Raw genomic sequence first — 60,948 nt, 5'->3', positions numbered from 1 at the left:
AAGTGTTCCCCCAGCCTTCCTCCTGCCAAAGCTTCTCTTCTGAAGGTAGCCTCTATGCAGCAGACAGTGAGGAGGGCATTACCACCTCCTTGTTAGTGGGAAAGAATGAGTCACACAGAATGAGTACACATGGTAAGCTGCAATCCACACCACATCTCGGTACATTATCTTTATCCCCCCAACACACCTGTTTTCTGAGCTTCCATATTTCTATCATTCGTTTCAGGGTCTCAGGTTTTCAGTCTCCGTGTTATCATTGACTCCTCTCTCAACAGGAACTGTTCTCTTCAAAGTTGCTAACGATCTTTTAATTGTAAAATAAAATGGCTTTTCCTCGGTACTTCTTAACCTCTCTGCAGCATTTGACACTGTTGATAGCCTTCTCCTCCAGGATACTCTGTCCTCTCTGAGTTGTCCTGTTTTCTTCCTACCCATCTGGCAAACTCTTTTCAGTCTCCTTTGCTGGATCGTTTTCATACTACGCCCCCTAACTGTGGGTAACCCCCAAAGCTTTGTCTTAGGATGTCTTTTTTTTAACCTTACTCCTCTTCCAGTACTCTAGGATCTAGTGATACAGACCTCCTTGTTGATCTTTGAGCATCATACTCCATCTCCTGACTCTGAACGTTGTCACTGGTTGTCCCTCACGTTTGGAACACTCTCCCTCCTCTTAACCTCCTCTCTTCCCTGTCTTCCTTCAAGTCCCAGCTAACATCCCGTCTTCTACAAGAAGTCATTCCCAATATTCTTCGATCTTAGTGCCTTCCCTCTGAAATTACCCTCAATTTATCTTGTATATATTTTGTTCATACATCGTTATTTGCATGTGGTCTCCTCATTAGATTGTGAGCTCCTTGAAGTCAAGGACTTTTTGTTTGTTTGTTTTGCCTTTCTTTGTTTCTCTAGCACTTACAGCTTACTACATGCCTGGCACATAGTAAGCACTCAATAAATTCTTGACAATTTGATTCTTCTATTTCTTTGTTTCCTTTCTTAATGATCTCATCAACTCCCATGAGTTCATTGATCATTTCAATGATGCGAATTCTGGATTTATACATCCAGCTTCTACCTTCTCGCCTGAGTTCACTTTCATAAATGCTCTCTCTTTCCTTCTCTCTCTCTCTCCTTCTCTATCTATCTCTATATCTATCTATTATCTATCTGTCTATATAACTGACTATAGGACATTTCAAACTGGATACACTATGGACATCTCAAGCTCAATATATCCCAAACAAACTCATTATCTTTTTTTTTTTAATTTTCACATTAGTCATGTTGTAAAGGAGAATTAGAATCAGTGGGAGAAACCACAAGAAAGAAAAAACAAAAAAATAAAAAATAGTATGCTTCAACTTGCATTTAGACTCTATAGTTCTTTAGAAAAATGGATGGTGGATAGTATTTTCCATCATGAGTCTTGGAGTTGTCTTAGATAAGCAGAGATAAGTCTATCAAAGTTGGTCATCGAACAAAGTTTCTGTTCCTCTGTACAATGTTCTCCTGGTTCTTCCCACCTCATTCAACATCAGTTCATGTAAGTCTTTCCAGTAAGCTCATTATCTTTTCCCTCAAATCCATCCCTTTTTGGAGGACATCATCAACATCTTTCCAGTCACTTAGGTTCATAACCACGGTGACATCCTTGATTTCTCCCTGTTAAACCTCATAGCCAATGACTTGTTAAATCCTGTCATTTCCACTTCATATTGTCTCTTGAACCTAATCCTTCTCTTTCCTCACATAGCCACCACTTCCTTTCAGGCATTTCAACATGTGAAATGTTTCAGCAGCCTCCCAAGAGGTATTCCTCAAGTCTCTCCTCACTGCAGTTCATCCTCTGCCTAGGTGTCAAAGTAATTTTCCTAAAAATTGGGTTTGACTGTGTCATTCCCCTACTCAGTGAAGTCCAGGGCCTCCCTGTTGACTCTAAGATCAAATGTTATTTCATCTTTATGTCATCTCTTAAATTTTATGCAAATAGTTACTAATATAGTAGAATATGAATATAATGCCCCATTAGGTGGTACCCCTAAAGACAGTCCTGTGCTGCATGCTGCCTGTTCATGACATGAAACAGACATGATTTCTAATTATTAGAAAGAAAGCTGAATGAAATGTTAAGGACCTGCAGAAAGGATTTACTGAGCTAGTTCCAGATACTTCTTGGGGGAGCCATATGGAGAAAGGAACTCCAGGGAGGTAGGAGAAAGAAAAAGACTTTAGAATGGCAGACAAGTATATGAAGCCCAATGCATCATCACTTCATGCCCCTGAACTTGCTTGACATTTTAGAGACTGCTGAGAATAGACCTCCTTTGGGTGAGATCATTCCTCTCTCAACTGATGGAGGTTCATATCTCACTCCCAGGTACTGAACTCATCCCATCTGGTGGATTCTTTGGTGGGTTCTTATTGAAATTTCTCTGATTTCTATTTGCTGTTTTGCTTAGGTCAATGGACTTACCTGCTATTTGTGATTTGTGGTAGGCTGTTTATTTGGTAGGAAGGGGCTGTGCTGGCCTGTGGAAGCTAAGGGCTAACTTCCCCCTTAAGAATGATAAGGGATTGTACGCCTTTTATATCCTGAATTTTGTATCCCTAGACTAGATAGATATTTGAGGCATGGTGGATAGATGTCATCTAGCCTAATACACCTTTTGGAGACAGGCAAGCTACAGCCTTTTTCCCCCTTCCCTTAGGCAGAAATTCAAGCTTCCCTCAGGAGTGGGTCACATTCCAGGGATATTTCCATGCCACTTGGAAGCCAACCATCACATATGTGTGTATACACATGCATATCACACAATATATATAGATGTATATATATGCATCCCAGCATAAAAGACTTTTAGACATGTTCCCCAATATATGTATATTTATCAATTTCTAAATTATATAAGATATATGTGTGTGAGGCTGTCTAATATATATTATATTGCATATATAATCATATGTAACATTCAATTAATTAGATAAATATCAATATATCCAATTTCTCTATATGTTAGTCAGCCCCATATATATAATTGCATACATAATATTCAATTGATAATATATATACGTAAAATCTATTCTATATATATTAAATAGCCTCCCAATCTATTTTACCTATATATAATTTGAGTAGCTACATGGTATAAAGGATAGAGCACCAACCCTAGAGTCAGAAAGACCTGAGTTCAAATCCAGCATTAGACACTTACTACTTGCATAACCTTGGACAAATTATTTAACCTTGTGTGCCTCAGTTTCTTCATCTGTAAAGTGATCTGGAGAAGGAAATGGCAAACCACTCCAATATCTCTGCCAAGAACACCCTAGATAGGGTCACAAAGAGTCAGATGCAACTAAAAAATGACTGAAACATATATAATTTATAAATTCATAAATATATATATGGAAAAATTTAAAAAATCTTTTATGCTAGGGATATAGGAACACGGAAGTTTAGAAACTACTGTTTCAGAAGCAGTTTACTATCCCCTTCTAATACACAAACATACTCATTCCCCAAATCCATATGAATGTACATATGCATGACAACATGGACTTGCATATGTTAAAATACATGCCTACATTTCTCCAGTTGTAAAGCACACATAAACACATAAAATCCACATAGAATTGCACAGAAATTTACATATGCACAAACACATGTGCATATGAATAGCCACATATATGCTCTGATTCTCTGTGTCCTGAGTCAATCAGCATTCACTGGAACCCAGCCCCCTCCGCCAACACACACACACATTCGCACAATACATATATGCACACATATACACCCACATACATACATACATGTGTGCACACATATGCAATGCACACACATGATACATATACATACACACATGTACATCTATATACATATACATATTTATCTATATATGTACACACATACATATATACACCTGGCACTAAAATGATCTGATTTTTCTCCACTGGAAAATTGGATTCCATGTATGGAACTACCCTTGACCTTGAAAGGCCAAATCAGGCCTTACCTTACCAGGATCCAGACCTCTACAGGAATTCCAGTTCATATCCATGCCTTCAACTATCTCCAACCCCCTCTTTTCAGCTCCCTTTTATTGTGATCTTTCCCCATTAGAATGTTAGCTTCTTGAAGACAGGAATAATCATGTTTTTATTTGTGGCTCCAGTTCTTGGCAGTATAAGTACATGGTAAATACTTAATAAATTCTCTCTCTCTCTCTCTCTCTCTCTCTCCTTTTTCTCTGTATCTCTTTGTCTCTTTGTATATTCTCTCTCCCTGTGTCTCTCTCTCTCTTCTAAGTATGCACAACTCCGTTTTCCAAATCTCTTTTATAGGCTATTAATATATATACATATACACACATACATATGTATACACATACCCATATATACACATACATATGCATATATATTTATATATATGTATGTGTATTGTGTATGTGTGTGTGTACGTATGGATGTATGTATAGTTTGGGTGCCAGTTCAGGATGGCATTGAGGTTCAGAGGTTAAAAATGGATACCTCTGGGATCTGTCACTGCCTCCTGTCCTCATAGGTATTCTGGGATTTCTCTTCCTCCATCTCTGCTTCTGTATAGATTATTAGAGAAGGGGATGAATACCTGGGGATGTGTGGGGACGTAAGCTCAGGCAGCTGGGAGGGAGGGGGTTGTCAATGAAGACAGAATGGAAAAACAAGGACCTAAGGGAGAAGGATGCATGGTGGGAGGGAGAGTAGGGATAAGAGAGGGAAAGAAAGAGATGACTGTGAAGAGGAGAGGAATCTGGAGAAACTGGGGAAAGGGACAAGGGAGGACAAGGGAGAGCAGAGGAAGGAAAGTGGAACAGCAATTAGAGCAGTGGGCTGCTCTAAGGAGCAGTGTTCTTTTTGTGATTTCCTGCCTCCTCCCTCTCCCCCAGCTTCCCCTCCCCTTTGCCCAGCTCCTTCCCCACTTCTCCTCCTACCCCCTTCCCTCTCAGTTCAGCTCCCTCTCCCCCTTTCTCCTTTCCCTACCCCCATCAGGATCTGGGGCTGGTTTATTTTCCTTGGGAAGGCTTCCTGAAAGGGGAGACTGGTTTTCCTGACATATGAAAAGTGTCTCAGACATCGTCTGACCCTTCCTGCTAAGTTCCAGCTCCGGGGGAAGTGGAGTGTGTTTGACATGCAGTCACACGCACACATGTGGACATGCAAACACACATCCTGACACATGTTACAAATGTCTACTCTTCCTAGGGACCTTATTTGTGTTTGTGGCCTATCAAACTTTCATGCCTGGGAGCATGTATGGGCACATGGATGTAGAAAAATAAAATATATGATCATATAACATGTGCTCATTTACATAAATGTATACTGTGTTTCCCAAACACACACACATACACACACACACACACACACATGATTTATTCTAATCAATTGAATTTTTCCCTCTGTTTTTTAACAATAGAGTTCACAGTAATAACACCCAGAGTTAGTGGACCACAAAAATACTCTCGTAGAAGGTGGCAGCATGTATATTTAGTGTGGTCTGGAGCCACTGAACACTGCCTTCTTGGCTCTCATCAGGAGGCACAGAAAGGGTGGAAACGGGCATGAAGAAGCTGGTTCAGAGAGACCACCCATGGAGGAAGAGAGAGTCTTCCCCTCCTCCCCTGCTTGTGGGTGGGAGGGGGAGTATCTGGATGGGGAAGTGTGTCCTCATGGGCCCTCTTGATTTGGGTCTCTCCTGGAGCCAGACAACTCACCTGCCCTTCCAGAGAGGGTTCCCAAGAATACAGAACCCCTTCCCTCATTTCCTACACACATCCTAATGGTCACAGGAAGTGAGACACCTCCAACTGCTCTTCTATGTCCTAAGGCCTCAAGCTCTCTCTCTTTGGGGTCCTTTGCAAGGGTTTGCAAGACTCTCCATCACCAACAGAGGATGGGGACCTGCAGCTGTGAGAAGTGATGGGGAAAGTGTGGGGAGTGGGATGGAGGAGGTAGTGGAAGGGGAGAGCCAGGATGGGGAAGATATAAGCAAACCTTCCATGACTGCTCCCCTCTCTTTAACAGGCTAATGAAGCCTATACATTACTACCTCTTTGGGGCAGGGCTAGGGTCTGGGGAAGAGGATCTCTCTCCTCCCCCCACCAACCCACACATCCCAGTCCAAATTCTCTTTTGGCTCTCCCAGGGAAATGAGGCATTCTCAGACTCCCAGACAGAGGGAGGAAGCAAGGGAGGGGGGTGTTGGAGGGGGAAGGGGAGGAGTGGGGCCAGGGTTTGCACACAGGAGCCTTTGTGGGATTCCCAAGCGTCTTGGTGGAAACACTTCATATATCAAATGTGTTTGTCCTTCCCCAGGGAAGAGGGGGAGGAGGAAAGGGAGGGGACTGGGGGATCTACAGGGACCTGAAGCCTGAAATAGGAAACACCGTCGGTAACCTGAGCCCCCTGGAGGTGAGACTGGGGCTAGGGGTGAGTGGGAGGGACACTCTTTCTTATGGAGTTGACCCCTCCCTGGTCTGCAGGATCTTTTTCTCAGAAATCTTTGACTTCCCTCTCCCAATTTCCACTGTTTGGTCCTCCTCCTAACTTCTTCTCACACCCCTCCTTCCTCCATCTCTGATCTCCCACCATTACAAATTACCATTCCCTCCTTGGACCCCTGTTTCTTTGCCCCCCCCAACTGGCCCCTCTCTGTTCCCTCATTTATACACACACTCTTTCTCCCTGAAGCACATCCTTCCTAGTCTTCTATCACCCCCCACCCCCCACTTGTTCAGATTAAGCTCATCTTGCCCCATTCCTCTTTTTCCAAATTCTGGTTTGTCCACTCAGTTCTTCCCCTTTCATCCATACCCCTTGCTTGACTAGTTTCTTGAGCCTCATTTTGGGGTTGGGAGTTACCACCCCTGAGAGTACACTAATAGAAAAAGTCATTTGCTCCTAGACTCTGTGCATGTTTGTCTTTAGGGGTGAGGGTTAGACTGGGAGGCTGTGCTGGGCTTTACCAAGGAGCTGGGATAGGGCAGAGAGTCTGAGCATGCATGCAGACATTCCTACATTGCCTAACTTTTTAAAATATATTTTTAGGACCCAGAAATGCCAACATGAGAGGGTGCCGTCAAGGTGGCATTGTGGATAGAGTACTGGGTCTAGAATCAGAAAAATATGAGTTCAAATCCTACCTCAGATACTTACTAGTAGTATGACCCTGGACAAGTCACCTAACTTTCATTTGCCTCAATTTCCTCAGTTGTAAAATGGGGGTAATACTAGTACCTGCCTCTCAGGTTTGTTGTGAGGACCAAATTAAATAATACTTTCAAAGCACTTGGCACAGGGCTTGGCACAGAGTAATCACTTATATCCATGATATATTATTATTATTGTTAATTATTATTCACTACCTAGAACTTAGGGGACACCTCTCAGGCATCTCAAAATTTATGGTTAAGCATAACTTGAGAGTGGACAGTGAAAGATGCCCCCTTATTATTCACATAGGAAGTTTGAACTTACAACTGGAGGATGAAAACCCCGGCAGGTTTTTGGACTTTTTTTCACAGATCCCCCTAATCATTATAGAGGCATACCTTCTTTCATTGTGCTTCTCAGATATTACTTTTTTCCCCCAAAATTAAAAGTTTGTAGCAGTCCTATATAGATCAAATCTATTGATGCCATTTTTCCAACATCATGTGCTCACATCGTGCCTCTGTGTTACATTTTGGTAATTCTTGCAATATTTCAAACTTTTACATTTTTATTCTATCTGTTATGGTGATCTGTGATCAGTGATCTTTGATGTTATTATAGTAACTATTTTGGGACACCACAAACCACATGCATATAAGATGGCTAACTTAACCGACAAATATTGTACATGTTCTGACTGTTCTACCAACCAGCCCTTCCCGTCTCTCTCCCTCTTCTCTGGCCTCCCTATGCCCTGAGATACAACAATATTGAAATATAGACAATTAGTAGCCCTGCAATGACCCCTGTGGGCAACTATGTAGTGCAGGGGATAGAACATGGGATGTGGAGCCAGAAAGACTCATCTTCCCAAGTTTAAATCTGACCTCAGACACTTACCAGCTACGTGACTTTGGGCAAATCACTTAACCCCGTTTGCCTCACTTTCTTCATCTATAAAATAAGTTGGAGAGGGAAATGGCAAACTACTCCAGTATCTTTGCCAAGAAAACTCCAAATGGGGTGATGAAGAGTTAGAGGTGACTGAAACTGAACAACAACTGAAAACAATGGCCTCTAAGTGCTCAAATGAAAGGAAGAGTCAATCTTATGTGGTGAGCTTTATTGTTGTCTTATTTTCAGAAATTGTCACAGCCACCTCAACCATAAGCCACCACTCCGATCAGTCAGCAGCCATCCACATCAAGGCAAGACTCTCCACCACCCAAAAAATTACAACTCAATGAAGGCTCAAATTCTGGTTAGCATATTTTAACAATAAAGTGTTTTTTAATTAAAGTATGCATATTGGTTTTTGTAGACATAATACTATTGCCCAATTAATGGACCACAGTATAGTGTAAACATAGTTCTTATTTGCATTGGGAAACCAAGAAATTTATGTGACTTACTTTATTGTGATATTTATTTTATTGTGGTAATCTGGAACCAAACCTACAATTTGTCTGAGGCATATCTGTAGTGGGAGTGAAACAAGATTTTAATAATGATCCCCACCAACCCAAATGCTACCAAGATATTTGAGGGACCTGGGGAGTCCATCAGAGTTAGGCTGTAGGTAAGAATACCAAACACTTATCTACTGCCCTAACACTGGTCAAGATGAACCAGAGTGAATATCTGGAAATTATTAGCTCTCTTCCAGGGCAAGAAGTCTTCACAGAAGAAAAGGGGATTTCAAAAGTCATCAGAGATGGAAAGGATTGGGGGAATAAAGTGTTATTTCAAGTGTGCTGGGCCAATTGGAAATAAATGTTGGAAGGGAATGATTGAATTAAGGCAGGGGTGGGGAACCTGCAGCCTTGAGGCCACATGTGGCCTTCTAGGTCTTTGCGTGCAGTCTTTTGACTGAGTCTGGGTTTTACAGAACAAATCCTTTTATTAAGGGGATTTGTTCTGTGAAGTTTGGATTCAGTTAAAGGGCTGCACCTGAGGACCTAGAAGGCCACATGTGACCTTGAGGCTACAGGTTCCCCACCCCTGGATTAAGGGGTTGCTGGTCAAGTTGGTTTTTCCTCACCTTTACAGGAGGAATGGAAGAGATAGAAGTACAGAAAGGGATGGGAAATAAAGAGTGAGGTAATTCAGGGAGGATATCTGGGGAAGGGCATAGAAGCTAATCTGTACTTAGTCTTTGAAGTCTGAGGTTCTAGAGTAATTTAAAATATTCTTCTCAGAACAATCTTCCTATTCCCATTTTTAGTGAAGGAAAACAATCTATCAAGCAATAAGTATTCATTCAACACTTACTGTGTATAAGACACTGGGGATACAAAGAAAAGGTAAAAGCATCCTTTGCCCTCAAGGAACTAACATTTTAATGTGGAAGAAAAATAGGTACATGCAAAATAGGTACATACAAGATATACACAGAATAGATTGGAAGGTAACTTTAGAGAAGAAAATACTAGCAGCAAAGATGATAAAAGCCTCTTGTGGAAGGTGGTGTTTCTGATGAATCTTGAAGGACACAATGGACAGATGGGTGATAGAGGGGTCACTTTGCTGGAAAATAGACTACATGTATTGTAGTAGGATTGGCTCAGGCAAAGAGGAGGTCCACCTCTTTGTCAGAGACTGGGGAAAACCAAGAGAGAGATTGGTTAGGGGAAATGAGGTTGAGTGGTTTTGAGATGAAGATTAAAGCTCACATCTAATGGCTTCAGTTTCTCAGGAAAGTAAGAGGTAAGATGTTAAGCCAAGAGAGAGGTAGGGAGGGATGTTGTGAAAGGCTTGAGGAAAGAAGAGAAGGTTTGGAGAAGCTTTTGTAGGAAGTGAGACAGAGAATAGATTAGGAAAGAACAAAAGGATTGTCTTGCTTCAGTAAGGGTCTAGTTGAAGTAGGATAACGTGAATTGATTTTCATTTATATTGTAAAGTTAATTTTTTTTAACATAGATTTATAATCTGTCCCTTCTATTGGTCCCTCCATTCAACAATAATAACAGATATCCCCCCAAAATAAAACCTTTATCATAAGCATGCATGGTCAAGCAAAATAAATTCCCACACTGACCATGCTGTGTGTCTCTCTCTCATCTTAAGTTCATCACCTGGCAGGTGATAAATTAATATGTTTCATCTTCAGTCTTTGAGATTTGTGGTTTATCATTGCATTGATTTGAATTCTAAGGTTTCTCAATGTCTTGCTATTATATAAATTGTCTTGTTAGATCTGTTCATTTTATTCTGTAACAGTTAATAGAGGCCTTTCCATTTTCATCCGAAATTGTACATTTCATTACTTTTTTACGGTACAATACATTTCTTTACCCTCACCTACCATAATTTGTTTGACCACTCCCCACGTGGAAGATAGCATTTCAGTTTCTAATTTGTGGCTATCACAAAAGCAGCTGCTGTAATTTTATTTTATTTTTATATGTAAGGTCCTTTTCCTCTTTATTTGATCTTTTTTGAAGTATAAGCCCTAGTAATGCTATAACTGGGCCAAAGAGTATGCAAAGTTGTAGTAACTTTGGGGGCACATTTCCAAATTACTTTACAGAATAACTGGATGAATCAATTCACAGCACTGCCCAGAGTGTCTGCAATACCTATTTTCCCATAGCCATCCAATATTTGTCATTTTTGACAATCTGATAAGTATGAAGTAGAACCTCCGAGTTCCTTTCGTCTAATTATAAAGGATTTAGAGCATTATATATAATATATATTATACTTATATATAGTTTGTATATTTACATACATTATATATATGCATATATATATATATATATAAAACTTAAAATACAAAGGAGGATGTATTTCTTCTTGTGAAAACTTCCTATTCATGTCTTTGGCCATTTATCTACTCTTTTATAAATCTGAATAAGTTCCTTATGTATCTTGGGTATGAGACCTTATCTGAGAAATTTCTTACAAAGTTGTTTTTTCCTCTATTTCCTGTTTCCCTTCTCTTCATTAGATTCATGTGGGGAACAACTTTTAAATATTATATAATCAGTGTTATCCATTCTATCTTGTATAATCCTGTCTATCTGAAAGGTATTTCTTCCTTATTCCTCTAAGTGACCTTTAATACATAGATGAAATAATGTGAATTTAGATTGTGTAACTTCTTACAGCTGTGTTCTGCAGTTTGAGGCATAGGAATAGAGGAGATGGATGTTGGGAATAATCCAGGGTTGAGGTTTGGCAAGAGATTAGCAAGTTACGATAAGAGGACAGAGGGATTCAAGAGCAGAGGATCATGTAGAGTTGAAATGGCCAATTCTGGAAACTGGAGGAGGGATTGGAAAAGGGAGAGACAAGTCAGGGAAATCAAGCAGGAAGGTACCACAATAGTTCAGGGAGAGGTGATAAAGTTCTGTACAAGGGTGGTGAGTAAAGAGAATGAGCTGAATATGAGTGATGTTGAGAAAGTAGAAATACCAATATTTAGTACCTGATTAGTTCTGTGGGGTGTTAGGAGTTGAGGATGACATTGAAGTTTTGAATCTGAATGACTGGGAGAATGGAAAAGTAGTAGAGATGTTCAGAAGAGGGGTAGGTTTAGGAGTAAAGATAATGAGTTCAGTTTTGAACAGTTGAGTTCTAGATAGCTTATGGAAAATCCAGTTTGAAATGTTCAATAGGCATTCAGTAATATGGAATTGAAGCTCAGGAGAGAGACTAGGGTTAGATATAAGGACCCAAGAATCATCAACATAACAATAATTGAATCTATGGGAGCTGATGGAGTCTCTAAGTGAGAAAGTATGGAAAGAACAAAGAGAAGGGTCCAGAATAAAGCTTTGGAATAAAGCTTTTAGAATTGTTTTCCAGTTGGTGGGAATGATATAGATGACAATCCAATAGAGGAAAGTGAGGAGTGGGCAATCAAATAGAAAGAGAACTATGAGAGAACAGTATCATGAAAACCCAGAAAGCAGAGAGTAACCAGGTCATCAACAGTGTCAAATGCTAAAGAAAAGTCAAGAAGGATGTAGATTAAGAAAAGGCCATTAAATTTGGTTTTTTCCCCACTTAATAGTGTTTTATTTTTTCCAATTACATGTAAAAATAGTTTTCAAAATTCACTTTTATGAGATTTTGAGTTCCAAAATTTTTTTTCCCTCTCTCCGCTCCCCTCTTCCTCCCTTTCCACAACAGCAAGCAATCTGATATAGGTTATACAGTACAATCATATTAAATATTTCCACATTAGTCATGTTGTGAAAGAAGAATCAGAACAAAAGGGAAAAACCACAAGAAAAAAAAAGAAAAAATAGTCTGCTTCGATTTGCATTCAGACTCAGCTCTTTTTCTTGATGTGGATAACATTTTCCATCATGAGTCTTTTGGAGTTGTCTTAGATCATTATATTGCTGAGAATAGAGAAGTCTATCAAAACTAGTCATCAAACAGTGTTGCTATGTGCAATGTTTTCCTGGTTCTGCTCATTTCACTTGGTATCAGTTCATGTAAGTCTTTCCAGGTTTTTCTGAAATTCACCTGCTCATCATTCCTTATAACACAATAGTATTCCATTACATTCATATGCTACAACTTGTTCAGTCATTCCCCAATTAATGGCATCCTCTCAATTTCCAATTCTTGGCCACCACAAAAAGAGCTGCTATAAACGTGTTTGTACATGTGGTCCTTTTCTCTTTTTAATGATCTCTTTGGGATACAGACCTAGCATTGTTATTGTTGGATCAAAGGGTATGAACAGTTTTATAGACCTTTAGGCATAGTTCCAGAATGTTCCTAGCAGTTCACAACTCTAACAACAATGCATTAGTGTTCCAGTTTTCCCACATATTCTCCAACATTTATCATTTTCATTTATTTTGTCATATTAGCCAATCTGATAGGTGTGAGTTTGTACCTTAGAGTTATTTTAATTTGCATTTCTCTAGTCAGTAGTGATTTAGAGTATTTTTTCACAACTATGGATAGCTCTAATTTCTTAATCTGAAAACTTCCTGTTCATATCCTTTGACTATTTGTCAATTAGGAGTGACTTGTATTCTTATAAATTTGACTTTATTCTCCATATATTTTAGAAATGAAAGACAGATAAGAGATCATTGGTAACTTTGGAAAGAACAATTTCATTTGAATGATGAGGATAGAAGCCAGACTGCAAAGAGTTGAGAAGAAAGGATGAGGAGAAAAAAGCAAAGATACTGAGGAGATGGTTTTTCAAGAAGTGAGAAGAGAAAAGATATAGGATAAGAGTGGGGATGGTAGGATCTAGTGAATTTTTTAAAAATGAAACATGGGCACGTTTATAGGTAAAAAGAGAGGAACAAGTAGATAAGGAACAATTGAAGATTAGAAGGAGAAAATGATAATGGGACAATCTGATGGAGAAGATGGAAGGGGATGGGCTCAAGAGTGCTGACAGATGGATTGGCCTTGGCAAGAAGGACCACCTCTTTTTCAGAGAATGAGGTTATTGAGACATGATGTCAGAGGGATGGAAGATGAGGATGTGAAACAAGAGAAGTAACAGCTGTTAACATGCACAACATGCTCATAAAATGTTACATGGGGTGATGATAGTAATTGGCAATTAATGAGCTATGGATGAACAGTAAATTATCCTCCCATGTGCAGGCACTTTATTAGGCCCTGGAGATACAAAGACAAAATGAAACTGTCCCTGCCTTCAAGAAACTTACAGTCTTTTGTGGGGAAACAACATGTAAATATACAAAGATTATATACAAGGTAATTTTGGGGTGGGAAGTTGTGATGATCCTGAAGGTTGTTGTGATTGTGATAGCAATAGTGATGATGGTGACACTAGTGTTTGTTGTAATTTGAGTGATGATAGTGGTGAACATTTATACAGTACCTATGTTGAAGAGAATTGTGTTTAAATTGTGATAAAACCTGGTCCCTGCCCTACTCAAGCTTATTCCACTCATTCACCCTGCTGGACTCACTGTTCTAAGGCCAACTTTGTTCATTGCTGGTCTTGTGCATTTCTGTCTCTTCATCTTTGCTTATGGTGGTGATCTCCACTACTTGTCCTCTCTTGCCTCACCTTGGGGTACCCTCTATACTCCTTTCCAGCAATCAAAAGTGTACCCATCCTTCAAGGTTCAACCCAACGTCCACCTCTACCACGAAGCCTTCCCTGATCTCCTCCCTTCTCCACAGTGGTCTCAACCCTCTCTGAATTCTCTTAGTGACAGTAGGAGGGAAAGAAGGAGGGAAGGAAGGGAAAAAAAAGGGGAAGGAATGGAGGTGAGAAGAAAGGAAGATGGAGAAGAGAAGGAAGGGAGAAAGGGAAGGAGGTGAGAACAGTCATCTCAGTGTGACCCAGACCTAGAATCACTGGGAGTCTACAGAAGGCAGACAGCTAGAGGGTTTGTGCTGGGAGGCTAGCATAACTGGAGAGAAGCAGAGAAACATAGGAATTAAGTTCCCCTTAGCACTTGGCCCTCCGTACCTGGCACTTAGTCCTTCATTTTTGACACTTTACCTCCTAACTCAGGGCATTTGGAAATGTTGAGAGCAATTATCTGGATCAGAATTAATCCTTCTACATATTTAAAACCCCTAGACTTTGGCTTTGGCCCACATAGCACTTAGCCTATGACCACGGACACACCAACCATGCCCTTGGCAGAGCCTTGTCCCCATTCTGCTATTCCTAGACCATCAGACTTGGGCCAGGCCCTGGCATTTTGTCTGCTGATGAAGTGGCCAATTCTCTCTTGGGGGGTCTCTACACCAACCTCCTTCAGAGAGCCTTGCTGAGATGAAGAACAGTATCAGAGAGCAGTGGAGATAGGGTAGGGAGGACAAGTCCCCCACACCCTTAGGACCACCCACCCTGACCCCTCCATTGATTATTAAAAACATATTTCCTGGAGATTAGCAACTATGTCAGCAATGTTGATCACTTACCCTCCGCCCAACTGATGTTTTTAATCACCAGCTGTTGTTACATTAACATCACTAAGGAGGCTAGGGAGGGGTTAGGATGGAGCAAGGAGGAGGAGGAGAAGGAGGAGTAGACACCTGCTGTGAATCTCAGCCAAAGGAACTGCCAACAAAGGGCTTAGCTTTAGAGAAACCCTCATTCTCCCCCCAGTTCAGAGGAAATTCCAAAGATACATTAGGATGAGAGCACCCTCCCTTGTAGGGGCGCCCTGCACAACCACCCTAGTCCCATTCCAGAGAGGAAGTGGTAAGAAAGGAGAATGTCTGTCTGGAAAATCTTAGAATAGAAGCTATTTTGGGGGTGTCTCCACCTTGTTCCTCTGTATACCTGGGATAGCTTCTATTCACATAAGACTCTCTAAACCTCTGTCCTGGGGGTGGGCATAGAGAAGGGACCTCAAGCTCTGGGCCTCTTTCCAATATTAAAAGGAACCTTATCCCACCTCAGGGGCAGTTAGGTGGCACAGTGGATAGAGCATCAGGCCTGGATTATGGAAGACCCATCTTTAGGAGTTCAAATCTGACCTCAGGCACTTCCTAGCTGTGTCACCCTGGGCAAGTCACTTAACCATGTTTACCTCAGTTTCCTCATCTGTAAAATGAGAAGGAAATGGCAAACCACTCCAGCATCTTTGCCAAGAAAACCCCAAATGGAGTTGCTGAGAGTCAAATACCACCAGAAAAAAGATTCAGTCCAACAATATCTCACCCCAGCCTTCACCTTTTCCTAAGTGGGTTTGGATTTCATTGATTTAAAAGGTGCTGTTGATTCTTCATTCTCAAAGACGACCAATGATGTGAAGAGCATAGAGTATGAATGAAGCCAGAGTCCCCTCTGTCTTGGGGTTGGGTAGAGGTGATATGGAAGATTACAGGAAGCTACAGAGGCAAAGGGGAACTTGGAGGGTAGTAAGGGAACAGAAGAAAAGGTTAGGCTGATGGCTGTTCTGGGTTGTGGGGGGGTAAAGGAACCTTCAAGAATCATAGGATAGAGATCTGATAGGGACTTTAGAGAATCCCTATCCAGTCCACTCCTCTCATTTTACAGATGAGAAAAGGCACTAAGAATTGTAGTGACTGCTCCAAGGTCATATAGTAGGAGGTAATGAAGCTAGTCTGATTCCATATCTAATGTTCTTTCTAGTATGCCATACTTTCCTATGCCAAGGGGAATGTGAGAGACTGAGTCTTGGCTAGTTATGGTCTGGGGACAATAAGGCCTGTTCCTTCTAGGAAAGCAGGTGGAAGAAATGACCAGAAGTCCATCAGGGAGAGATCACCCTCTTAGTAGGCTTTGACCTCAACCTTTTGTAATCAGTCAATTAACATCTGGTCCTTCCCTTCCTGTATCTTTGCTCCCCATCTTTCTATGCCCATTTCTTTCTATGCTTTTCTTTCTCTTATGCCAGCGTTCTCCTAGTCTCTCTCATTTCCTTTGTTCTTGTTCCAAGGCATTCTTGAGGCCTAAGGCTGGTTACCTTTCTTTCTCCATCAGGCTGATTCCTGTAGATTCTCCAACACTCCCCACCCCAACATGGACTTTTTCCTGAAGACATTTCTCCAAAGGCTGACTGTTCTAAGCCCCTGGGATAAGCTTCCTTTTCATCCAGTTCCTCCATTTTCCATCCTCCTTCCTACCCCCAACAGGGCTAGAGTAGAGGTGAAGATTCATAGGAAAAATAAGATAAGATGTCCTGATCTCGATCCCTCCCCTAATGTCCCCCTTCCAGTAGCTCCAGGTTTCTGGAGAAAGTCTGGACACAGAAGGGGCAGACTTAGGAGGAACACAGTGCAAGCTTCCTTTGTTAGGTATTAAGAGAAGGATCAAACAGAGTAGGGGTAGGTTCTGTTAAAGAAGCCTTTCTGAAAAAGAGGATGTTGGGCAAAGAGTCATCATCATAATAACTGACTTTTGTATAAGTGATTTAGGACTAACAAAACACTAAGACTTTTGGGACACCCCATATATTATTGACATTTTAGTCACATTACAATGATGAAATGGAGCAGCTAGATGGCACAGTAGATAAAGTGCAGGGCCTGATTTAAAGACAGGAAGACCTGAGTTCAAATCCAGTCTCAGACACTTAGTAGCTGTGTGACTCTAGGCAAGTGACTTAACCCTGTTTGCTTCTGTTTCCTCAACTGTAAAATGAGCTGGAGAGAAGGAAATTACTCCAAAACTTATCCCAAAATCTTTGCCAAGAAAACCTCAAATGGGTTGGACACAACTAAAAGTTGAATGAACAACAATAATATTATAATATTGTATTATATATATTATATGTTATATATTATATATAACAATAAGATACCATTGTCCACATTTTGTAGATGAGGAAACCAAAGTGGTTTGCCTTCAGTGAATCAACTAGTAAGGGTACAAGGGGGTCTTTGAATCCAAGCCTTTGCTCACTCCCAGTCTGATGTACTTTCCAATACACTGTTTCTCACAAAGATGACCTAGATGGAGAAGGAGCAGGGAAGGGGTGGTGGTTTGGTGGTAGGTAGGGGGTAAGTTTAAATAGGTGTTGTTTTTTAAAATAAAAACTCTGAGAAAGGAAAAGGTGGACCTAAACTGGGGAGAGGGCAGCCACAGCACAGCTGAGTCAGGAAAGACATGAGGGGTTTAAGATGTAGGGTCATGCGTAGAATAACAAGAACCCTAGAAACCTGAATTAAGTAAGGTGTCTGACTCTGTTGTGAGGAAATTGGAGTCACTGTCAGGGAGCAGAGAAGGGAGGGAGCTCCCTACTCTGAAGTAACCCTGAAGTCTTGGCTCAGTCCCAGGGAAGGCAGGCAACTCGAAGGTACCCCAGGGTAGTTGCCAGGGTGACTGTCCTGTTTGCCCCATCTGCTTCCCTAAATGGGTGGCTCTGATTCCCAGAAGCCTCCACAGCCTTCTCAGGTCCACCCCACACAGTCAGTGACAGCCGAGCCATCTCTGGAATAAACACCATATAAGAGCAACCACCCCCAAGAACTCCAAAGTGGCTTTGATGTCTGGGCCAAGGGTTTTGACTAAACAAACTGGAAGCGATTTAGGCAGGGAATGCTGGCGGGCTGCTGTTGGCTCTAGGGGATTGTGTAATCCATGGTCAGAAGCAGGGGACTTTTTTCCCTCCTGCCTCCAGCTCTGGCTGTGACAGGATCCTTCAATATCGGAGTTGGAGAAACCCCTTTATTTTAGAGAAGAAACTGAGACCCAGAGGAGGGAAGACATGGTTCAGTCCTCCACTTTGACAGAGGCATTGGATCAGCATGGAATAATCAAAAGTCAACTGAATACAGTTTGTCTTTTAAAAGCACTGACTGGATTCAGAGGACCTGGGTTCAGATCCTGCCTCTGATGCTTACTACTTGTGTTACCTTGGCCAAGTCAATTAACCTTCCTGTGAGGTCCCTTCAGTTTATGATCCCAAGCTAGCCAAAGTGAGACCACTAGATGGAGGGCTAAGGGGTTCAGGCCACCGCTGTTTTCTTCCCACTTTGCCTTCTATTCACCTGGCCTGGAAAAGGGCACCAAATCCTACGCACAAACCTTTACCTAAATACCTCATTACCCCAGGGAAAGAAACAAGCATTAAATAAGTTCGTACTGTGTGCCAGACACCATGCTAAGCACTTTACACATATCTCATTTGAATCTCCCAGCAACCCTGGGAAGTAGGTGCTATTATGATTCTCATTTGACAGTTGAGGAAACTGAGGCAGACAGAAGTTAAATGACTTATCTAGGGTCAAAAAGTTAGTTAACGTCTGATGCTGGATCTGAACTTAGATATTTCTGACTTCAGTCACAGAGTTCTGTTCACTTGAGGCACCTAGATACCCTGGTATTTCTATCTGGTATAGTAGGATTGCATTTCTGAAATGCTTTCCAAGCACCCAACATTGATTTCCAATAGCACACCTCCACCCTGAGTAGCTTCCCTTACATCCCAGAAGCTAGAAACATTTTCAAGTTTCCTCAAAAGGAATCACTGATGTTCATAAACAAATCTTGGTCCAAACGGAAACCCTGGGTTCTTAAAGACAGTGAAAAACAAATCCTGACGGGTCCTCCCAAAGCTAAGAAGGGCTTTGAGACCTAATTAGACAATCATCCAAACAACAAATGTTTATTAAGATCATACCAGGTGAGAGGCACCGAGCTAAGCACAGAGGATACGAAGAAAGCTTAAACACATATAGCTTTTATAGAATACTGGGGTAGATATCCTAACTTGCACTCACATTGGTGGCCTGGGTCCCCAGAGGACAGCTATTTTTCCCTCCCCTCCACAGGTTTCTAGAGGAAACCCAAGTTTGTGAGGGTGATTCTTCTAATGGTATTGGCTCCACCCTCTACTGCCAATATCAATTGCCAGTTACAGTTAATATTGTTGACTTAGTGATTAGCACCCCAATATCATTTACCCAATTAACATCAGTTAGCTATTAGAAGTAATTTTTACTGAAAAAATGCAACAATAGCCAAAAGCAAAAAGCTACTCCCCCCGCCACGCGTCCAAATCAGGGGCATGCTTCTCCCTATATCATCTCAGTGCCTGTAGAGTTCAAACTTAAAGAAATTTCTACAAAACATTCATTCTACCAAGTTAATTTCCAAATTTGGAGGGAGGTGCTCCTTTGCTTGCAGGACAAGAGGTCTCAGATGTTGGGATGGATCCCTCAGGCCACTTCTCCAGGCTGTGTGTAGCCCTACTTAGTTTATTATTAACTAAGTTATAAGTAACTAATAATAATGAATATTATTATTATTAAGTAGTTATTAACATTCTCTTCCATGGCTCCCATCTACCTTTCCCCCAACTTTTCCCTCCCAAGGTCATTCTATCTTCAATACTGCTTTATTTAAGAACACGAAATGAAAAATCATCAAGGAGTTTAGCAGAGAAAGAAAGGAGAGGGACATCCAGAGGATGATCACCAAGGGGGATGGTAGAATCAATGAGGACAGAAGTAATGTAGGTGCTGTTTGTTTTACATCACTTGGCACCTGAGTTGGGTGATCCTGAGGCCCATCCCCCAGTAGGAGGTGCTCTGCAGTTCTTGCCTTTACTTGCCACTAGGGAAGAGAAAAATAATATCAGCTGTTTAATGCCTTTGGTATATACACAGAGTTCAGGCTCAGCAGCCAATCAAAAGGCTTATTTTTTTAAATTAAATTTGATTTTTAAAAAAACCCTATTTTCTTTCCTCCTCCCTCCCTTTCCAACCCACTACTGAAAAAGAAAAACAAAATTCTTATAATAAATATGCATAGTCAAGCAAAATAAATTCCCACTTTGGTAAAATTCATCATTCAGAAAGCAGACAAGAAACAAAGAATATCTTCACATACTCTAAAGGAAAGAGCAGCCTCCTCTATTCCATGGCATCATGGATTTCAGGAAGCAGATTCCCAAACAGTGACAAACAGTCTACTCTGTTTATACTCTGAAAACTGGGCTCTCATTGGCCAGACACAGGGGTAAACTGGAGCCAGCTTATACTAGAGTGATGATTGTTAAAATTTCAACATGAGCATTTATACCGTGGAAATCAGAAAGTGATGGAGAAAGCATTAATAATGTGTATTAAACTTGAAAGAGTGCCCTGGATACATTCCCCCTTCGTTCCTCCAAGCTGGTTGTTAAACGTTTATCAGCATACCCCTGGGCCTAGATCCCTCTCTTTCCCCTCCCCCCAAAACAATCCCTGTTCTCAAGGAGCTTACTTAAAATTCATACCAAAGAGACTCCAATTTTAAAAGAAGCCAGGTATGCCAAGAAGAGGATTTTGTTTTAGTTGTTTGTCTTTCTAAGAGAACCAGTGACATCATGGATGATGCCTTGACTAGCAGGTGAATTGAATTTAAGTGAGGAATAGTTGTACAAAATTGTACAAAGTCATCAGCCCTTGGCACCTTTGATGCCTGACCAAGTACTAAGCTCCACAGTCTTAATGGGTAAAGAGTTGGCTTCAGATGTCGGAAGATCTGAGTTCAAGTCCCACTTTCAACATTTGGGCTATGTGACTTTGGGCAAGTGTCATTTAACTTCCAGATAACAGCTGGTGGTGAAAGGAGGGAGCATTTCAGGTACCACTGGCAGTAAGGATAAAGGCCTTGAGAGGGAATGCTGTGTTGGAGGAACGGTCAATAGGCCGTTATTACTGGACACTTGAGTACCTAGACGGGAGTCATGTGAGAAAACTGGAAAGGTGAGAAAGGACCAGGTTGTGAGGAACCTCAAATGTTAAACAGAAGATTTTAGATTTATCTGATCTTGAAGGTAAAAGATAATGACTTTAGTTTATTGGGGGGTGATATTGTCAGATCTACTCTTGAGTAAAATTCTTTTTATTTGAAAGGTTGACGATAGGTTGGATAGGGAAGAAGTTTGAAAATGGGATATCAATTAAAAGACTATTATAATAACCCAGGCAAGAGGGTCTGAACTGCTGATTTGGCAAAGGCATGGATATGGAGTAAGTAGGGCATCAAGGAGGATTCCAAAGATTTGACCTGAGTGAATGAGAATGTGGGTATGCCCTAGACAGTAGTAGGGAAACTGGGAATCGGGGAGAAGAGAGGAAGAGGAAGGACTGAATTTTAATTATGTTTTTCAGGGAGTTTGTTGACGTTGTTGATGGTGGTGGTGGTGGCATTGTTGGTTCTTCATTTTGAAAGAGAACCAATTATATCACAGGTGATGTTTTAACTTGCAAATGAATTGGATTTAAGTGGGGCAGAGTTGTGAAAAATCATCAAGGAGTTTAGCAGAGAAAGGAAGGAGACGGACATCCATAGGATGATCACCAAGGGAGATGGTAGAGTCAGGGACAGATTTTTTTGAGGATGGGAGAGATATGGTTAGACAGAAGGAAAGGAGGCAGTAGATAGGGAGAGACTGAAAATTAGAGAGAATGGAGATGGACAGAGGGAAGGAAATCTGTTGAAGAAGCTAGGAGGGAATTGGAATAAAGGGGAAGGATAGAACACAGTCCCTATGCAGGGGGAAATTGTACCAAGTCTACTTGCCCACTGCCTCTAGTTTGCCCCTCCCTCAGCCAGGCAAGACTAACTTAGACCTTTGTCAGCTTTGTGGGATCAGGTAGCAATCCAACCCATCCCCCCACTCCTACCCCACCTCCCCAGGACAAGTCAACAAGAGTGACTAAGGCCCTACACCCCTGGCCCTTGCCCAGCAACAACACCCCTTGGAGACACTGAGCTTTATTTTTTATTTAACACCCACTACTATCCCTATGGCTAACTATTTCCCAACCTATCTTTATATTAATCAATCACCTGGCACATAGGAAAAAGCTATTTTCAACCTCCACCTCTTATTTTAAAAAAATCTTTTTTCAATTAAAAATCTATTTCCTTTGTCATTTCTTCTTCCCCACCGCACCCCATCCAAATATATTTATAGTTAAACAAAACAATTCCTAGATTGACTGGGTCCAAAACATTTATGTCTCAGTCTACACCCTGAATCTATCACCTCTCAAGAGGTGGATAGCATGTTTCCACACCCACTTCCTGTTCTCTCTTAATTAATCCTATCCTTGTCCCTCTTGTCCTGAACCTCTATCTCTCACTCTTCCTTACTGAGAACTCTCTCCCTATTGAGAATACAACATCCCTTGCTTTCCTCTTCATCACTGGTTGTGCTTTCAAACATATTCCCTGATATGCTGGCCCTAAAGATGAGAATCAGACTGCTCCGTGCCCCTACCTGCCACTTCCAGACAGATTTTCCTCAACCACAATCACTCAGGATCTCCTCCTCTTTGAAGTTCACAGTATCAAAATTCTCCACCGGATCCAGATTTGGTGACTATTGGGTACTGAGCTCCAGGTCCTTCTCCCTCCTATCTCATGGACCTCAGCCCCTGGCTCTCTGTCCTTCTTTCTTTTCTATGCCTGCCCTTATACCAAGGGACTTTGACATCAATGTTGACTTTGCCTCAACCTCCCTTAGTGTCCTTAGATTCTGTGACTTATTCATTCTACCTCAGTCACACACAGGCATTGTACACTCATTACTCACAAGTATTCCATTTCTCTAGTTAAAAAACTGATATTCTTTTATCTAACCAGCACTTAACATGGTGCCCAACTGTGGTCTGATCAGCCACGTTTACCTGGACCCCAGCATAGTGATGTCATGTTGGTCCTCTCCAAGAACAAAAAACAACCAACCAACCATTAGCATGGTACCTGAAATATAGTAGGCACTAAATAAATATTGATTGATTGATTGACCATAACCTTCTATTATTCCATCTCTTTCTATGCCTCACCTTTCCTCTTTGCCCACATTGAGAATGTACCCCTCCAATCTAATCCTTAATCAGGCCATTATTCTTGCTCTGATTTCACTTTCTTCTTTCTCCAATCTTGACCCTATAGTTAACCAATTCAATTCCATATTGCCCTTTCCTCTAGAATTCCTTGCCCCCTTGACCTATTGCTGCTCATCTCTTGCTAAACCTCAGCTCTGGATTGCTCCACCATCTACTTCTTCTAAAGATACTCACATGTTGGTGAATGGAGCTGGAGGAAGTTTCATAGCATTCCTAATTGAGTATATTATAAATTCATATTATCTAACTCAACTGGCCCCTCCCCTAACTGACTCTCTAGCTCACTCCCTTGCCACAAAACCTTTTCCAAACCTTCTCAAGCTTCCTATACCTTCCCCTCTCCACTCTCTCTCAGGTAAGGACCTGGCCTCTTACTTTACTGAGAAAATGTAAGTTCTTCTATATGCACTTCATCCTCTCTTCACCTCAAACCACTTGACATCATCCCCCATATTCTCTTTTCCCCTAGTTTCTGACCAAGAGGTGGCTCTTCTCCTTGCCAAGGCCACCCCCGGTTCTCTAGCAGATTACAACCTTTAATTATCCCCTCCCCTTCACTTTAATATACAGCCTCTCCCTAGTCATTTGTTACTACTCCCCTACTACCTTCAAACACGCCCAAGTCTCCCTTCACCTTAAAAAAAACCAAACCCTTAATCAGATCTCAAGCTATCATCTTAGATCTCTTCTCCCTTTCTTAGTTAGACTCCTAGAGAAAACCATCTACACTCTCTTTTTCTAATTCCTTCTCTCTTCTTACTCTTCAACCCTTTGTAATCTGATTTCTGACTTCATCGCTCAACTGAAACTGCTCCTTCCAAATTACTAATGATCTCTTATTTGCCAGCTATGATGACCTTTTTTCAGTCACAATCCTTCTCAAGCTCATTGCTGAAGTGAACACAGTTAACCACCCTCTTCTGGATACTCACTCCCCTCTAACTTTTCATGACCCTACTCTCTTCTGCTTCTTTTTCCTATCTAACCAATCCCTCTCAGTCTCCTTTGCTGGCTTATTATCCATATCAAAACTCTAAGGTTTGGGTGTTCCCCAAGATGCTTTCCAAAGCTCCTTTGGGCTACTATTCTTTTATTTATATATTCTCCTTCTTGGTGACTTCATCCACTTCTAGGGGTTTAATTATCACCTCTATGAAGATGATTCCCAGATCTACATACTTTGCTCAAGTCTTTCCCCTGAGCTTCAATACCACACCACCAATTGTCCATTTGATATTTTCAAACTAGATGTCCCAGTGATATGCCAAACTCAACAGAACTGATTATCTTTCCTTCCATGACTACTCTGTTCCAAGATTTTCCTGTTTTTGTTTAAAGCACCACCATCCTCCAAATCTCCCAAGTCTATAACCTTGGCATTATCTTCAGTTCGCTCAAGCTAATTCCACATACACAATCAATTGTCAAATCTTGCCTTTTCTGCCTCCACCATTTCTCCTGCATCTGGCCTCTTCTTTCTACTACATAATTACCATCTTAGTGCAGGGCCTCATGAAATCTCACCTAGATTATTGCAACAGGTCCCTAAATGATTTCCCTGTCTTAAGTCTTTCTCCATTCTATCCATCCTACACAATACTACCAAGGTGATCTTTTTAAACATTGTTATGACCATGTCCTTACTCTACCCAATAAATTCCAGTTCCTCCCCAGTGTTGCTAAGATAAAATATAAATTTTTCAGATTATCCTTTAAAACCCTTCACCCTCTGACCCCAACATATTTTTTCAGCCTCATTGGACATTATTTCCCACCCAACACACATTTTGTGATCCACCTAAACTAACCTTCTTTCTGTTCTCCACACATAATACTCCATTTCCCATCTCCATGCCTTTTCATTGGCTGTCCCACATATCCAGAACTCTTATTTTTGTCTCATTGAGTCTCTCCCTTCCAGATACAACTCAACCTTCTCTCTCAAACTACCATATATATATATATATGTATATATATATACATATATATGCATATGTATATGTATATACATATATATATAACTACTTTGTATTTATTCTGTATGTTCTTGTCTCCTTAAGTGACATGTAAATACCTTTCAAGGAGGGATTGTTTCATTCATTGTATTTGAATCCCCGTCTCCTAATACAGTGCCTGGCACATAATTGATACTTACTGAGTGATTGACTGGTTAGAGGTGTTGGGCTCAATGAAGAGAAGGTCCACCCTTAATCAGAGATTGGACTAAAAGAGAAAAGAGTGGGAGATGATATCAGAGGGATGTGAGATGAAGAGAAAGGAGAAGAACTAGCTCTCAGTTGATAACCTCAAATTTTTTGTGCATAAAATATGAGTCTAAGTCTTCAGTTGAGAGGATAGTAGTTCCATGGAAGTTTGGAACAGAGGTATAGAAGGATGGCTTTCATGATGAGAGAGATCAGTTGAAACTGGATAACATAAATTTGTAATGGGACCCATTAGCATAGTTTCACCATTCCTGTCAACTCTGTTCTACAGTATGTGAATAAGAACACAGGAGAGAAATGATGGGAAAAATCCAAGATTGGAATTTGGCAAGGTGTGATCTGTGATTGGACAAGAAATTTGACAGGTTAATCTGGTTAATCAAGGTCCAGATTGGGAAGGAAGGAGAGTATAACCAGTGCAGGGGTGATGACCTGGGAAGGTATTTAGAGGTAGAGATATTTTATGCCCTGATGAAGATGAATAACAGGGTTGGGGGGGTGTCAAAAAGAATAGGGAAATATAGAATGATAAACGGTTATGGTTGAATAAAGGAATTTCAGAGTTCCTATATATGAAAGTGGAATAGTTATTGATGGCACGATCAAAGGCACAGACCAGATTGTGATGAGCTAAGGTAGAGCAGAGAAGAAAATCAAAGGAACTGAACAGATTAGAGACCTTGGTATTTAGGGTATCTGAGACATCAATAGGTATGTTCAATGAGGGAAGGGGTTGGAGCAGAGTAAGCCAAGTACTTAATTCAGTGAGTGGGGAGGTAAAATGACCTGGGAGTTGGCACCAGGACCCAGATTGTGTGTCCAAGGATCAGCCCTGCTAAGGCAGGGAGGGTTTGCTTTACATTTTGATGTGGAAGGGGTACCCATATGAATCAAATAAAATATATTTTGAAATACTTAGATAATAAGTAGGGACAAGGGAACATGCATTTAAGTGCCTACTGTGTACCAGGTGCTGTGCTAAACACTTTCCAAATACTCACTCATTTGAGTGTTACAACAATCCTAAGAAGGTTTAATAGTTTGTTTAATAGTTGAGGAAACTGAGTCAAACAGAGGTTAAATGACTTGCCCAAGGTCGTATAGCTAGGAGGTGTCAGTGGATTTGAACTCAGGTCTTCCTGACTCTAGGCCCAGCACTCTATCACTGTGCCACCCAGTTGTACTAAATGCTGCACCAAGTAGAGGAAAGAAACGGTGAGACTTTCTCAGTTGACCGATATGACTGAACAGAAAGCTTGTTGACCAGTGTAATGGAAAAAGCCCATGAAATGAGGATTGACTTGGGGGTGTTCCAGAGCCGGCTTCAACTGACCTGTGAGAACTAATTGTTAAATTTTCATTGGGAGCCTTTACACCTTGAAAACTGGCAAAAGACACATCAGGGCTGGATTTATTGTTTTTACAGATTGTCCAGACTTCAGGAAGTGATGGAAAAAATGGTAATCACGCAGATTAAAGTTAAAAAAAAGTTAAAAAATGTATGCGGGAATGCATACATTTTTCCCAGGTAGTTACACATTTACCAGCATATTCCTGGGTTGGGATTCCTGGGTTCAAATCCTATACTTGATGCTTGTTTGACCTTAGGCAAGTCATTTTCCTTCCTCTGAGACACAGTTTCTTCCTCTATAAAATGGAAGAGCTGGATTTGATGGTTTCTAAAGTTATTATGATCCCTCAGCTCCATAGGAACTAGTCTAGTGGTCTAAGGGAGTATCAGTGTCCTGTCCACTGAATCAATACTGAAAACAAAATCATAATTGATTTCAGAGAACTTTGGGTTGACTGAGGGTCAGGAGAACTATGATCAGTTTTCAGCTCCACCTAAGATACGCTGTGTGATTTTGGGTTAAGATTACAACCTCTCTGGATCTCACTGGTAATATGAGATACCAACATCTGCAAATGTGCATTGAGGAATGAGGAAGAAAGGGTTGTAGAAATTATGCTTTGGCTCTTGAGTCTAGCCTCCTAGGACTGGAGACTCAAATAAAAAAAGGAAAAGGGAACCTCCCTGTACTCCTTTACTCCATACCTCCGGAATCCTCCCTAGACCCACTGAAATCTGAAACCGCAGGCCAAAATATTGTCCCTGTACTTCAATTCAGGAAACATTTATTTGCCAGGCAGCTAAAAGCACCGGGCTTGAAGTCAGAAAGATCTGAGTTCAAATTTGCCCTCAGACATTTAGTACCTGTGTGACTCTAGGCAAGTCACTCAACCCCTATTTGCCTTGGTTCCTTAACTATAAAAATGGGGACACACTGGAGGAGGAAATGGCAAACCATTCCAGCATCTTTGCCAGAAAAATTCCATGGACCAGGGGACATGCAGAGTTGGATATGACTGAACAACAATAATTTGCCAAGCATTGTACTAAGAACTGGTACTCAAGGGTTACCATCTTCTTCCCTTTGTTTCTCCCAGTATAGTCTTTGACTCGCCTGTCCCAGTCTCGGTGATTGTTTTCCAACAGCATCACCGCTCTCCCCTCTAGTCAGTAGTGAGTAGCTTCTTTCCCCATTCATTTCCCAGCTCTCTCTTCTTCCACCCTTCTAAATTTAGAAAACAGGTTAAGACACCGTTAAGTGACTCTCCTAGGGTCAAACAGCCTGGATTTATCAAAAGCAGGACTTGAAGGGCCTTTCCTTGCTCCACAAGTTGCCTCTCTTCTGATATATGCAACATTGTGGTAGGACCCCAGTCAGCTCAGGAAGACTGTAAATTGCAAAACAGTCACTGAGACTCATTGAAAGAGAGAGCTCTTTCATCTAGAATGAATGAAATCACAGGTCCAAATTTAAAACAAAAAAACAACCTCCCCTCCAAAAAAACCCAAACCCAACCCTTCAATCTTAATTACTGTTTTATGTTTAATCATCAGCCCTTTTCCTTGAGTAATAGGATCCTGAAAGAACTGGCAAGATCTCTCAAGGCTGGAACTAACCTCACAAAGGAAAACACACCCACAGTCACTCATGCAGACAGACACACACACTCAAGCATTTATATACATACATAAACACGAAGACACACTAACCTTTATACACACACATACACACACACACACATGCACATACACTCAGACAAATGCACATATATTGGAAAATAAACTAAGCCAGATGCACTCATCCTCACATAGGCAGAGTCAGTATTCTAACAAAGAAAGGGACACGCACACACTAACCCCCTACCCGCTCGCACACACGCTTGCACACGTGGGCTCACAGGAGGCCTTGATGACTGAGTGCTTCAAGCTTCACCTCCCAACCCAAGCCTGAAAAATCTGTCTCCAATTATCTGGCCTGTGTTGGGAGCAACAGGAAATCCAGAGCTGCCTCTGTCTTCTGGGGGAAATGCTGGAATTCAGATCACTTCTCCATCATTCAGAAAACAAAAGCCTTCTCACCCTCCCTTCTCCCCTCTATGCCTCAGAGTCACAGGGGCAGGGGTGTGTGTGTGGGGGAGTGTGTAGAGAGCTCCCCATGGGGGTGAAAAGTAGAGGATATGAACAGGATGTTGGGCCTGGGGCCAAGGGTCCTTGAACTCTAAACGTCAGTGGCCCCTCTCCCATCCTTTACAAAGCAGCTGGTTATGTCTAGGTCTGGACTCCTTCAGTATGTATCAGGCCCTGTGCTGTGGATCTAAGAGTGGAGGGTGGGGTAATACACACTTTTTGCTCCTTTGAGAAAGAAGAAAGAGTCTGCAAGCATTTATTAAACATGCACTGAACCCTGGGGATATAAAGAATGACAAAAATATGGTGCTTACCCTCAGTGGACTAATATTCTAATGGGGTAGACTATGTGTAAATAGCTATGGACATATAAGAGATATACCAAGTAGACAGAAGGTTATCTCTGAGGGGAAGAGGTGTGGGTAGAGGCAGATCCCAAAAGGCCTCCTACAGAAGATGAGATTGGAGTTTAGTCTTGAAGGAAGACAGGGTAACTCAGAGGGGAAATGGTAGAGTATTTCAGGCATGGGGCAGGTAGGGCACAGGCAAAGGGGGGATTGGAGTTTCATGTAGGAGCAAGAACAAGAAGGCTGGCATCACTGGATTGTAGAGTGTGGAGGGGAGAGCCCTTTGACCCTCTACAGGGTCTGGGATTGATCTAACTAGCTCAAAGACAGTTGTCCTTCTCTACTCTGGGAGAAAACCCTCCTCCAAAATCAATCAGCCACTTCCCTTCTATTCCTCTGGTAGAACTGATGTCTCCAGGGGCAGCGATGGTTTTTTGGTATCCCTAGCACATAGCCACAATTGTAGCCTGACATGTTGAAGGTTTGTTGGCGTTAAAGATCCATTTGGTTTCTTCTGTAGAGGAGAGGACGTAGGACTTAGAGGTCATCTCATCCATCTCTCCGTCTTGGAATAGGTGGTTCTCAAGTTTTTTCCATCTCATGACACAGCCCACTTACTGTCAACACCAGTGCTGTTCATATTCATCCCCTGGCCACCCCATTCTCCATAAATCTTCTATTACGCCAAACCACTCCCACCTCCCCAACAACTGTGCAGGGCTCAGCAGCTCAGGTTTGGGCAATATCCTGTTTGAGAAACTCTGAAACCAATCCAGATGGATGAGGTGTCCTCTTTTTCTTAAAGGTCCCTAATGAAGGAGGCATTATTTTCTTCTGTAATCCATCCTAGCATGAGAGGCAGCCTGGTGTGTTGGATAGTGAATCTGCTTTGGAACTGAGGAAGACTTAAGTTCAAATCCAAACTCTGACACATAAATGATCAATACATCAGTGGTAGAAGATCCAATGCCAATGAAATCACAGGTCCTAACCCATCCTAGTATTTCTCTTTCTTTTGGAGAGTGTAGTCTGTAGGACTATCAAGGGGAAGCTGGCTGAGGGTCAATAGACCCTCCCCTGGACCTATATAGGTTGAATGTACATACACCCATAGGAGTTCAATAAATAGAGTGTTGTAATGGTAGTCAGGTAGAACTGAGTTCAAATCTTGCTGCAGATACTTCCTAGCTGTATGTTACCGAGTAAGTCATTTAACCTCTGTCTGCCTCAATTTCTTTATCTGTAAATTGGGGATAATAACCTACCTCACAAGGCTGTTGTGAGGACCAAATGAGATAACATGTGTAAAGTACTAACTATGCTAATTAATTATTACTAAATTTAATTTAATTTAATTAATCCCTTTAATTTAATTATTACTTTTATTACTAAATAGTAGTAGTAATAATAGTATTATTATATAGAATATCCCTAGCAGAGTTCATAGGGAGGGATTTTTGCCCTTAGGTTCTGGGACACTGTGATATCAAAGAGCTCAAATGACCTGATTCTAGGAAGCCTTCTTCCCTGATTACCCCCATCTGATATTTTTTACTCTTTTCCTGGGTACTTTTATCAGGGAAAGGTAAAGGAAGAGAATACACATTTTTTGTTCTTGTTTTGTTAAATATTTTATTTTTTCCAATTACATGTAAAAACAATTTTTAACATTCATTCTTAAAAATTTTGAATCTGAAATTTTCTTCCCCCTCTCTGAGATGGCAAGCAAGTAGATTTAAGTTTTGTGTGTATAATCTTGCAAAACTTATTTCTATATTCATTATGTTATGAAAGAAAAATGGACTAAAAAAACAGAAGAAAGTGAAAAAATAGTATGCGTTGATCTGCATTTAGATTCCATCAGTTCTTTCTCTGGAGGTAGATAGCATTTTTCATTATGAGTCCTTTGGGACTGTCTTCCTGAGAATAAATCATTCACAGTTGATGATCGTATAGTAGTGCTATTAGTGTGTACAATGTTCTCCTGGTTCTGTTCACTTCACTTTGCATCAGTTCATGTAAGTCTTTCCAGGTTTTTCTGAAATCAGTCTGTTCATTTTTTCTTATTGCACAGTAATATTCCATTACTATCATATACCACAACTTGTTTAGCCATTCCCCAATTGATGAACATCCCTTCAATTTTTAATTCTTTGCCTACTATGTGTCAGGCACTGTGCTAAGTGTTGTGGTTTTTTAAAAAATAAATATTATCTCATAATAACTTCACAACACTCCTGTGAAGTTGGTGCTGCTGTTATCTCCTTTTTTTAATTGAAGAAACTGAGGCAAGCAGAGGTTTAGTGATTTGGCCAGAGTCACACACTTAGTAAGTATCTGAGCTCAGAGTTGAACTCAGGTCTTCCTGACAGCAGGCACAGCTCTCTATTTACTGCATCACCAATTCCCTCAAAACAGGGGCTGTAGAATGAGGGCTAGAACACAAGGAAAAAAGAAATGACTATATATCCATTGGAATGAAGAGCTAGAATGCAAGACTCTCCATTGCAAGGTGATTGGAGTCCCTCCCTCCCCTGAACTTTTGGCAATGAGATGATCTAAGATAAACAACTTTACATGGAATCCAAGCTGGAGAGAAACTCATGACAAGCCAAAGAAGGGATCTCCCCTCTTTCCTTCCAACGTTCAAGACCTCTCAGTCTAGAGTCTAAGGCTGAGGTAGGGCAGAGTTGTGGGATAGTAAGAGGGGTGTGAAGTTGGAGTGACATAATGAGGAAGAACCTCAGGGTAGGTGAAGGAAATCAGTGGGAGGGGTGGCTTAAGGGGATATAGCTTCATTCTCCCGAACACTAGAATTTCTCATGGTCATAGGTCAAGGTCCCCCTCTAAGGCATTTCCCCGTGACGATTTTGGGTCAAGGCTATGAATTCAAGTTACTTATCCTGGAAGAGAGAAAACAGGGAAGGGTCTCCATCCTCCAGGCCCCTAAACTCATGCCCTATCGTCCACTGGGAATCATGGGGAGGAAAGCTCAGGAATTTAGAGGCACCTGCTCTTCCTTCACCCATCTGTGGGAACAGGTTATCTCTGCTGAAGTGTTTCCTGCCCACCCCACCCCTAAATCCCATCCCCACAGAACAATCTGACAGCAGGTTTGAAGTCCAGTTGGAGGGATTAAATTTTCCTTACCAAGTGGGCTGGGAGAGAGAGGAGGTGGGGTGAGTCACAGTCTAACTATGTTATCTGTCAGAGCTATAGTTCCCAGAACTGGTCATGCCTAGGAAGGAGCTTCTTGTGGCTTGGAACTCCATTGGATGTTTCTTGATGATCCAAAATACGAGCATCACAGCTGTTGATCCTGGCATCCCCCCTACCCCCATTCAGTCTCTTCCCTTGAGGGGGTTCTCAGTAGGGGATAACTCTTACGTGAAGACTCTAAGGTGGGAAAGGGGGTGAAACAGGGGTGGGTAATAGGAACACTTTCTTGCTTTTGTTTTTTTCCCCGAAAATCTGAACTGGAAAGTTCTAGGAGATAAAAATGACTTGAAGGAGAAAGAAACATTAAGGGAAAGCCCTATAAAGGTTGGGCAGAGAAAGGATTAGCTATGAAGAGTAATAGGAAATATTAAAGGTAGTAGATTGAGGACAAGACTGTCATATGGTTCAGTTGTGTACAACTCTTCGTGCCCCCATTTGGGGTTGTCTTGGCAAAGATGCTGGAGTGGCTTGCCATTTCCTTCTCCAGCTCATTTTACAGATGAGGAAACTGAGGCAAACAGGTTTACACGATTTGTCCAGGGTCATGTATCTAGTGAGTGTCTGGGGCTGGATTTGAACTAGGGTCTTCCTGACTCCAGGTCACTGGAGGAAATTAATTCTAGCAACTCAAAGTTATAGAAGAGAGATGAGGAGGTGTTGTCATATCTTGGCAAAAGGGAATCAAGGCTAGGATCAGGGCAGTGGTTATGGAGAAGGAGAAGACAAGATCAATGGGCATCCAACTACCACAGAGTATTTATCAGTCCTAATGGAGTGTTGTTTGTTGTTGAGTCATTCAATTGTGTCTGACTCTTCCTGACCTCATGGACCATTGTATGCCAAGCCCTTTTATCATCCACTGTCTCTCCAAGTCTGTCCAAGTTCATGCTCATTATTTCCATGACATTATCTATCTTATCCTCTGCCATCCTCTTTTCTTTTTGCTTTCACTCTTTTCCAAAATCAGGGTCTTTTCCAATGATAATGGTCTCATTATGTGACCAAAGTACTTAAGCTTCCCAATGAGTAGCCTGAATTAATTTCTTTTATGTATTGACTGATTTGATCTCCTTGCATCCAAGCCAAGAAGACCTGGGTTCAAACCCATTTCTGACACATACTGGGTGTATCTGTCAGTAGGTCAAGAAGCATTTATTAAGCACTTACTGTCAGGTACTGTGTTACATGCACGGGGTACAATTACACCACACCCTCAAGGAATTTATGTTCTAACGGAGGAAGACATCACGTAAAAGGGAATTGAAAAGAGGGAAATAGGGTAGGTACCTGCCCAGGGATAAGGCTGCATAGTCAGTAGAATAAGGAATGGCTTGTCGGGCACCCATCCCCAAAATGGAGGTTCCGGGGAAGAACTCACCAATAAGATAAGGGACTTGCCAAATGGCAGCCTGGAGGCAGCTGAGGTATGATGTCTAGGTGTGGTAGTGACCTGGGACAAGGCATTTAATCCCTCAGTGTACAAGATAGCTTTCTTTTCTCTTTTTTAAAATTTCATTCATTCATTTATTTACAGGTAGCTTTCCAAAACCATTCAATGCAAAGAAGACGCCAACCTGTATTGATATAGGTCAGGGCTCTGCAAACCATAGCATCTGTCTAGCCTATGAGCTAAGAACAATTTCACATTTTAAAATAAAATTTCCTTACCCTTGAAAATGTAAAAGCTACTTTTAGATGAAAGGGTTGTACAGAAACAGGTGGTGGACTCATTTTGATTCTTGTAGCGCAGGATTTGACCTTTGTACTGTAGTTTGCTGATTCTGGATAGGGAGTTCTCTTTACTAATGAAATCAGAAGTCTAGTCCGAGCCATCCATGCAGTTTCTTCATTTTTTACACCACACATTTTGTCGTAGTAGAACTCCCTTTCCTTTACCCTCCCCCCACAATGACCCCCCACTCCTCCCCATCATCATATGTACATAAACATTTCAATATGCCTTACTATCCATGGTAAGGCCCCTTCTTCAGACTTTACAATGATAATAACTGGTATACATCAGCACTTTAAAGTCTGCAAACCCCTTACGTGGCTCATTTGAACCTTACAACCTTTGGAGATATGTGGTGTTATTCAGTTGTGTCTGACTCTCCATGTGATCCCATTTGGGAGTTTTCTTGGCAGAGATACTGGAGTAGTTTGCCATTTCCTTCTCCAGCTCAATTTTTCAGATGAGGAAACTGAGGCAAACAAGGTTAAGTGACTTGCTCAGGGTCACACAGTTAGTAGATTTGGACTCATTTAAGATGAGTTTTCCTGATTCTAAGCCCAGTGCTCTATCATAGCATATTCATGGTCACACAGCAGTAAGTGTAAAAGGTAGAATTTGAGCCCTGGTCTTCCTGGTGCCTGATCACCAGGCTTCTACCTCTACCATATACATCTTAACAGTCAAGGCAGGGGCCTCAGATCTAACCCCCTGGAGGGGGCAGTGGGGAGGAGTAATTTTCATTTATATCCTGGCCTGGAAGGAGTAGACCAGGACCTCTGAGAGAAAGAAAAAGGCCGTCTCATTTTGGGGGAAGTTAAAAAAAAACAAAACAAAACCTAGAAGCACCTGGCTTATATCAACCAAGTGTTCTGTCCCAGGCTACTAACCTCTTTTTTCCAAACTATTCAATACTGGATGCCAGGTCGCTGACTTAGAGAGATAGTGTGTGTGTGTGTGTGTGTGTGTGTGTGTGTGTGTGTGTGTGTGTGTGTGTGTGTGTAGCAGGCGAAATGAGGCAAATTCTTCCCTACCTCCTGGGCATGTTCTTTGGAGGGAAGGGATTATGTGGGTGTCTAGGAGTCCGGGTGGTTGCTGATGAGAAGACTTTATCTTCCTGTATATGAGGGGGAGGAGGAGGGGTTGACTTATGCCACTAAGTTCCAGGTCCTCCCCTCAATAGTAAAGTGATAGTCTCTCTCAGATAAGTGTCTGCAGAGGTCATGGCTCCAGGTCAGTGATTCTCCCCAGATGAACTAATTTGAGAGTCTGAGAGAGGAGGAGATGGGAATATGGGGTCAAGGACATTTCTTTCCTTTCTGACCTCCTCTCACCCACCTCTTTTTCTTCACAGAAGGGAATAATGGGTCTAAATACTTTCCACATTTTGATATTTGTTATCCACAAATCATTGCTTTTATTTTTTCCTGCACTTTTTGGTGCTATTGAAATGAGCACTGGATTTAGTCAGAATATTTGGGTTCAAATTGTGACTGCTACTTGCTACAGGTATGATTTTGGACACTTAACCTCAGTGGGCCTGAGTGTCCTCATTTGTCAAATAAGGGAATTGAACCTAATGTCCTTTGAGGTCCCTTTCACCTCCAATTCTATGATTCTAGGACTTTTATTTTCTAAAACTTAAAAGCCTCAGTGTCAGGTCAGTAGTCAGTGGATCCATAGCACAGCTGGGCATCAACAATGTGCAGAATTTGTCCCTTCTTTGTTACCCTCCTAACATCCCAGAAGGCTTTTTTGAGGGAATGGAAGCACGCACAATCAGGCTGTTGGACTTGTCCGGGCATCCTAGTGACTCAGGGCTGGAGGAGACATCAGGACACCAATACTCCCAGCTCCTAGCCATGAACAATCTCCCTGATGGACAAAGTTTTTCTTTTTTGATTTCATTTTTGGAGACAACAGCCAGTTACTGAACCCAGTCTAAGGGCCACACTTTCCTCACCCCCATCCTTAGGGATAGACCTCCTCCTGAGTGAGGAATGGTGCCAAGCCCTGAAAAGAGCTGCCTTGAGAACACGGTAAAGCAAGGGGAGGAGAGGCCACCAATGGGTGGAGCAACATCTGGAGGAGAATGAATGATAAGCCCTAGAGAAATGCCTTGGATCTTGGAAATCAGCGGGATCAATTTGGATTCCACTGTGCTTCCCATTGTGGAAGAGTGCTATGGAAACATGTTAGCTTACAGTGCCCTCTGCTGCCTGTGACCTTTCACTACAGCAAATAGATGCCAGACCCAGTTTCCGGGAAAGACTGAATCATCAGAGAATGAAAAGAGAAAAAGAAAGAACCATATAGTAGAACCACAGCATTTTAGAGCAATTGTTCAGGAGCTCTTAACCTTCTCTAGTTTGTATGTGTGTGTGTATCCCTTTGGCAGCCTGGTGATGCCTATGGATCCCTTTTCAGAGGAATATTTGTTGCCTATATGCATAAATTGAAGGCTCACTTTCAGTAAGTGATTATGAAAACAAAGATTTGTATTTTTCCCCTCATCCAAGTTCATGGACCCCCTGAAATCTATCCATATATCCCAGGTTAAGAACTCCAGATCTAGGCCATTCCCACTCTTTGTTTTATAGGTGAGAAAACTCAGATGGAAAGGGACACAAATGGATCAGTGCCATGTAGTACAATGATGTAGTAGTAATGGAAAGAACAGTTAGTCAAAAAGTAATTATGAAGAGTTTACTGTGCACTATTCACTGTGTTAAGCACTAGAGATATAAGAAAAGGCAAAAATATGACCTCTTTCCTCAAGGAGCTCTTACAAACAATTGTGTGTATATGTGGGGCAGCTAGATGATTCAAGCGCTGGGCTTGGTGTCAGGAAGACCTGAATTCAAATCCAGCATCAGACACTTACTAGCTGTATGACTCTAGGTAAGTCACTTAACCTCTGCTTGCCTTAATCCACTGGAGAAGGAAGTGGCAAACACTGCATTATCTTTGCAGAGAAAATCCCATGGACAGTATGGTCCATGTGGTCATGAAGAGTTGGACACAACTAAACAACTGAACAGCAACACATGTACAACTGTACAACATACACATACAAGACAGGTAATCTCAGAGGGAAGGCACTAGGAAAGGGTGGGGTGCCTTATACAGATAGTGAGATATGAACTTAATTGAAGGAAAATTGGAAAGCTAGCAGGCTGAGGGAAGGAGGGAGAACATTCCAGGTATGGAAGGCAGCCATTAAAGAGGTTGGCTAATGTCTTTCATTCTCAAAGAAGACCAAAATGACATCAATATGTTGAGGTTGAGGTATGGTAGGTCCAGCTGTGACTGATCAGACTGATATGACTTCAGAAGCTTCTACCACAGGTTGGGCACAAATAGTCCATTTGGAGTGGCTCTAAATTTGTGCATTGTACGTTTCTTTGGAGCTACTGCAATTCTGTTTTGCTTATGGAACACAGCACCTTCTTTGCTGCAGGCACACTATGCTGGGAGGTCCTGTGCCAACATCTCCCATGTCTCACAATGCATTCCAAAGTTCTTCAGAGAGACCTTGAGAGAGTACTTGAATCACTTCTGACCTCCAGGTGAGTGTTTGCCTTGTGTGAGTTCTGTTCATTGCTGATGTTGCTTGATCATAAAGACATGGAGGGAGAATAAAGTGTAAGAAAACTAGAAAGACAGGAAGGGGACAGGTTGTGAAGGTCATTAGATTTGGAGTCAAAAGACTTCATTTGAATAAAAGTATCTATACTTGTTTGACCTTGGGGAAATCACTTGATCTCTCTGTGAGATATAAGGGGTTGAATGAGATGATCTCTAAGGTCCCTTCTAGTTCTAAATCTTATTATTTGGAGCCTAAAGTCCTGGGTTCCAGTGGCATCTCTTATGCATACATTTTAATAATTAATTTATTTTTAGTTTTCAATATTCACTTCCATAAGATTTTGAGTTTTAAATTTTTTCCCCTTCCCTCTCCTTTCTCCCCTCCCCAAAGCAGCATGCAATCTGATGTAGGTGCTATGTATACATTCATATGAAAAGTATTTTCACACTAGTCATGATGTGAAGAAGAATTAGAATTAATGAGAGGAACTATGAGAAAGACGAAACAAAACAACAAAAAAAAAGGAGAGCAAACAATGTGTTTCCATCTGCATTCTTTCCAAAGTTCTTTCTCTGGATGTGGATAACATTTTCCATCATGAGTCTTTCAGAGTTGTCTTAGATCATTGCATTGTTGAGAAGAGCTAAGTCTATCAAAGTTAGTCATAGCCCAATGTGGCTGTTATTGTATACAATGTTCTCCTGGTTCTGCTCACTTCATTCAGTATCAGTTCCTATGAGTCTTTCCAGGTTTTTCTGAAGTCCACCTGTTCGTCATTTCTTATAGCACAATAGTATTCCATTCCATTTATATGCACAATTTGTTCAGTGATGGATATCCCCTCAAGTTCCAGTTCTCGGCCATCACAATAAGAGCTGCTATAAATATTTTTGAACATGTGGATTCTTTTCCTGTTTTTATGATCTCTTTGGGATACAGATCTAAAAGTGGTGTTACTGGGTCAAAGGGTTTATACTTTTTTGTAGTCCTTTGGGCATAGTTCCAAATTGCTCTCCAGAATGGTTGGATCAGTTCACAATGCCACCAGCTATGCGTTAACATTCCAATTTTCCCACATCTTTTCGAACATTTATCATTTTCCTGTTTTGTCATGTTAGTCAATCTGATAGGTGTGATGTGATGTCTTTGATGTATACTTTTTAATGTAATTTTAGGCAAGTCATTTAAACCTCTTGGAACTTCAGTTTCCTTATCTATAAAATGGGGATGATTACTCTTGCACCATTTCCTATATCAAAGGATTGAATGAAATGACATCTACAACTACAAGTACAACTGCATCTATAACTCAAAACAGATCAGAATGAGGATTGCAAACCTTCTGTGACTAAGTAGATGGTCTTCAAGAGCTGCTGTGGCCAAAGTGGTAGTGAGAACAGTTTGACTGATACTAGGGCAACAGATATCACTGGACCCATCCCTGAAGCATCTTCAACTTGGTAGGACCTACCAGACCTTGTACCCTGTTGACAGCTTTTGAGGACCCATGATTACTTCTGTTTGTGAGGAACTGCAAGAGGGAGAGAACATTAGTGGAGGAAAATAGAAGCTATTATTGCTATATGAAGTGACCTGGGATCACACAGTCAATTTGTGGCAGTAATTCCACTTCTAAGTGTCTATAAGTATCTTCTTACACATACTAGCTTTGGATTTTGGAACCTATCATCCTGGGACATATGAAGAATCAGACAAGAGTTTTTCTAAGTTGGCCAAACCAAACCAACCACATAAGGACTGGGGAGCTTGGAGAGAGAGAAGGGCTTTGGGATAAAAATAATCCTCTTAAAAAAATTTTTTTTCCCCAGTTACATGTAAAGACAATTTTTAACATTCATTTTTTTAAATTGAGTTCCAAATTTTCTCTCTTCTTCCCTCACCTTCCCTCTCCCTGAAACAGTGAGCAAATTGATACCACACATGCAAAAGATATTACCATATTAGTTATATTGTGCAAGAACATGCAGACCAAAGAGGGAAAAAAAAGAACATGAAAAAACAGAAAGTGAAAAACAGTAAGCTTTGATCTGCATTCAGACGCCATCAGTTTTTTCTCTGAATGTGGATAGCATTTTTCATCATGAGTACTTTGGAATTGTCTTGGATCATTGTATAGTTAAGTCATTCACAGATGATCATTGCACAATATTACTATTACTGCATACAGAGTTCTCCTGGTTCTGCTTACTTCACTTTGCATCAGTTCATAGAAGTAAAAGTAACCATCTTCAAAGAATAGTTTGTGTGATCCTGGGCAAGGAGCAGCAGTGGTCTGACCATGTTTCTCTATCTCACACACACACACACACACACACACACACACACACACACACACACACACACACACCTCCATTCAGTGGCTCCTTATTATGTCCAGGATCAAATATAAAATCCTTAGTCTGTGTTCAGAGTCCTTCAGAACCTGGTCCTACCTTTCCAGTCTTCTTACACCTTCCATGTATTCTACACTCTGGTAACTCTGGCTTCCTTTCTGTTCTAACAAAACATTCCATCTTTTGTCTCTGGGAGTTTTCACTGGCTGTCTCCCACACCTGGAATTCTCTCCCTCCTCACCTTAACATCCTGGTTTCCTTCAAGTCTCAGACAAAATCCCACTTTCTATAAGAAGCCTTTCTTGATCCTCCTTCATGCTAGTACTTCTCATACGGGATTACCTCCAATTTATCTTATCTATATCTTGTTTGTACTTGGCTATTTTCTTGTTGTCTCCCCCATAAGACCATGAGCTCCTTGTGAATAAGGATTGTTTTTTGCCTTTCTTTGTATCTTCAGTGTTTAACACAGTACTTGGCACATAGTAGGTGCTTAATAAATGCTTATTGATTCTCTTATCCTGATTTTACTGGGAAACTCATATTTGTTTTGCCCTTTAAAGGTATACAAAGCTCTTGGAATACAAAGGTGGCCACTTATCAGGAAAGGGAAATGATCAGAAATCCAGTTTTTCCCAGCTGAAAGGAGGGACCAAACAATTGCAGAAGGTGGGAGCTGTAGGAGAGGAAGTTGGAGAACTCTGGAGCCACTGAGAGAGTTGACAAGATGCACACCAAGCCAAAAGCCATCTAATTGTAAGGAAAGGACACTACTATCTTAAAGAGAAGCTGGAGTTCTGTCTGGTTCACTGATTTGCTTAAGTAGTGATATTGTTGGACAGACTTTTGCTGCTGTACTAGGCCATGGGTAATTTATCCCTTATTCACTTCCTCCCTTACTCTACAAGGTGAACTGACATCACCTACCCTCAGGAGTTTCTAGCTCTTTTAAAATCTTGCTTAGTTGTTGTCTACATATATTTTTAATATAACTGGGGCAGCTAGGTTTCATAGCTAAGTGTCATAGTGGATAAAGTGCCAAGGACTCAGGAAGACTGTCTTCATGTGTTCAAATTCATCCTCAGACACTTACCAGCTGTGTGACTCTGGACAAGTTACTTAACCCTATTTGTCTCAGTCTTCTCATCTGTAAAACGAACTGAAGAAGGAAATGGCAAACCACTAACTCCAGTATCTTTGTCAAGAAAACCCCAAATGAGGTCACGAATAGTTGGACATAAATATAGTATATAGATAGATGAGTACTATAAATTTAAATTTGGAATCCAAGTCTGGGAGCCAGAGTTAGTACTGAGAGGGAGAGCAGCCATCAAGGGATGAAACAATTAGGAAAGGCTTCATGAAGTCGGTGAAGCATAGCTGTTTCTTGAAAGAAGGATATATACAAATGGAAAGAAAGGAGGTATGTGGAGAGCTTCAAATTTTCCCCAAGTAGGACAATATACTTAGGACAAGGAACACTAGAAAAAGCAGGAACAAAGCCCCTCAAGACTATGTAATTATAATGACCAAAGGACCACTGAGAAAAGTTAAGAAAATGCCCCTCCAACCGTTTTTTGTAGAAATGGGGGACTATGGGTGTGGAGTATTGCATACTAGTTGGTTTTGCTGAACTTTTTTTTTGTCTTAAAATTTTTTGTTACAAAGGGATGGCTCATTAGGGAGGGAAAGGATAAGGAATAGATTTGGAAATAAAAGTGATATAAAAACAAAAGATATAAATAAATACAAGCTTTTTTTTTAAAGCACTGGACTCAGAGTTAAACGTACACTAGATTAGAGTCTTCCCCACAAACACATACTTTTTAGCCATGTGACCTTAAGGGAATCACCTTTTCTCTGTGCCTCAGTTTTCTCACCTGTAAATCCGGACATTAGGTTAGTTCCCCTCCTGCTCTGAAGGTTTAGGAGTTTATGATTTTAGGATATAGAAGTAATGGGCACTGGCCCATGGGCAGAATGCACCAGCATGCTGGGCTGAAGCAATCTCTTCATGTGGGAGAGGCTGGAGAGCCTGCTTTGGGGTGAGTCAAGGAGGACATGGAGTAGAAGTACTTTGGAGACTGTGGAGTGTCTATTTACATTGGTCTGTATCTGATTCCAGTCTGCTCACCGCATGGTTAGGAGAAGTCTTTTTTGATTGTCTATATCAGAGGGGAGGAACCTGCAGCCTCGAGGTCACATGTGACCTTCTAGGTCCTTAAGTGCAGCTCTTTGACTGAACCCAAACTTCAAAGTTTGGATTTGGTTAAAAGGCCACACTTGAGGACCTGGAGGGCCACATGTGGCCTCAAGGCCACAGGTTCTCCACCCCTTGTCTAGAGAACTAGAGGTGAGGATGCCTTTTAACAAAAGACCCAAGTTAGCACTATTGTCTTCATCTCATTCTCTTTGGTTCTATCTGATATTTTTACTCCTTGACCCATGATACCTGGTGAGAGACAGGGGCAAAGCCTTGGAGCCTCCTGCTCCATTCAGGCCACGAGGAACTGAGAAACAGCTTTGACTTCTGCTCTTTTCTGTTCTAGGTGAAGAGGTCAGAACCACCAGACCAGAAGGTATTGGCAGCACTGCATTGTAGAAGACGTGAGTCCTCCCTTTCTGCTTGTGAACTAGCCACACTTATTCCTTAAATATGGCACAGTGGAAAGAGTGCGAGGCTTGGAGTCAGGAAGACCAGAGTTCAAATTTGGCCTCAGACATTTGCCAGCTGTATGACCCTGGGCAAATCATTTAACTTCTGTCTGCCTCAGTTTGCTCAACTGTAAAATGGGGATAATAATGGCACCTACCTCCCAGGGTTGTTAAGAGGATCAAATGAGATAACATTTGTAAAAAATGCTTAGTTCCTGGTACATAGTAAGTGTTTAATAAATGCTAGCTCCCTACCCTTTCGACTCCTGCCACCTCCCCATCCCCAAGCATGTTCCCTTTACTTATTTACTCTTCTCACTGAAAGCATGTAGGAGAATGTACCCAGGATTCTGCAGGGGAAGGAGTGAGGGAGATATGACAATACTGCTTTTCTTACTGTTATATTCAAATTCCTCATCTCTTTCTTGCTTCTGTCTAGATTGTCTGTGGTATACTCCAATGGCAAAAATCATTTCCATTTCTTCCTTCCTGATCTTCATCTGAATGCTCTTTACCATGCTTTTTAAGTTCTTGGTTTTCCTCACATGAGTGTACCTTCTTAATATACAGTGAAATCTCCCTTCCCTACTTTTACTTCTTCATTTTCTTTTGGATAATGTACCCTTCTTCTACTCTCCAATCTAGGGTCACAGGTTCAGATTTCCCTTTGGCCGTTTCATCTTTTTCCCTTTTATGTTTCCTGCATGGAGTCTCCACTCACAGAGCATGCTGAGGAACACCTCATTGTTCTTGGTAAGCTAGCAGGGGTGGGGACCCTGCCACGTGGCCTCCTCAGGCCTCACTCATGAAGAGTGTAGAGAACCATTTCTGCAGCTAGCTTCATTTCTAGGAGCAAAGCCAGCTTGGGCTTTCACTATAGTAGAGGTCATTGACTGTGTTAGAAATACAAATATTGCTTAATCAGTGCATGCATTCTAGTCTCTGATTGAAATTCTTTCAAACTGCTTGTGGATATTTACAATTTTATTCTTAAGTAACTCCTTAACCCCTTTACTCGATTTTAATAACTCTTAATGGTTGTTTTTTGTTTTGTTTTGTTTTGTTTTTGAGGCAATGGGGTTAAGTGACTTGGCCAAAGTCACATAGGTAGTAAGTGTCTGAGGCTTCATTGCAGCTCAGGTTCTCCTGATCCTGTTCATTGTGTCACCTAGCTGCCCCCCAGCTCTTAATGTTGACCATCATACCCAACTTCCTTCCCCTAGTCTCCCTGACTTTTTGGTACTTTCCAACTCCCTTCTCTTCCTTCCATTCCTTTCTCCTCAATTCTTTTCCTTCTTTAGACCAAGTCACCCATCAAATCAAGCCCTTCTTTTCCTTCTATCCAAGTTGATTTCCTTCCATTTTCCCCCCTCAAGTCACCCCAAATTTATCCTGACCAGATTCGACTTTCAGACTTCACAAGTCCAATGCCTACCAAATCAACTTCACAATGCTCATCTTTTTATTTAGTTCAATTCTTTCTCCCTTTCCGGACCCTTTTTACCATACATCCTTCTTCTTTAGAAAACATAAGTACACTCAAATGTGACTCTGTGACTTATGGTACTGCCCTGGGTTGGGGCTTTAGCAAATGGGGGTGTTTTGAGCCTCTTTTTCATTTATTTTTTTTTACCAGTATCTCTCCTTAGCTCCTAGCAAGAGGTAGTTATTTTTTTCTCAGACCTTGCTTGAGGACTATGTTTTTTTGTTGTTATTGTCTTCATGACGCCATTTGGGGTTTTTATGACAAAGATACTGGAGCAGTTTGCCATTTCCTTCTCCAGCTCATTTTGCAGATGAGGAAACTGAGGCAAACAAGGTTAATTGACTTGCCCAGGGTCACACAGCTAGGGAGTGTCTGAGGCCAGATTTGAACTCAGGGAGATGAGTCTTTCTGACACCATGCCCAACACTCTATCGCCATCCTCCTGCCCCATTATGTTTTCCACTTCTGTAATAATTCAACTCCCAACATTGCTGTCCTTCAAATTTCTGTCTCCTTTAACTCAGCTCCTTTGCGCCCCACCTGCAGTTTTGCCCCATCACACCCCCCAGTAGAAACTTTACACAAAAAACTGTATTTCTAGACTGGACCACAGAGAAACACCTCAAGACTAGAATATTTTTATAAAACTTTCTTTTTTGCACACACAGATGCACTGTGGGAGTGTTTACTTTTTGTACCACTCAAATTGATCTGTTTTTTACACCTGGAGGCTTAGGATGAGTCAGTCCCACTTGCTGCAGCTCTTCCAAAACACATGGTATCCCTCTAATATAATATGGTGAAAAGAATACTGGATTTGAAGTTAAATTACTTAGATTTAAACTTCAGCTCTGACATTTATTACTTGTGTGATCTTGGACAAATCATTTCAATTTTTTGGGGAATCTGTTTCTTCATCTACAAAATGAGGGAGTTTGACCTCCGAATTCTCTTCTATCTCTAAGTCTATGATCTTGTGACCTCATGAAATCTTGAGGTTCAAAGGGCATCCCTGCTTTCTCTATTCTTATATTTTCACCTCCCATACTCCTCTGAAGCAATTGAGACAGGTTATCCAGATTACCCTTGCTTCAGAAATAATTCCACAAGGGAAAAGGGAGAGACAGGGTTAGCTACTGAGGAGAGGGGCACTTGCTTAGAAGGAGAAGGATATCAGAACACCAGTATCAAGTTTGTGAACCAGGTTTTTCTACATGCTTCCTATCTAGGAACTGTACTAGTCACAGGGACTACCCATGCCATAATTATTTTCTTAATATATGTTATTTCCTTAAAAATTTCTCAATTACGTGTAGAAAAAATTTTAACATTCATTTTTTAAGATTTTGAGTTCCCAATTCTCTTCCTCTCTCCCTCCCTTCCCCCCTCTTTAAGAAGGCAAGCAATTTGATATTGATTGTACATGTGAAGTCACACAAAACACATTTTCTTCCATATTAGCCATATTGCAAAAGAAAATAGACAAAAAAAAGAAAAGAAAGGAAGTTTTAAAAGTATACTTTAATCTACATGCAGGCTTCATCAATTTTCTCTCTGGGCATGCTGTAATTCTTTGGTAATTTTCATGAATAAGGACTTTCACCAGAAATAGTTTTTATAGGTCTTCCCTTAGAAAATATCTCAGGAAATAGACTCCAAGTATCAATTGGTACTCCCTCAAAGTATCAACTGGTACTTCCATCTGAGCTCAGGAATCACTTGCCTTCTAATACAGAATTGGAGCCAAGATTTCAAATTTTCTTTCCCTGGGGGAGGAAGGAAAAGTGAAAGGAGATAGGGCTATTGGAGCTGTCCAGCAACAGCTTCACACCAGTTCACAGTCAGTCAGTGGTCTAAAAATGACCCATTCAACATGACATACTTCCATCTGAAGATCTTCTGAGGACAGAAAAATGTTTCAATTAAAAAAAAAGAACCAGCAAGATGTGTGAAGAGATGTGAGTGTCACCTGAACCATAGGACAGCATTAAATGTCTCCAAAGGAAAAGACAGATAGAGACACATCTATCAATTTTATTTTGCTGTTTACTTTTTCCCTTTTTGCTTTTTATCTGTAAGGTTCACTTATCAAAAGGGATTACCCTCTCTGATTTAGTCAAAATGTTATGAAAGGAGATTACCTCCTTTGATTTTGTCAGAGCTATCCATCTTTCCTTTCCCCTCCCCCTCTGCATTATGTCCCCTCATAAATCCCACAGTTGGAAACCCTTCATGAAGTATTTGTCTTATCAGTTAGTGGTTCACTGAGGAGGCCATGCCTCTCAATAGGATCAAATGGGGGAATGAGAGAAATGATTATTAATAACCAATATCTTGGAAAGATTCAGAGGTCTCTCCTTTTTCTAAAGTCCTCATTTTAAGATGTTTAGTTTTCTTGAAGGACATTACTGATAATCAGATTGCATTGACTCTCCTTGATTTTGATCAGACCCTGCCCAACCTTGCAAGGAATTTAATCTAGGGTGGGGAAGCCCACTGTGTTCTACTCAAGCTTGGCAGGAGATAGATCCTTTTGTTTATATAACCCAAAGTTGGGTGGTCTGAGTAGGGAGAATTTCTCTGTCCAAGGTTGACATGATGTCACTAGCAGCCCCTCATTGCTCGGAAGGGTATATAAACTGTGAGTTCTGCCTCCATGACTATGGAGGAGTCCTTTGACTATCATTTTATTAATAACCTTCTGACCTCATAAATAAAATGATTAAATTATCCAAAAAAAAAGAGATGTCAGTGTCATTCTTGAGACCTCTTTCTTCCAAGATATTTAGAGACCTTAGTCTTTTTTGACTGACCCTTATCAGACACCCATTGCTCCTCTGTTTTGTATGCCCTCCCCATCTTGGACAATAAATTTGCATTGTTTTCATTGATCCTAGTTGTTCCCACCATCATTTCTGATGTGCTAAGCAGAGTATTGACCAAGATGCTACCCTGACATAAAATATATTGCTAGTCAAGAAGTCCATTAAAGCCATCAGAAGCCCTCAGATTAAATGTAGTCTATCTTTTGATCTTTTTCTCCTGTTACACAGGAGTTCAGTCTAAACCGGGGGTCTTAACCAGGGATCTGTGAATTTGTTTTTATTTAACATTTTGACAACTATGTTTGAATATATATTTGTAATTCTGTTTATTTTATTTTATGCTTTTAAAAACATTATGCTGAGATAGGACCCATTGACTTTACCATATTCCCAGAGGGGCCCATGACACTGAAGGAAATGTACAAAAACCGTGTGGTGTGAGTTTGTGAAAAGCATCTCTCCAAAAATAGTAGCCTTAGAGATTAAACAAAAATTTAGCCTGTATGGTTGTGTAAATAGAGAGGAGACTCTCACTGTGCATTCTTTCTCAAAGAGATGCCTCTCTATCCTAGACCTCTGGCTCCACCTAGACATTCTAATGAGATTGTTAGAGAACTCCTGACCCACACAGGGAAACACTCCCACTCAAAATAAAACTAGTACTGGGGGACACCAAGGGATCCCCAAAGTTAAACAGTCTCCATTCCATGCCCTCCCAAATCACTTAACATCCTGTCCCAATTATCCAACTTTCCAAATAAAGAAAGTAGCTAAGCAGCCTCACCTGATAGGTTTCTTTTTGCCACCGCCCTATATATGAAGAACTCACATGGGGCAGGCAATCACATGGTGGTCAGAAGAAGCAATACAAGGACACTCTTAAGAACTTTGGATTTGACTGCGTAACATGGGAGACACTGGCACAGGACCACTCAGCATGGCGTGTCCACATCAGAAAAGGGTGCTGTGTCCTACAAGCAAAGAAGAATTGAGATGGCACAAAGGAAACAAAGGATGTGCAAATTTGGAGTAACCACTCCAAATGTTCACGTGGACTATCTGTGCCCAATCTGTGGCAAAACATTCTGAACTCGTATTCGTCTAATCAGCCACAATCATACACATTGAAACTTGACTTTATCATGGTGATGTCATTTTGGTCCTCTTCGAGAACAAAGGACAACAAAAACAAAACTGTGTGTGTGTGTGTGTGTGTGTGTGTGTGTGTGTGTGTGTGTGTGCGCGTGTGTGTCTATCTCTCTTTGTTCTGTGCAGTCTCTAGTTACCTGGCAACTAACTTCTCATCAGCTGATGCTAATTAGACATTTTATCATCTAGCTTTGCATATTAATTTATTGATTTTCAATCAAACTGGCTTAGGTGGGAAGAATTACTCTTTAAGAAGATCTTGGGAGATTTCTGGGTTGAGAAATTCTCCAACAAAAACTCTACATTCCCCTGGACTCTGAGTGCCCTTGGGGAGGGAAAAAGGAAAGAAGGAAGGAAGCAAGGAAGGAAGGAGGAAGGAAAGATTTATTCAGTGCCTACTATGTGCAGGTACTGTGCTAAGCACTTTACAAATGATCTCTCATTTTATCCTCACAACTCTGGGAGGTAAATGTTATTATTTTCTCCATTTTTCAATTGAGGAAATTGAGTCAGAAAGAGGTTAAGTGACTTACCCAGGATTGTTGTTCATCCTTCATTGTCGAAGAAGACCAAGGACGTCAGGAGGGTGATATCTTGACTTTCAAGTGAATTGGATTTAAGTGAGGCAGGGCTGTGCAAAGTCATCATTCCCTCCTCCAAAGTCATCTGAGGGTAAGACGTAGGTCAGCATAACTGGTGATGGCCCAAGATGAAGTGGGAAACCTTGACCTTTTCAAGTTAAGGTGTTCCCCAGGTCTCAGTGTATCTGAGGTAACACCCATTCAATGATTTAAGGCTAGGTAAGAATTGAAGCAAAAGATGGCCTACTTTGCCTACTCAAAAGAATCAATCTAGGAGGGTAAGAACTTCAGGGTTAAATAAGTTGTTCATATCTGAGGCCCAATTTGATTTAGTTTCCTGACTCTAGACCCAACTCTCTTTCCACTCACTGCTCTACCTTGCTGCTTCTATGGGCTGCTTCTGTGGTTTCCTTGATCCCTTCGCCTAACCAAATTTCCAAACCTAGGTGGAGAGGGGTAAAATGATTATTTTCCACCCCCAAAATGCCAGTTGGTTGCTCTGTAGAACAACTCTACAACAATAATGAAAATGGCTATGAGGGGTCAGCAAACCTTTACCTTCTCTTTCTCAAATTTTCCCACTCACAGCCAGAATCGACATACTTCTTAAAAAGATAAGACCCATCAAAAGACAGATTCTTACCTTAACAGATGACCTTGTGTATATTGATTTTTCTGCCACCTTTTTTTATTTTTCTTTTATTTTTTAACACTTTTGTTTAAAGTTTTGACTTCCAAATTCTATCCCCCCATCCTTCTCCCTCTTTCCCCCTCCTTGAGATGGTAAGCAGTCAGATATAGGCTATACATCTGTAATTATGTAAAACATCTCCATATTTGTCATTTTGTACAAGAAGACTCAAACAAAGAAAAAAATGAAAAGAAAGAAAAAGAAAAATAAGATGTTTTAGCCCGTATTCAATCAATATCAATTCTTTCTCTGGATGCAGATAGTAGGCTTTATCATTAGTCCTTTGAGGTTGTTTTGGATCATTGTATTGCTGAGTCATTCACAGTTCTTCATCAAACAATATTGTTGTACAATATTCTCCTGCTTCTGTTCACTTCACTATGAATCAATTCATGGAAAAATTTCCAGGTTTTTCTGAAATCATACTGCTTGGCATTTCTTATATCACAGTACTATTCCATTGCAATCATATACCACAACTACTTTAGCCATTCCCTAATTGATGGGCATCCCTTTGATTTCCAATTCTTAGCCACCACAAAAAGAGCTGCTATAAATATTTTTGTACAAATAGGTCCTTTCCCCCTTTTTTGTATATCTTTGGGATATAGACCTGGGTCTATATTACTAAGTCAAAGAGTTTGCATGGGTATTGCTGGGTCAAAGGGTATGCATGGTTTTATTTCCCTTGAGGCACAGTTTCAAATTGTTCTCCAGAATGGTTGGATCACTTCACAACTCCACCAACAGTACGTGAGTATCTCAGTTTTCTCATCCCTTCCAACATCCAGTATTTTCCTTTTTTGTCATATTCACTACTCTGATAGGTGTGAAGTGGCCCCTCAGAGTTGTTTTAATTTGCATTTCTCTGATAAATAATGATTTGGAGCATTTTTCATATGACTATAGATACCTTTTATTTATTTGTTTGAAAACTGCCTGTTCATATCCTTTGACCATTTGTCAATTGGGAAATGACTTGTATTTTTATAAATTGGGTTAAGGTCTGTATATATTTGAAAAATGAGGCCTTTATCCGAGATATTACTTGCAAAAGTTTCCCCCGGTTTTGTTTTCCTTATAATTTTGGTTGCATTGGTTTTGTTTGTGCAAGAACTTTTTAATTTTATATAATCAAAATTATCTGTTTTACATTTTGTAATGCTCTCTATATCTTCTTTGATTCTAAATTCTTCTCTTATCCATAAATACAACAGATAAAATACTCTATGCTCTCTTAATTTGCTTATGGTATAATCTGTTATGTAAATCATGCACTCATTTTGACCTTATCTTCATACATGGTGTGAGATGCTATTGCATACCTAGTTTTTGCCATACTGTTTTCCCAGTAGTTTTTGTCAAATAATGAATTTCTGCTCCAAAAGCTTGGATCTTTGTGTTTATAATATACTAGATTACTATAGTCATTTACTATAATAGAATTTGTCCCTATTCTATTCCACTGATCTACCTCTCTGTTTCATAGCCAGATTGTTTTGATAATTCCCATTTTATAATACAGTTTGAGATCTGGTATGGCTAGACCACTTTCTTTCACATTTTTTTCATTGATTCCCTTGATATCCTTCAATTTTTATTCTTTCAGATGAATTTGGCTATTATTATTCCTAGCTCTATAAAATAATTTTTTGATGGTTTGATTGGTGTGGTACTGAATAAATAGATTAATTTAGGTAGAATTGTCATTTTTATTATATTGGCTCAGCCTACTCATGAACAATTAATATTTTTCAAATTGTTTAGATCTGATTTTATTTGTATGGAAAGGGTTTTATAGTTGTTTTCATATAGTTCCTAGGTTTGTCTTGGCAGGTAGATTCCCAAGTATTTTCTATTATCTACAGTTATTTTAAATGGAATTTCTCTTTTGCTGCTGGACTTTGTTGACAATATATAGAAATGCTAATGATTTATGTGGATTTATTTTGCACCCTGCAACTTTGCTAAAGTTGATAATGATTTCAAACAGATTTTTTAATTGGTTCTCTAGGGTTTTCTAAATATAGCATCATATCATCTGCAAAGAGTGATGGTTTTGTTTCCTCATTGCCTATTCTAATTCCTTTGATTCCTTCTCTTATTGCTATAGAAAATGTTTCTAGCACAATATTAAATAACAAATGTGATAATAAGCATCCTTGCTTCACCCTGATTGTAATAGAAAGGCTTCTAGTTTATTCCCATTACAGATAATGCTTTCTGGTGTTTTTAGATAAATATTACTTATCATTTTAAGGTAAGCTCCATTTATTCCTGTGCTCTCTAGTTTTAATAAGAATGGGTGGTATATTTTGTCAAAGGTTTTATTCAGCATCTATTGAGACAGTCATATGATTTCTGTTGGTTTTGTTACTGATATGATCAATTATGCTGACAGTTTTCTTAATATTGAATCAGCTCTGAGTTCCTAGTATAAATCCTACTGGTCATAGTGTATGACCCTTGTGACACATTGCTGTAATCTCTTTGCTAGTACTTTATTTAAAATTTTTGCATCAATATTAATTAGGGAATTAGCATATAATTTTCTTTCTCAGTTTTGGTTCTTCCTGGTTTGGGCATCAACACCATATTTGTGTCATGAAAGGAATTTGGTAGGACTCCTTCTTTGCCTATTTGCCCAAATAGTTTATATAGTATTGAGATTAACTTAATGTTCTTTAAATTGGTAGAATTCACTTGTGAATCCATCTGGTCTTGGTGATTTTTTCTTAGGAAGTTCGTTGATGGCTTGTTCAATTTCTTTTTCTAAGATTGGGTTTTTTTATTTTCTAAGTTTGGGTATTTTGTTTCTTCTTCTGTTAATCTAGGTAATTTATATGTTTGTAGATGTTCATCCATTTCACTTAGATTTTCACACTGGCATATGTTTTGGCAAAATAAAATCCTAATAACTGTCTTAATTTCCTCCACCCCTTTCATTTTTGATATAGTCATTTGGTTCTCCTTTCCTTTTTGAAATCAAATTAACCAATGATTGCTGCATTTTTTCTACTCTACTTTGTTCTTTTGCTCATCCTTCTGCTTTGTCCCAGGCTGATATCCAGATGTCTTTATTAGTCTCAGTGATTTTCTTAGCTTTCTTCTTTGGTTCGCACTCTTTGCTTAGCCCTGGGGTTGCCAACTTGATAACTTCCAAACCACAAGAATCTCTTTAAGTACATACCTGCAGATCTTTTATAAAAGCAAACAATGAGCCTATATCTCTGTGTTAATTCAACTCAATGAATGTGAAAGTATATTATGGACAATAAAAAGAATCATTTGACTTGGAGAAAATGCAAACCCAACATTTTCACATCCTTTTACACAGGATAGCAGTAATGTACAGAGGAGGGAGGCTCTACCAGGATGCCTTATTTAAAACTTCTCTCCTTAATTATTGCTCCCACTTGGTAACTATCACTATACAATATTTTTTCATCCTACCTTCCTCAAGTACCATGCCTCATTCTTTCAAGGTCAGGCTCTCCCTGCCTTCCAAGGTGACAATTAGCTAATCATCTGTTCATCTCATTACAGGAAAGGTGAGGAACTGAACTTCTCTTGGCTTTCTTGTTAAGATAGGAATTGGATCTGTAATTTCATTGGTATAAAGAATTCTCAGGTGAAGAAATTCCTTCTACCAAGGCAGGTCTGAACCTTCCATTATGTAATCTTTCTACTGTATTACCTTAAATAAATTAAATAACAATAAAAATGTATAAACTAGCACAAGTGAAGTTGGGGCAAAAACCTTTCTGATATTAACTGAATACATACAGGATGTCCCCAAAGTTCCAAAAAAGTTGCACTAAGATTTTTGGGACTCTGTGTGTGTGTGTGTGTATGTGTGTGTGTGTTCAAATAGTTGTATTCTAAGGCTACTATTCCCTGATGTGACTTTTTGCTTTTAAAAGGTTACTTATTCCAGATGTGACCACTGTCATGGACAGGGGCCTGCTAAGAGTCCAATAATGAACAGTTTTGCCCTTTTCCAGTTCTGTTTCTATCCCTGGCTATGTGGGGCATGGAATTAGATCAAATCCAATAAACATTTAGTAAGCATCAGTAGGTTCAGACCACTGTTAGGTTCTAGGAATACAAGGACAAAATTAAAAACATCTGCCCTCAAGGAGCTTATATTCTATTGGGGAATACAATACTATAAATCAGGAATTGGCAAAAGACGGGCAAGCTAAGAATGGGTTTTACATTTTAAGATATGATAAAATTTTATTTACTGATGTGAAAACTATTCTTAGCTGCAGTATTAGAGATTGCTTTAGTCCTTAGGTTACACTGTTGTTTACTGACCCTTGCTATAAGTAATAAAATATAATTTGAATAGAGGAAGATTAGTAACAGCTGGAGTGATTAGGAAAGTTTTTCCATCAGAGGTAAAACCTAGATTGAGCCTTGAAAGAATTTAAGGATTCTCAAAGGTGGAGGTAGGTATGGAGTGCCTTTCACATCTATGCAAAGACAAGGAGGTGGGAAATGAAATAGCAAATTTAAGCTATAACAGATAGGCTAGTTTGGTTGGAACTTAGAATAAGTAAAGAGGAGTAATGTAAAATAAGTCTGAAAATGTAGATTGCAGCCAGGTTGTGAATCCTAAGTTAAGATTTTAACTAAAGGAAGCAGGGAGACATTGAAGTTTCTTGATCAGAGGAGAGACATTGTCAGTCCTGTGCCTTATAAACATTGCTTTAGCATCTTTCTGGAAAATAATTGAAGAGGGGAGAGACTGGAAATGGAAAGGTCAATTGGGAAAGTATTGGAATAGTCTAGATAAGAGCATGAACTACTATAGTGGATGTATGAGTGGGAAGAAGAGGATGGATGGTAGAGATATTATGGAGTTGAAACTAACAAGTAATTGGCTGGGGAAGAGGGACAGGAAGGGGAGGTGAAGTGTGGATGAGTGGCTTAAAACTGGGTCACTAGAGTAAGGGTGATAAGAGACAGTGAAGGTTGAAGTAAGGGTGTGATGAGAAAGTGAGCTCAATTTTGAATGTAGCTCTAGTTGATTTATTCTATTAAGTTGCTGTTTCATATGCCCCAAGGGCAATTAAACTGTTCATACCCTTTGATCTTGCAATACCACAATCAGGTGTGTATCCCTAAGAAATTAAAAAGAAGACAGAGGGAAGGAGTTACTTGTATAGAAATATTCATAGAAGCTCTTTTTGTGGTGGCTAAGAATTGGAAATCGAGGGGATGAACGTCAGTTGGGGAAATGACTGAACAAGTTGTGGTATATGATAGTAATGGAATACTATTGTGCGATAAGAAATAACAAGCAGGCAGGATTTCATAAAAACTTTGAAAGAGTTATAAGAAGTGATGTAAAGTGAAGTGATCAGAACAAAGAGAGCGTTGTGCACAGTAACAGCAACATCGTATGATGATCAACCATGAATAACCTAGTTATTTTCAGCAATACAATGATCCAAGATAATTTCAAAGGACTCAAAATGGAAAATACTTTTCACATCCAGAGAAAGAACTGATGGAGTCTGAATGCAGATTGAAGCATGTTATTTTCACTTTGCGTGTGTGTGTGTGTGTGTGTGTGTGTGTGTGTGTGTGTGTGTGTGTATGTTTCTTTTGGTCTGTTTCTTTTCTTATAACATGACTAATATGGAAATAGATTTTTCATGATTGTATAACCTATATCAAATTGTTTACTGTCAGGAAAGGGAGAGAGGAGGGAAGAGGGAGAAAATCAGAATTTTTAAAAAATGAATTTAAAACTCCTCTTTACATGCAAGTGGAAAAAATAAACTAGTATTAAAAAATAAAATATTCAATTGTTTTATGTACATTTGTTATATCTCACTAACTACAAAAATTTAGAAGAACCTTAACAAGGTTTACATCTTGTACTTCTTTTATCTCTTCCCCTTTCCCTCCAAAACATACACAACTTTCCCTACTAGCCCCTGGCACAGAGTTAATAATAATAATTATAATGATAATAGCTAATGTTTGTACATCACTATTTGTCAGGCACTATGCACTCTTTATAATTATTATCTCACTTGATTCTCTCAGAAACTATGGCAGGTAGATGCTATTATTTTCCCCATTTTATAGTTAAGCATATCAAGGCAAACATAACTTAAGTGATGTAAAGTGGCCAGGGTCACATTAAGTGCCTGAGGCTGTATTTGAATTAAGATCTTCCTGACTCTAGGCCTAGTACTGTATCCTGTGCTCCTCTGGAGTTGTACAAGATTCCATATTTTTTTTATACTGTGCTGTTATATTACGTTAATAAACAGATGAAAAAAACTAATTTAGAAAATTTTCCATTGCTGGACCTATTCATACCTCTTATCAACAGTGTACTAATATATCTGTTTACTTGAAGTTTTTCCAACACTGCTCATTTTTCTTTTTTCATTTTTTGCCAATCTGATAAGTGTGAGGTAGAACTTCAAAAGTGTTTTAGTTTTCATTTCTCTAGCTATGAGTGATTTAAAGTATTTTTTATGATTGTTGATAGTTTGGATTTCTTCCTTTGAAAATTATTCATATTGGGTGCATCTTCAACAGGCATTTTGCAGTGCAGATGTAGAGCAGCAGAAGCCACAAAACAACAGAGTGAAAGAGATTTCCAGTCCAAGGCAGCCTGGAAGGCTGACAGAAAAGATCTATTGCACCTGGTATGGAGAGGAGTGCAGCCCATCTTTGGCCACACTGCAGCAAGAACAGGACTGCAACAATCTTCAAGGCTCCACTGGCAGTAGCTGCGGGTCCCAGATTCCTCAACTCACAAACTCCAAAAATGGCTTCAAAGGTCAGTGAGAAAGCTCTTTCATCTGTGTGAGAAGGGAACACAGCTACTTAGCTCCAGCCCCAGGCAGCAACAACTTCCATGGTTGGAGCCCTGATCTAAAGACCTTGGGGGAAATGAGCAGTTAATCTGGATCTCAGCCCTGAGTGGCAGCCCTGGGGTGAGGAGGAGTGCTGGCTGGCAAGGTGGAGCTGGTGGAGGCTCTGGAAAGGGAATCCTGCTCACAGATCAGAGCTCAGGCCAGGAGAGGAACTCTTCTCCCTTGATTGTGCCACCTTGGAGGAACTGAGAACTTAGGGGTCCCCAGAGTATACCTTCCTCTTAACAAAGAACTCAAAAGTCAAGTAATGGGCTGAGAAAATGCCCCCAAAATGGGAAAAGAATAAGACATTAGAAAGTTACTTTCTTGATGAGCAGGTATTTCCTTCCATCTTTTCGGATGAAGAAAAACAATACATACCATCAGAGGAAGACCTAAAAATCAATGATTCTGCATCCAAAACCTCCAAAATAAATATACAATGGTCTCAGGTCATGGAAGAGCTCAAAAAGGATTTTAAAAATCAAATAAGAGAGGTAGAGGAAAAATTGGGAAGAGAAATGAGAGTGACGCAAGAAAACCATAAAAAGCGAGTCAACAGCTTCCTAAAGAAGATCCAAAAAAAATGTTGAAGAAATTAACACCTTTAACAATAGATGAACCCAAATGTCAAAAGAGGCCCTAAAAGCTAATGAGGAGAAGAATGCTTTAAAAAGCAGAATTAACCAAATGGAAAAGAAGGTTCAAAAGTTCACTGAAGAAAATAGTTCTTTAAAAATTAGAATGGAGCAGATGAAAGCTAATGACTTTATGAGAAACCAGGAAATTAAAAAACAAAACCAAAAGTATGAGAAAATAGAAGACAATGTGAAATATTTCATTGGAAAAACAACTGACCTGGAAAATAGATCCAGGAGAGACAATTTAAAAATTAGGGGACTACCTGAAAGCCATGATCAAAAAAAGAGCCTAGACATCATCTTTCATGAAATTATCAAGGAAAACTGTCCTGAGATTCTAGAACCAGAGGGCAAAATAAATATTGAAAGAATCCACCGATCACTACCTGAAAAAGATCCAAAAAAGAGAAACTCCTAGGAATATTGTGGCCAAATTCCAGAATTCCCAGGTCAAGGAGAAAATATTGCAAGCAGCTAGAAAGAAACAATTCAAGTACTGTGGAAATACAATCAGGATAACACAAGATCTAGCAGCTTCTACATTAAGGGATCGAAGGGCATGGAATAGGATATTCCAGAAGTCAAAGGAACTAGGACTAAAACCAAGAACCACCTACCCAGCAAAACTGAGTATAATACTTCAGGGGAAAAATTGGTCTTTCAATGAAAGAGAGGACCTTCAAGCATTCTTGATGAAAAGACCAGAGCTAAAAAGAAAATTTGACTTTCAAACACAAGAATGAAGAGAAGCATGAAAAGGTAAACAGCAAAGAGAAGTCATAAGGGACTTATAAAAGTTGAACTGTTTACATCCCTACATGGAAAGACAATATTAGTAACTCTTGAAACTATTCAGTATCTGGGTACTTGGTGGGATTACACACACACATACATGCACACACACACACTCATAGAGACAGAGTGCGCAGAGTGAATTGAATAGGATGGGATCATATCTTCAAAAAAAATGAAATCAAGCAGTGAGAGAGAAATATATGGGAGGAGAAAGGGAGAAATGGAATGGGGCAAATTATCTCTCATAAAAGAGACAAGCAAAAGATTTTCTTAGTTTGGGGAAAAAGAGGGGAGGTGAGAGAAAAACATGAAGTTTACTCTCATCACATTCCACTAAAGGAAGGAATAAAATGCACACTCATTTTGGTATGAAAACCTATCTTACAATACAGGAAGGTGGGGGACAAGGGGATAAAGAGGGTGGAGGGGACGATGGAAGGAAGGGCATGAGGAGTAGGTTACAATTTGAGGTCGACACTCATAGGGAGGGACAGGATCAAAAGAGAGAGTAGAAGTAATTGGAAGCAGGATAGGATGGAGGGAAATATAGTTAGTCTTATACAACACGACTATTATGGAAGTCATTTGCAAAACTACACAGATTTGGCCTATATTGAATTGCTTGCCTTCCAAAGGGAGGGGGAGGGGAGGGAGGGAGGAAAAGAAGTTGGAACTCAAAGTTTTAGGAATAACTGTCAAATACTGTTCTTGCCGCTAGGAAATAAGAAATACAGGTAAAGGGGTATACAAAGTTATTTGGCACGACAGGACAGAGGAGAGGATGGAGACAAGGGCAGAGAGGAATGATGGAGGAGAGAGAGGAGCGGTGATGGGGGCAATTGGAATGCTCGGTGTTTCGGGGTGGGGGGAGGGGACGAGGCGGGAGAAAATTTGGAGCCCAAAAATTCTGTGAAAATGAATGTTAAAAGTGAAATAAATAAATTAATTAATAAAAAAAAAGAGCCTAGACATCACCTTTCTTGAAATTATCAAGGAAAACTGCCCTGAGATTCTAGAACCAGAGAGCAAAATAAATATTGAAAGAATCCACTGATCACCTCCTGAAAGAGATCCAAAAAGAGAAACTCCAAGGAACATTATGGCCAAATTCCAGAGTTCCATGGTCAAGGAGAAAATATTTCAAGCAGCTAGAAAGAACCAATTCAAGTAATGTGGAAATACAATCAGGATAACACAAGATCTAGCAGCTTCTACATTAAGGGACAGAAGGGCATGGAATATGATATTCCAGAAATCAAAGGAACTGGGATTAAAACCAAGAATCACCTATCCAGCAAAACTGAGTGTAATGCTTCAAGGGAAAAAATTGTCATTCAATGAAATAGAGGACTTTCAAGCATTCTTGATTAAAAGACCACAGATGAATAGAAAATTTGACTTTCAAACACAAGAATCAAGAGAAGCATGAAAAGGTAAAGAAGAAAGAGAAATCATAGGGGACTTACTAAAGTTAAACTATTTACATTCCCACATGGAAAGATAATATTTGTAACTTTTGAAACTTTTCTCAGCATTTGGGTAATTAGAGGGATTATACACACACACACACACACACACACACACACACACACACATAGAGGGCATAGAGTGAGTTGAATAGGAAGGGATGACATCTAAAAAAAATAAAATTAAGGGGTGAGAGAGGAATATATTGGGAGGAGAAAGGGAGAAATGGAATGGGGCAAAACATCTCTCACAAAAAAGGCAAGAAAAAGCTTTTTCAATGGAGAAGAAATGGGAGGAGGTGAGAGGGAAAAAGTGAAGCTTGCTCTCCTCACATTTGGCTTATAGAGGGAATAACATGCTCACTCAATTGGTATGAAAATCTATCTTACACTACAGGAAAGTAGGGGAGAAGGGGATAAGTGAAATGTGGGGGGAATGATAGAAGGGAGGGCAAATAAGAGGAGGGGGGTAATTAGAAGTAAACACTTTTGGGGAGGGATAACGTCAGAAGAGAGAATAGAATAAATGGGAGGGCAAGATAGGATGGAGGGAAATATAGCTAGTCTTTCACAACATGACTAGTATGGAAGTCTTTAGCAAAACTATACTTTTATAGCCTACATTGAATTGCTTGCCTTCTCAGTGGGGATGGGTGGGGAGGGAGGAAGGGAAAGAGTTTGGAACTCAAAGTTTTAGGAACGAATGTTGAGAATTGTTTTTGCATGTAACTGGGAAATAAGAAATACAGGTAAAGGGATATAGAAATCTATCTTGCTCTACAAGAAAAGAGAGAAGATGGGGATAAAGGAAGGGAGGGGTGTGATAGAAGGGAGGGTAAATTGGGGGAAGGGATAATCAAAATGCATGGTGTTTTGGGGTGGGGGAGGGGAAAGATGGGGAGAAAATTTGAAACTCAGAATCTTGTGGAAATGAATGTTGAAAACTAAAAATAAATAAAGAAATTGGAAAAAAAGAAAATTACTCATATTAATGTAATAGGATGTTATGTGGTAAGAATGATGAAAGGGACAGATTGGGAAAAACTTGGGAAGATTTATATTAACTGATACAGAGGAAAAAGAGCAGAACCAGGAGGACAATTTATACAATGGCTACAACACTGTAAAAGAAAACAAACAAAAACTTTAGAACTCTGATTAAGGCAACGTCCAATCACAGTTTGAAAAGACTGATGATGAATTATATTTTTCACTTTTTGACAAAAAGGTGACAGACTAGCAGCACATTTTCTGACATGGTCCAGGTATAGATTTATATTGCCGTATGTTATTTTTTGTTATATATTTCTTTCTTACTTCTGGCAGAAAAGAATAGTAACAGAGAAATGTGTG

The 60,948-nt window shown here is 40.2% G+C and overlaps 1 long non-coding RNA gene across 1 annotated transcript; it reads left to right on the top strand.

Annotated features, from left to right (window-relative positions):
* Positions 1–6,318: 6,318 nt before the first annotated feature.
* LOC140523995 (uncharacterized) lies at positions 6,319–58,480 on the top strand. The gene is made up of 3 exons (XR_011973537.1): positions 6,319–6,447; positions 42,969–43,026; positions 56,374–58,480. It is a non-coding gene; the product is annotated as an uncharacterized lncRNA (long non-coding RNA).
* The last annotated feature ends 2,468 nt before the right edge of the window (positions 58,481–60,948 follow it).

This window comes from Notamacropus eugenii, chromosome 2 (assembly GCF_028372415.1).
Source record: "Notamacropus eugenii isolate mMacEug1 chromosome 2, mMacEug1.pri_v2, whole genome shotgun sequence".
Lineage (NCBI taxonomy): Eukaryota > Metazoa > Chordata > Mammalia > Diprotodontia > Macropodidae > Notamacropus > Notamacropus eugenii.
The sequence above is the reverse complement of the archived record's forward strand: the minus strand, read 5'-3'. Positions and strand labels throughout refer to the sequence as shown.